The sequence below is a fragment of the Narcine bancroftii genome, chromosome 7 (assembly GCF_036971445.1).
Source record: "Narcine bancroftii isolate sNarBan1 chromosome 7, sNarBan1.hap1, whole genome shotgun sequence".
Classification (NCBI taxonomy): domain Eukaryota; kingdom Metazoa; phylum Chordata; class Chondrichthyes; order Torpediniformes; family Narcinidae; genus Narcine; species Narcine bancroftii.
This window is the reverse complement of record NC_091475.1, coordinates 31,589,231-31,661,319: the sequence shown is the minus strand read 5'-3', so window position 1 is coordinate 31,661,319 and position 72,089 is coordinate 31,589,231. Positions and strand designations below refer to the sequence as shown.

The following is a 72,089-nucleotide window of genomic DNA, read 5'->3' as shown; positions in this document are numbered from 1 at the left end:
CATTTCATCGGATGCAAGGATCGACAACGTGATAGACAACAGACTCGCCAAGGCAAATAGCGCCTTTGGAAGACTACACAAAAGAGTCTGGAAAAACAACCAACTGAAAAACCGCACAAAGATAAGCGTATACAGAGCCGTTGTCATACCCACACTCTTGTTCGGCTCCGAATCATGGGTCCTCTACCGGCATCACCTATGGCTCCTAGAACTCTTCCACCGGCGTTGTCTCTGTTCCATCCTCAACATTCATTGGAGTAACTTCATCCCTAACATCGAAGTACTCAAGATGGCAGAGGCCGACAGCATCGAATCCACGCTGTTGAAGATCAAACTGTGCTGGGTAGGTCACGTCTCCAGAATGGAGGACCATCGCCTCCCCAAGATCGTGTTATATGGTGAGCTCTCCACTGGCCATCGTGTCAGAGGTGCACCAAAGAAGAGGTACAAGGACTGCCTAAAGAAATCTCTTGGTGCCTGCCACATTGACCACTGCCAGTGGGCTGATATCGCCTCAAACCGTGCATCTTGGCGCCTCACAGTTCGGCGGGCAGCAACCTCCTTTGAAGAAGACCGCAGAGCCCACCTCACTGACAAAAGACAAAGGAGAAAAAACCCAACACCCAACCCCAACCAACCAATTTTCCCCTGCAACCGCTGCAACCATGTCTGCCTGTCCCGCATCGGACTTGTCAGCCACAAACGAGCCTGCAGCTGACATGGACATTTACCCCTCCATAAATCTTCGTCCGCGAAGCCAAGCCAAAGAAGATAGAGTGGGTGTTTTTAAATTCATTTTTAAATATGGGTCTTTATTGACTCCCCATCAAGTCGACGTGAGGTTGTTTTTGTGGGGACATAGATATTCCCATAATTCAGAATTAGAATCAGAATCAGAATTTATTGTCATAAACAAGTCATGAAATTTGTTGTTTTGCGGCAGCGTCACTGTGTGAATATTTGTATAAACCACCTTACAAAAATTAACAAAAACAGTGCATGAAAAGTAAAAGTGAAGTATCTTTGGTTCACTGATCATTCAGGAATCCGATGGCAGCAGGGAAGAAACTATTTTTGTTCTAAGAGTGATCATGTTTAGGCTCCGGTCCTTTTTTCCTGATGATAGGAGAGGTAAGAGGGCATGGCCTGGGTGGTGGGGTTCCTTGAGGATAGAGGCTGCTTTCTTAAGACACCACCTCTTGTAGGTATCCTCAATGGAGAAAAGTCTGGTGCCTGTGATGTTGCAGGTCGAGTTAACAACCCTGTGGAATTTTTTCTTGTCCTGAGCATTGGCTCCTCCATACCCCACATTGATGGAACCAGCCAGAATGCTCTCCACACTACGTCTGTAGGAGTTTTTGAGAGTCTTTGGTGATGTACCAAATCTTCTCAAACACCTCTCAAAGTATAGCCGCTTCTTCATGATTGCATCGACATGGAGGCTCCAGGACAAATCCTCGGAGATGTTGACACCCAGGAATTTGAAGTTCTTGACCCTGTCCACTACTGAGCCCTCGACAAGAACTAGATCATGTTCTCCTGATTTCCTTCTGGTCCACAATCATCTTCTTGGTTTTCCTAACATTGAGTGCAAGATTGTCGGTGTGACACCACTCAACTAGCTGATTTATCTCCCCCCTGTACGCTTCCTCATTGCCATTTGTGATTCTGCTGACAATGGTGGTCTCATTGGCAAATTTGTAGATAGCATTGGAATTGTGCCTGGCCACACAGTCATTGGTGTATAATGAGTAGAGTCGTGGGATAAGTATTCATCCTTGAAGTGCTCCTGTGTAGATAGTCAGTGAGGAGGAAACGTTGTTTCTAATTCATACTGACAGTGGTCTTCTGATGAGAAAATCAAGGATCTAGTTGCAGGGGGGAGGGGTGTAGAGGTGCAAGATTTGGAGCCTTGTTGACCAGCACTGAGGGAATAATTGTGTTCAAGGCTGAGCTGTGGATTATGAAAAGCAGCCGTATGTATGAATTGCTGTGTTCTAGAGCTGAGTGGAAAGCCAGTAATATTGTACCTGCTTTGAGGTGATTGTGAAGATAGGCAAATTGCAGTGGGTCCAGTCCTTTGCTTGGGTATGTGTTAATTCTGGCCATGACCAACCTCTCAAACCATCTCATCGCAGTAGATGTTAGTACGTGAAGTGTGAGTAGCTGAGTTTTGTGAGCTATTTCAGTAATCATATTGAGTTGTTATTTCCTAAATGCCTCCAGTGCTATCATAACTATTTAGGCAGAAGAATTTTAGGTTCCTTTTCTCAGTGGAAACAGATCTCTGGTAGTTCGGAAGAGGGAAAGAAGTTTTATGCAGTCCTCCGGAATTTTGTGAAGTGGTTTGGGAAGGCAGGGAAATAACACCACTTCCATGTAAGCGGGGGTAGTGGTTAAGATGTCACTTGAATGGCAACAGGAGCTGAGCTGACCCTAACATTTGCACTGTTCCATGCACCCTTTATTCCTCTGAGGGGTTTTAAAGCAGGAGCAGCATCCTTCTTAGTACATAAAAAGCTCCTGCTCATGGCTGTTTGGAATCCTAAGTTTGCTTAGTTTTGGATGATTTTCAGGATCCTTTCGAGTGAAAGGTATAGCCCTGCAAAATTATTGATTTGTGACTTAATTTTTCATCCAAATAATGTGCAACAGACCCATTTTCTCTCCGAACAGCTTCATCAAGCTGTTTCAGTGGTATTGAGTCAAAACCAGGAGGGAAGTGATAGAAATGAAAGTCAATTTTAGTCCTGGATGGTGTTTGCCTTTGAAATTCCACACTGGTTCATGAGGTTCATGCAATCCGATTCACTCTAAATGAGTAGGGGAGTAGAGGTATGCGGTGATGACAAGAAATGAGGGTTTAAAGTGGGTGCTGAAAATATTGCCTTTAATTTTCTTGAACTTAAATTGGCAAGGATTGTGCCCTATCAAGCAAGCAAGCCACCAGCACTGTGGTGTTCATATATGAGTGGCGGTGATGGGGAGTTAGATCTGCCAAGTTTACCCGTGCCCCTGGAAGATGTAAACAGGCAAATGAAGTCATGTATTTATTGAATTTCTAAGCCACCTGTAATACAGTTGTGAAAAGGTTCAGCATGTCACCATAAGAGAAGTGGAGGGAGAATGTTTTTGTGTAATCACTTAAAATATATTCATTTGTTGTATACAGATTTATAGTCAAGGCACTGAGGAGTGCTGGAAGTAAGATTTTTTTGTGGTAGTGAAAAGCAAAACACTTTCCATAAGATAAGTTGGCTGTTTCAGGTATTTGCTTGATCTTTCATTACAAAACCAGCCTCACTAGCATATACAGATACTGATGGCACACTGTCCTTTGAGCCACTGGCTCGTATCTCAGTTTTTTTTTCCTCCAGTAACGTCCTGGTTTAGAAATACATTTGTAATGGGAAAGGCGTTGTCGTTGCAAACCGGTATTGTTTCACCAGTACTCCTGTTTACTGAAGTTTCTTTTGTCTTCGATTCTCCCCTGGTTAATTATGGTCGTCACCCATGAGCTGATCACAACGAAACGCGGAATTCTCGAGCGGAGACTGGACCTGCGGACCGGAGAGCTCAATGGCTCCCTCTGCTGCAGACTGGACCTGCGGACCGGAGAGCTCAATGGCTCCCTCTGCTGCAGTGTCACTGCGGGTGGTGGTCGAGCCAATTGTGTCTGCAGCAAGGAGCACCAAGCGCGATGGACGCCCTCGGTTCCTCTCGCGGTTTTTGACCCATTTCCCTGGCCCCTGTTTTAAAAAGTCGGGCGAACGTGTCGAGGATGAAACCACCGGGTGGAATCTTTGTGTCGGTTTTTCTCTTCGCCGCTGAGATGATAGCAGCTCTGTATCTGAGCAGCACCTACCGATCTGCGGGGGACAGGATCTGGCAAGCGCTCACCCTCGTCTTCGCCCTGCTGCCATCGATCCTGGTCCAGTTCACGCTAACCTTCGTCCACCGCGATGTGAGCCGGGATAGACCGCTGGTGCTGTTCTTTCACCTGCTGCAGCTGGGACCTTTCGTCAGGTAGGCCTCCTTGCACCCACTTGGATGTCAAATCGTGTGGACGGGCTGATGCGGGGCTTTGGGAAACAGTCGCCTCTCTCTCCGCCTCAGGCGCAGGGTCTCTGCGGCAGACACCATGCCTTGCCTTGACCGGGGTGAATTGTGTTCTAATTTCTTCCCTCCGAGCGATACTGTGGCGTGAAGATCGATGCCAATCATCTGGGAACAGAAAGCACATTGAGCGAGGATGTCGACACAGGAAGGTAGCACTACTGTATTCATTTGCAAAGTTGGTCACATACATTCTGAGTGGAGGGGGAGGCTGACGACTGGGTGAGCAGGGTGAATGGGGGGGGTGAATGATGGGGGGTGAATGGGGGGTGAATGGTGGGGGGTGAATGGGGGGGTGAATGATGGGGGGTGAATGGTGGGGGGTGAATGGGGGGTGGGGGGAAAGGGCCAGGTGAATGAAGAACGTGTGTGGCCGCTGCCCCTTGAAAGTCAGAGACTATTCGGGAGGTTAGAAAAGGTTAGCATTTAGATTCTTCGACCTCTCCTTAAGGTCGCGTGGAGAATCATCACGTTGTTATTGTCACAGCGAAGTCACCCAAGTAATTGGCTTGGTCGCCAGCAGCAAGTGGAACAGTTCCATCGAATTGGGGGGGGGGGGGGGCTGCAGAATGACTCGGCTCCAAAGGGTCGCGCCAACACAGTAGACGTTCTCCTTGGTTTAACATTTCCGCTAGCGTTCAGAAATTATTCTATTTGTTTTCCAAATGCCGGGGGGAGGTTACAGTGTTTCGGGCACCAGCACCGGTTTCTTTGTCCTTTATGAAGGATTGACCACTGAACAGAATTTAGTTCAGCCGTTTCTACTCATCCTGGATAAGACCATGTTTGTTTTTAAATAGCAAATTGTGATTCTGTAATAGATTACTGGGAAAAAACCTCCTGACTGAGGGCTTGGCCACGATATTAAGCAAAGTCATTCTTATTTCAGTGCCCGCCTATTACCTCTGTTACTCCACGATCGCGGCGCGTTTCTCGGGCCGTGCGGTTCCCTTCACTCGGTGGGGGCTGCCTCGCTCAGCAATAGGGATGGTTGGATGTTGACCGAACGAGTTCAATTGCCATTGTTCTTTGCCAATATGTTATTATCCCTAATAAAGATTCCTTTACAATTCAAGTTCGTCTCCATTGAGGTTTATTTTATTTATTACATTAAGGTGAGTTGCACAGGAGGAAAGGTTCTCCTGCAAGCAGTTGTACAGGTTGACTCTGACGTTCATACACCTGGATAAAGTTGAACAAGAACACAATGACCCAGAAGAGAGAAACCATTTAAAAAAATCAACTCGCACCAAGCGAGGGCAGCTTGAGAGCACTGCATGGTGGAACTTGAACTTGTTTGTTCAGGAGACGAATGGCTGCAGGGAAGAAACTCTCTTTAAGCCTGTGTGAACATGATTTCTCCCTGAAAGGAGGAGGGAGAGTGTGTCCAGGGTGTGAAAGATATTCAGTCATTCACAGGGCAATGGAGATATAGATGGAGATGGTGGAGGGGCATTTGTATTATGTTTTGAGCTTCATTCACTAGGCACTTTCAGGTGTTCCACACAAGACCATGCGCCGGCAGCCACGGCTGGCACGGAGAGGACGTCTTTCTGTCACTTGAACGTGCCAGCTGATGGAGAGCCGTCTACCAGCGAACACTGGCTCCTCGGGAATGTGGCCTAGTTCCCCCCACCCCCCTGCCTTGACGTCATTTGCAGCGCATCAAGGCATGACGGACAAACAATATCAAGACATAAAAAAGTCTCAGAGCTCAGCCAAAAAAAACAAATTAATGGTATATTTCAAGTTTGCATTTAGTGCATTTTTTAATTTGCAGCTGTACAAATGAATTTCACCTTGCATCCCTCAGGTTCCTGATCAATTTTCATTTGAATAATTGGACTGTTGATCGTACCGCTGACAGCGCAATAAAAAAACAACCCTGACAGTAAAACAAACATTTCCTAAAGTATGTTGCACACTTATCAACCCATTGCGTGAGATGTACATTACGCATCACTGCTGCAATAAGTTCAGATGGTGGATACCACCCGAGTCGCGCTGCCGGTCCCCCGCCCGAGTCGCGCTGCCGGTCCCCCGCCCGAGTCGCGCTGCCGGTCCCCCGCCCGAGTCGCGCTGCCGGTCCCCCGCCCGAGTCGCGCTGCCGGTCTCTCTCCCCCCTCGCCTGCCTGACCGCGCTGCTGGTCTCTCCCCCCCTCGCCCACCCAAGTCACACTGCCGGTCTCACCCGCCTGACTCCCACAGCCGGTCTCTCCCCCCTCGCCTGCCCGATTCATGCTGCCGGTCTCTCACCCGCCCTCTATCTGGGAGATGTTTTAGGAGTGACCTATAACCTGTCTCCTTCCACAGTGCCCTACATGGTCGCTCTTCCCTCCGGACGACCCCATATTCATGCATTTCTCCTTCTATGAGCCTCCAGCTGACCATCTTTGCCCATCTGAAGGAATGATCAAGTACAAGCTTTGCAAAGCACATTCACCCCTGTCAACCAGTATCTTTCTACCTCGTGGTGGTTCCCTGAATGGTTTATGTTTAGAACACCTGCTAAGAGAGAATGATAAAATAAAATTTAAATTATTCTGAAATATGGACATGCAAGATAGTCTTAATGCAGACTACCATTTTATAAAACCAATACTGTACTTTACCCTTTGGGCGCTGAATGTATTATTGTGGCCAGGTTTTTTGTTTCAACTACACATCCGCACTTCCATTCAACACCTCCATTAAATACTAAAGTTTCCATGTACTTTCTGTTTAATATTTTCAGATGTCTTGAAGCATTTTGTATCTACCTAAATGTTGGTAAAGTTGAAGAATCTTATGTCAGTATTACCAAAAAGAAGCAGATGAAAAAAAATGGCTCTTCTGAAGAAATTGAAAAAGAAGTGGGTCAAGCTGAAGGCAAAATGTTTACACACAGAGCTGCCTTTAACCGGACTTCAGTGATTCAGGCGTTCATAGGCTCTGCACCTCAACTTACTCTTCAGCTGTATGTAAGCGTAAAGCAACAGATTATAACTCCTGGGAGAGGTATGTATCCTTTGAAATTCAGCAGGTTGGGCCAGTCAAGGGATTGCTTTATTTGGCAAGATACACCAATGCAGGAGCACCTGGGTTATTTCAGACACTTAACTAAACACAACAATTTGAATTTGCTGCAAGTTTTATCATGTACAAACTGATCTTCCTAATGCATGCGAGGCCACTTCAGTGTTATTTAAAAAGGACCTGTCTGATCAGGTTCCAGGCTGTGGAGTTGAAGGATAGCAAGCTGCCTCAATAAATAATATGTATGTTTGGAAAAAAATCTCTTCTATGGGCACCTCGTACAAACTTTCCACTTGCTGCTGCCAGATCTCCCTAGATCATTGGACAGCTGCCTGACGACCTTCTCTTCCACCAACCTCCCAGTCGGACCTTCACCCCAATCCCCATCCCCGTCCTTCACCTCAAGCCTTTCCCAACTCCCTACCAATCGCAGAAGCCAACTATGGACTTTCATTATCTATCCTGGTTATAATTCGAAAATCTTCTGTCTGATCCTGCCCTCAATATCCAACCCCGCTGCCCCCTAAACCGCAGGTCTCTCTCCCAAGATCTTTCATTATAACCTGGAGTAAGATTTATCTTGTTTCCTTTGGTACCCCACAATGGTGGAGTGTGAGAAGGAAAGCTCTTCAATGGATGGTATGAGACCTGTTCAATAGTGTGAGATGACCCAACGACAAACTTGTGAGTGATGTGTGCCTTCTACTCCTTGTGAGTGGCCTGTGTCTTGTGTCTTCTGGTCATTTGCAATTGGTTGCTTATGTTAGTACATGCAACAACAGAGTTGCTGGACCAAATGGCTTCCTCATGTGCTCAAAAGATTATAAGGCGCTTTTGTGCTGCACTTTGAATAAATAAGGAAATTCAATTAAGTCATGACTTAAAATTCTTCATACAATTATGTTCTGTTATTTTGAAATTAGTTTAAAATATATCCACTTAATCAAAAAATTGTAATTTCCAAATTGGGTTGCATTATATATCTACATTTAAATTCTTTGGTGGGTTAACTTCTGTAGCAATTCTCCTGACTGTCCATTGTAACTTCAGAAGAACTGTGGAATTGTGAGAAAGTAAAACTAAATATGGTAAGGCAGTTTAGCATCATTTTCTCAGCTATTCCACCAAAGTTCCAGTGGACAATGCAAGTCCAATAAAAATTCACCCCTCAATGATTTTGCTTTATCAGTGTATTTTCCATCTCATCTTTTGAAAACAAACTCTTTATTCATTCCGTTTCATTCATCGATGCACTGTTATTTCCTCAAGAATTTGATTGAATTGACAGATATAACTTATTATTTATAAATGCCACTTGTCTTTCCAATATTATTCCTCCAAAGTTTGATAGCATTGTTTAATGGTCCGCCAAATTTAACATGAAAATTGATTCTTAGGATCTTTGCAAATGTTTTAACTCTACCTCTAGTGTGTGTGTGTGCACGTGTGTGTGTGTGTGTAGATATTACCTGTCCTGTTTCATTTGTAGGAGTATTAATGGTCATTTCCTTGCTCACCATTGTATATGGAGCCTTGCGTTGCAATATTCTTGCTATCAAAATCAAGTATGATGAATACGAGGTGCATGTGAAGCCTGCGGCCTACATTTGCATATTCCTGTGGAGAAGTTTTGAGATTGCCACCAGAGTTGTTGTTTTAGTCCTTTTCAGTTCTGTATTACAGATTTGGATCCTTCCCGTGGTTCTCTTGAACCTTTTCACATTTTTCTTCTATCCATGGATCTTATTCTGGAGCAGTAAATCTCCTTTTCCTGAAAATATAGAAAAAACATTTACCAGAGTAGGTACCACAATAGTATTATGTTGTTTAACATGTCTTTATGCTGGCATTAATATGTTCTGTTGGTCAGCAGTTCAACTCAAGTTAAATGATTCTGATTTAATTAATAAGTCACAAAATTGGCATAGACAAGCTGTGTACTATATGCTTCGATTCATTGAAAACACTGTTCTTATTCTCCTATGGTATATTTACAAAACTGATGTGTACAGCTATATATGTGCTCCTCTGCTGGTTACGCAGTTGTTAATAGGTTACTGCATTGCAATATTCTTCATGCTTGTGTTTTACCAGTTCTGCCACCCATGTAAAAAGCTTTTCACCTCCAGTATTTCAAAAGGTTTGCTAGCTTGTATTCATTATACTTGCTTTAAATGTGGTTGCTGCAAATCTTCTGAATCCACTGAGAAAACTGGCTTGGAGCCAAAGAACGCCAATGATCATGAACAGGGGCCTGAACCTATCAGTGAATCGCAGGGTTAGAAGACACTTCAAAATGCAAAAGAAATTACATTGATAGCCTTTTATTTTGTGTTATCCATTATGTTTGGACAGGGTCATCACAAGAAATAATTAATGTGCCTCAGACAAAACCTGCAGTTTATAATTCCCGTGAAAGGTGGGTATTTTGCAATGGTTCAAACTGCTATTCAATCCCAGTGTTTCTGGCATGAAGCCCTGCCTGCAAGAGGTCCAAACACATCTGGTCAAACATTGATAGGCAGAAATTAGTTGGCATGTGTTCTTGTTTTCCCCAATTTGCTGTCTTGCAGGCTAAACATATTTACAGTGACAGCTTCATAGAGTGAAGTCAACAATTATTCTAAAGGTTCTTAAAAGTGCTAGTATAAAGTAAAACTAAGCTAATGGGAAAGTAACAGATGAGAAAACAGTTCTCTGCACCTTTGGTTTATTTGTATCAATGAAAGAAAATGCTAACATTTACACTGCATGTTTATGAAAAATTTATAAAGTGCAGTTTTCTTGATTTCTGGAAAACTCATTCTCTTTAAAATGATTTGTCATCTGAATATCATCTTTCTCCCATCATTAACTGTTGCGCTGAGAAGAATATCAGCTTTGGTGGGTTCACAGAGTGATGAGTCTGGACACAAGCGTCACACGTAACTTTTATTAACACGGGGTGCACAATTACTAATTCATGTAAGTGACGATACAGACATTCACTTCAGACATCATTTAGACTCTAACAATGGTGAACCTATATTTGACCACACTCACACACTACACATCCTGTTTCACTTAAGCGATGACATAGACGTTGACCTCAGACATAAATTAGAGTCCGACAATGGCACTTATATTCGACCCTGCTCACACACTATTAACAGGAACTCTTACAAACGCTCCAGGTTCCCTGATCAATGGGGGTGTGGCTCTTCTTCAAGTATTGATTTATCGCTATACTACGGCTCAGCTTCAGTGTAGTGCACACCTTCCCCACAACCCTTCCGGTGCACACACTTTCACTTAAACGACATCAGTTGGACTCCGACAATGGTACCTATATTCAACCCCGCTCACACACTATAAACAGGGACTCTTACACATGCTGATCAATGGGGGTGCAAGTATTGATCTATCACAATACTACGGCTCAGCTTCAGTGTGGTGCACATCTTACCCACGACCCTTCCAGCAATGTCCACAGTAACAACCTTGCATGGAACGGTGTCTGGGGCTTGGACCATGAAGCAGAGAGAGCGAATGTGCTCTGTGCTGGTGATAAATACAGTGCTAATCTGTACTGCCAGCCAATGATGACCCTAGGTAATTTAAATTAGCCAACGGCAAGGTGTGCACTAATGGGTGGCCGGAGTTCAACCTTGCTTAACAGGTGATGTGACTTCAAATAAGCATCAGACAGAGAGGACACGTGACCACCCACAATACACACATTCCAAACAGGCAGGGAGGCCACGTTTCCTCCACACACAACATTAATGGAAGCCTTAACCTGATTTATAATTAGTTAAAATAAAAATAATAGAATGTGGTGATATTCAGGATAATTTCTCAACTGTTGTTTTTTAAAATTTATGCTTCTCATTAAAATTTGAGACCTCAGTGTCAAAGTTCTTGAAAGAATATTCAAGTAAAGTCTAAATAATAAAATGGGAAATGTTGCAACTTCAGTATGAACTTTGAAGTAGAACAATAAATATGTTTAATTACCTAGCCAGCATTTTTAAAAAGAAATTGATTGCATCAGAGGGCAATTGAAATTGAGGAGTTAATATGTGAAGAAAGAGAAGCTGGAGACACTCAGTGGGTCAGACAGCATCGATGGAGAAAATTGGTTTGTCAATCTTTCTGGATCTTTGTCAGGACTAAAATGAGAAGGGGAGATATGTATAAAAAGAGAGAGGGACAGTTGCGGAGGGGACAATGAAGGTGGGAAAGGATGAGAGACAGATCAAGAAAGAGGCCACTGGGGCGGGTGGTGGGTTTGAGAAAGTAGAATGGGAGCAGGTAAAGGATAGATGAAACTGGAAAAGAATTGGAGTGGAGTTACCAAAACTTGGAGAACCCAACATTCAAGTTTACATTGGCCAATGGCAGATGTGCCTATGTAGGAATAGTGTAGGGAATCAAAGTAGCTTTAGGATTTAATATCTTGAGTGTTTGGTGTTTCTGCATATGTATTTGTGTATGAGGCACAAATATGATTAGTCGACAGTTATACCTGATTTTTTTCCAGAGGCAGTGGACATAGGGGGCATAGAACAGAGAGCATGAATGGTGTGGACCAACAACTTCATAAAACAGTTGTTGCACACTGCTGAAGTACCAAGTCCTAGTCAGGAAATATATGATTGCACTGGAGATGACATAGTGGAGATTGATTGGGATATTGCTTGGGACGATGTACTTTAGTTATACAAAAAATCCAGATAGATTGTACTTGTTTTACTTGAAGCACAGGAGGTTGAAGAGGAGCCTTAGGAGGAACTCAGAAGAGTAGATAATGGAAAACTTTCCCCAGAGCATATGCAGATAGTCTTCAACTGATGACTGAAGAATTGGTCATAACTCAGATTGGTTGTAAGTTGGATTCACATGGTCTTAATGAGGTATTAAAGCAATTTTTCAAAAAAATTCAACAAATGAACTAATAATGAAGAATCTCAGCATATGTACAGTATTATTTTTTAAAAACGGATCGTATGTGGGCTGGACATAACTCGAGGAGGTCGTAAGTTGAGGACAACCTGTAATAAAACTAGTGGGCATTTACTTAAGGTAAGATATTAGTTGGGGGATCTGAGGAAGAATTTGTTCACCCTAAGGTCAGTTGAAATCTGGAATGCATTTAAGAATGACCTAGAAAAGCAATTGAATCACTCATTCCTGGAAAGTTGCTGACCAAATGTGATGTGGTGTGCCAGAAAACTGGTCTCTGAGCTATTTAACAGTCACTCAATGTCTCCACGACTTAAATGCAAAATCTTTAACTTGGACATCAATACCAGCGACAGTGGGCAACCTAATAGCATAATAGTTTATGTCCTAATAGGTTACAAATGTTCTTGGGTGAAGTATATGTAATATGATGCGAACTATCTTTCATAAGGTTAGGAATGCATGAACAAGTTCAAGTGAATCAGCAAAATCAATATTGTGAAAAAGAAGATTGTAAATCTTTGTGTATTATTTTCATTATTTATTAACACAAAAAATATTTTGTGACTGAAATCTTTAGCAGACAAATGCATTATGTAATAAATACTTCAACTTGAAAGCATCGTCCTAAGATGCTGATGAAGTACAAGGTTCTGACACAAGGAGAAAACACAATTTCAAACACAACAAAATGTCTCAGTAATATTTGCAATGGAAAGAATAAAGATGAATCTAGAGTGAAAACTGTATATATTGATTTTTAAAGTTTATATTTATTTTTCATATATAATTTCTCTTATTTCAAACAGTTGCTTCATGTTATGGATGCGTGACAATGATGTTAAATAAATCTATGCTTAGCAACTTTGCTTTTTTTTCTGTGCGTTATTTATATGCATTCTACATAAGAAAAATTTACATACTTAAATCCTACAGCAGCATTTGGATCTCCTCCCCTCCCCCCACCCCCCTCCCCACCACCCATCCTCAGTAGCGAACTTCCAATCAGCGGTGATACCACAGCCAAAAATCGATAGGATTATTCAAGTTACACCCAGGGTGGAAATAGCAGGAAATTGAACTGAAATAAATTTACTAAGAATATACAAATCATGGTTCAGTGTAACATGCACCCAGTTGTGAAATGTTCCATCAACTTCTGTGTGTAGTAACACATGCACTAGAATTCAGCTGGAGTCAATCGCAGAACATTAAGGAGTCCTGTGATTTTTGAAAAACATCAACTGAACTCCGTATATTGTTCTCCATTGACTTTGACAGTTCTTGTAATTTCATGTGATATTTGAAAGAAATTGATGGCAGGGAGTCTTAATTCTATTGCTTTCCTTACAGCAAGTGATAAGGCTCAACAGAGTGTCAGCCAATTACAGTTGTAGAAAGGACAGATACAAATCAATCACTTTGATCATTAAATGTTGTGAAATCATTGCGGTTGATCTGGAAAGCAGATCCTGTTCCAAAGCTAAATTATACACGGTTCCTGTATTTCTGATCATTGCTGTGGCCTATCACATCTGTCTGTGGCAAATGTAACTCTGCCTCCTCAAAGTTACTGTGCCTTGGGAAACCAGACCATGACAATAGTCTTGCCCCATTTGAACTTGCAGTGCTCCATTCTCTTCATTCCATTCCCAATCTTGTCATATGTTAGTGAGGCCACAACCTCACTAACATATACCAGGCCACTGCCATAGATCTAATCACATCAGGTGATCTCCATTCCACAGCCTCCAACCTAACAGTGCATCAATCTCACATCCTCTGCTTCTACCTCCTTCCTATCTTCTGCTGGCCACTGTCCCAAAACTCTTCCTCTTTTATCTTCCCTCTCCACTCTTAGAGTCTCAATCCAAATTGTATACAATTCCCTTTCCTACCCCACCAATGCTGCTTAACCCATTCTGTTACCACAAGAGTCTTCTGTAGTCTTGTATACAGTATACATATGGACTGCTTTAGATTAGCATCCAGGCTCTTTCCATGAGAATTAACCTCCTTCATCATTGCTGTTTCAGATTTGCAGAGTTGAACCACTGACTTCTATACTATTGAAATTAAATATGTATTTTACTTGAATGTACCAAAAGAAATTTAATTTTTAATGGGACATTTTATTGATTGGAATAAGCAGAATGGTAAAACAAGAAGAAAGGAGGGAAAAAAGAGGGACATGACATAGCTTTGGTGTAAAAGGTTAAAAGGAATCCCAGGAGATTCTGCAGGTGTATTAAGGGTAACGGGTCGAGAATAGGTTCCCTTCAGAATCAATGAGGTTTACTGTGTGGGCCACAGGAGACAGTGAATGAATGCAGTAAAAATCCCCGTTATCCAGAATTCAAGCAATGGGCAGGCTCAAGCAAACCAGATACCAGGGCTTTCTCGTCATGGAGAAAGTCATAGAAGCCAAGGAATTGAGGCCAAGAATAGTAATGTTTTGGAATATAGCCACATCACAGAAGGAGATGTGTTGGTGGTCTTAAAGCAGGTAAATCCCTAGGGCCTGACCAAGCATTTCCTAGGACACTATGGGAAGCCATGGGTGAGGTACCAGAAGACTGGAGGGTGGCTAATATTGTACAAGGACAAGACAGGGAACTACAGATAGATGAGTCTAACATTAGTGGAGGGGATTGTGAGGGACAGGAGCTACCAGTATTTGGATAGGAGAGAGGTGATTAGGGATAGACGGCATGGTTTCACAAACCAGCATCTCAAGTGCCATGCAGGAGGAGACTTCATGTCTCCAAATGGCTTTGCTGAGACAATGGAAGAGAACTTACAAGAGTTTTACAAGTAGGTGTTAATGTATCGGGAAGTTTGTACAGAGCCCAGGCCCAAGAACCGAAAATCATTTGCTATTAAGAGTGATGCCAGAAGTTTAAATTCCTTGTTGAAGGTTGCTGTTTTAAGAGGGGTCATGTGGTTTTGCAAACAGAGAGAAAACATTCATTCTTTGGGAGAGAGAGAAAGAGAAATTCAGCAGTAGTTATTGTTGAAGACTGCAAGTTTGCAGACGCTGCAAGACCCCATTTCAAAATGGGTTTTGAGTTCTGAGTTCAGCCTATTCTAAATCCTTGTGGTCAATTGCAGAGGCTTTGACTGGTTATTCCCCTGAAATAGGGGAAAAAGAAGAAGTCTCTGTGGTAACCTGGAAGAAGAGATGATCTTTTGGGAAAAGCCCAAGAGGGGGAAAATTTTTTGGGCAATACACTTCAGTTGTTGATTGAAGGAGATCAGTTTGTATGTCCAACAAACAACGAATATCTCTCTGAAACTATCAAAGACCTTCCTGAGTGGTAATAACTTAAATTAAACCTCCAGAGCCTGGCAAAGATCATAAATGTTCAGTTCTGTGCACAGTATGGAGGATTGCCTGATACCACTGAACTTGGAGAAGTGAAAAGTGAAAAAGAACTTCCCTGAACACACAAACATTACATACTTGTGCACTTACAATTAGAAGGGGATTCAGTTAGGTTAAGTTTATAGTAATAAGTATTGATGAAGAAAATTAAAAATATTTTTGTTTAAGTAACCATTGTCTTGGTGAATTCCTTTATTTGTTTACATGTGTAAGTTGAGTGGGGTTTTTTGTTGCACTGCCAATAAGTGGTAATTCTGCCTCGCCTACAGGAAAAAGAATCTCAGGGTTGTATGTGATGTCCTGTATATACACCGACAATAAATTTGAAATCTGACAATCTAGTTATCAAGGTTATTAGGTTTGCAGATAACACCAAAATTGGGGTATAGTGAGGAAAACTTTCCAGGATTAAAACAGGATCTAGATCATCTGGGAAAGGACTGAGGAATGGCTGGTGGAATTTAACTTATTCAAGTGTGAGGTGTGAATGGCAGAGCACTAGAGAATGTGGTGAAAAAGAAAGACATAGTTTCCTGGAAGTGATGACAGGTAGACAGAATTAGCATAATTGCCTTCATCAGAGAGGACAGGAGATGGGAGATCACATTACAATTTCACAAGATGATGGTGAGGCCACATTTAGAGTATTGTGTGCACTTCTTGACACCCAGATATAGGAAGGATGTAATTAAGCTGGAAAAGTTCCAGTTAAGATTCACGAGGACATTACCAGCAGTGGACTACTTAAGTTACAAGGAGAAACTAGAGAGGGCAGGTCTTTTCTCCCTGGAGTGCAGCAGACTAACAGCTGACCTTATAGAGCATTATAAAATCACAAGGGTCTTGGAAATGGTGAATGGTCATACTTTGCTTCCAGGATCAGAGAGTTCAAAATATAGGGGGCATTGGTTTAAAGTGAGAGAATCCACTTCAATCAAAGATCCATTTGTTTGCACCAATGGGCAACTTTGCATGTTTGAAGATTCTAAAATAGAAAAGATGGAAAATGTAAAATTTGACCCTTGCATTAATCCTTTCATAAAGAGTCTCATGTTTGGTAGCGAGACTCACCACTTCCGAAAGGTCATCCCCTGGGAATATAAACTGTTTATCTCTTCACAGATGCTGTGTAGTTCACTGGGCATTTGTAACGTTTTCTGTTTTATTGCATTACAGTGGCGAAAACACAGTGCAAGTCACCATCCTTCCACACAGTGGCACTGCAAATTCATTCACATTAAGGGTGTCCTCAAATATCTGACAAATATTTTTAAGATCAGTTGTGGCACAGAAAGCAGAGCAGAACTCGTTAGACAAATCTCAAGATAATCACTTTTTAAAAATGCTTTCATTCAGAGGACGTGACATTGTCTGACAATGCTGGCACATTTTCCAGTTTACATGGTCCTGAATGTGGGGATGGTTAAAGTTCAACCACTCTGGTGGGTCCAGAGTAAGTAACATCTTCATGTGGACATTTCCTGTTGAGAAGGAGCCAGGTGAGTTTTTGCAATGTTTCATGGCTGAGACTAGAACTTTGTCATCTTAAAATTCTTGACTCCTAGCAATTCCCCTGCAATACGATCAACTAGATACCGGAATCATCTGCCAGCAAACTTTGGATACATTTACTTTCCCAAAACTGACATTCGGCTTATAAACCTTTCATTATTTGGACTATCCCTTTCATCTTTTAGAAGCAATGCTTACTGCCCTCCAATCCTCCAGCCACATGCCTGCAGCCAGGGTCTCCTCAATATCCTGCAGCTTTTTTTAGTTCAAGTTTATGATCATCTGATTGCACACAGACAACCCACCGAAACAGCATCTCTCCATTCCATGGTGCACGCACAAGAACAAACAATACACAGGAATAAATAACTAAAATAAATCTATATAAATATTTGGGACGATTTACATTTCAACAGCATTTGAGACTACTTCAGCATTTTTTAAAATTAAAATGTAAAAATTTTTCAAATGTAGACATTCAGTGTGGTAACAGGCCCTTCCAGCCCACAAGCCCATGCCACCCAAATTCAACCCCCTGTATGTTTTTAAGGGTGGGAGAAAACCAGAGTGCCTGGAGGAAACCCACGCAGAAACGGGGAGAACATGTCAATAGCATAGTTCAATAGACAGCATTATCTTCTGCTTTCTCTCTCTGTCTGTCTCTCTCTCTCTCTCTTTCCAGTACATACAAAAAGTAAGATTTTGTTGAATAATTGAGTTTTGTGGATATATTGTGGATAATAAACCAAGATGTTGATAATATCTCTAGGACCAATCCAAAAAGTGACAGATGCATAAAAGTACATAACATTTTAAAAGCAATTGACCATGGAGTCCTTACCATTCTGTGAGGATGTGGTTTTGGTATCAATGAAGCTCCCCACCCCCCCCACTCTCCCTTGGAACAGTACCTCTTGCACATTATATTTTTACTGAGGTTCAGGTTTCGAGATCAACTCCCTGAACATCATGATATTTCCTCTTCATTCATCCTTCAATATCTTGTCTGCCTCTGCTCTGTTGGACCCTCTTAATTCTCCTTGTTTGGCAGTATTTCTCAATGAAGGGATGCCAGATCTGGTTCAAGCCTGATCAACGAAACATCCCGTCAGTTCCTTTTATGCCACTCCTCCCCCCTTAGAGATTTCAGCAAGTTAAACCCACTGTAGAAAGCATTTTGCACTCACACTATCAGACCAGCAGCCAGAAGAAATCTACCATCAATGAACTTTGATGATCCCTTTAAATAATGCGAGCAGGATGCTCTTCCTTGTGTTCAGATGTGCAAGGTGAAGGGAGAGTATTAGCTATGGATAGTCATTATCTCAACGTGGCAGCAAATCAGGGCTGCACATCGATTCTCAGCAATAACTGCTCAGTGTGCATTCACCAACACGGCACACACTCTCATCCCTGGACTAAGACAACATTTGGTGCCTTGATGTCACCACAGCTGTTACTTGTAGGGTATTCACACTTCTCAAAAAAAGTTGTTCTACATTGGTCCCAATTGATCACCAAAGGAATCTATCATGGGCTCTCATCTCTCTGGTTTCTGCCACTTGAAATTCTCGTGGACCAGAAATGGATATATCGCTCCAGGTGTGGTCTGACCAACTTTGTGCAGTTTGATGTTGATGCTCACTGATTTACTTTTGTTGTGATTTGACTATGAAATATAACATCCTGATGGGTAGGCCTGATGACTGAGTAAATTTCAAGCACTATTCGAAGTTAGCCAGCGTGCTTGGGAACAGTAGTAAAACTTGGGTGAAGGGATGATGACTTCATATTCTTGAAAGAATGCAGCACTCCGTAATCTGCAGTGAATATCTCCTGTTGGTTCTTGCCAACCCGTTCTTTCTTGGGACACTCTTGCTAGTGCATATTAATGTATAACACCCAGAGGACCTTTCTTCCTTGCTTTTTCCACAGATCCCTTCTAGTAATGTTATCATAGAAGTGTGCTCCATAATTCCACTGAAGCTCATTAGAAGGCGATTTGTTAATCTGCGGAACCGCTTATAGCCCGGGTGTCTGTGGACCCCAAACTTTGATTTTAGGATGCCAGGCTAACAGCCACAATCTCAAAAATGGACTCATGATTCATTTACAAGATGTGTATGTTAATATGTGGAGTTTAAAGGTCTTAAACAATAGGGTTTGGGTCACAGTTTTCTGTTTTCCTGCTTCCTGACTCATGACCTATATGCATCTGTTGCGCCACTCGGCTGTAATGCGGTATGCAATCTTGGACCCCAACTATCACGTTCTAGCGAGGTTTTACTGTATTTGAGAGAGTCACAAAGTATGAATGTCAGAAGACAGTTTATTTAGATTCATAGGATCTGCAGGGGTGAGATTCATGGGATCCATGGAACATTCCCAACCATTCATCTGGGCACCAACAAACATGAAACATGATATTATTCTGTGAGTATGATTATTGCCATTGTTTAATGTGTCTGTTGCATTAGGCTTACAGTATGAATAATATACCCAATACTGATGAGAACTTTTTAAGGTTTAATAATATCCTGTGATGCAGCTAAACTCCAAGCTTACTGTCCAGGACTGTATTAAGCGAAATCTTCTCATACATAGTTAGTTTGAACTGACCTGCTGGTCTGCATTTCGCAACCCTTATATTCCTTTATCTGCATTCTTTGTGTATGATCTCATTCTCTAACTCATTGGTCAGTTAACTTTTTACAGTTAACTGTAAGGACACCCCTTACAGTTAGAGAAGCAGAAGCAAAAGAGACTCGCCTCAGAGTCACCAAGTGTTCGTGGATTCGTCTCCAGCACTCCTGCAGCCGTGCAAGACTCCAGTTCAGTTCAGACCATCGGCAAATCGAGCCCAGATCCAAACCTCCAACATGATGAGGAAGCCTTCAGCACCCGGGGCCCTTCAGGATCACTCCTTGCCCACAGCATCCTCTCGAATCCCGGTTCTGCTATCTTATTCCCATGAGCCAGTTTCTAGCAGCCTGCAGAATGGTGTGAATCCTTTGATCTCAAGTTGGCTGCACCCCGCAGCCTTTGTGGGTTCCTCGCCAGCAAGTCACAACAGCTCACTGCCTGTGTTGTGTCATTCAGCTGCAGGGCCTCTTGCTGGTCCGCCATCTTGGTCACTGTCCTTAGGGTCATTTCCTTTGCTTCTCCTTCTTAATGGGGGGTGTACTCCACATAACTGGTGCCCTGTGCTGTTTTTTCACTTCCTGCTCTCCCAGATCTGCACCAATGGCAGAGCTGCCATATTTTTCTCCAGATAACTCTAACCTTTGTTATGCATCAAACCAGCAACAACAGAAAACACAATTCAAAAGGTTTAAATTTTAACTCTACATTTATTTATGACTATTATCAATACAACATCTTAACCCAAATAACCCCACTATGAATCTATATCAGTGGTTCTCAACCTTTTTCTTTTCACTCACATCTTCTCTTTCTTCTCTCTTTGGCTTGGCTTCGCGGACGAAGATTTATGGAGGGGGTAAAAAGTCCACGTCAGCTGCAGGCTCGTTTGTGGCTGACAAGTCCGATGCGGGACAGGCAGACACGATTGCAGCGGTTGCAAGGGAAAATTGGTTGGTTGGGGTTGGGTGTTGGGTTTTTCCTCCTTTGCCTTTTGTCAGTGAGGTGGGCTCTGCGGTCTTCTTCAAATGAGGTTGCTGCCCGCCAAACTGTGAGGCGCCAAGATGCACGGTTTGAGGCGTTATCAGCCCACTGGCGGTGGTCAATGTGGCAGGCACCAAGAGATTTCTTTAGGCAGTCCTTGTACCTTTTCTTTGGTGCACCTCTGTCACGGTGGCCAGTGGAGAGCTCGCCATATAATACGATCTTGGGAAGGCGATGGTCCTCCATTCTGGAGACGTGACCCATCCAGCGCAGCTGGATCTTCATAAGCGTGGACTCGATGCTGTCGACCTCTGCCATCTCGAGTACTTCGACGTTAGGGGTGTAAGCGCTCCAATGGATGTTGAGGATGGAGCGGAGACAACGCTGGTGGAAGCGTTCTAGGAGCCGTAGGTGGTGCCGGTAGAGGACCCATGATTCGGAGCCGAACAGGAGTGTGGGTATGACAACGGCTCTGTATACGCTTATCTTTGTGAGGTTTTTCAGTTGGTTGTTTTTCCAAACTCTTTTGTGTAGTCTTCCAAAGGCGCTATTTGCCTTGGCGAGTCTGTTGTCTATCTCATTGTCGATCCTTGCATCTGATGAAATGGTGCAGCCTAGATAGGTAAACTGGCAAAGCAGCAGGTATGGATGGAATCCCCCCAGAAGTCTGGAAGGCTGGCGGCAAAACTCTGCATGCCAAACTGCATGAGTTTTTCAAGCTTTGTTGGGACCAAGGTAAACTGCCTCAGGATCTTCGTGATGCCACCATCATCACCCTGTACAAAAACAAAGGCGAGAAATCAGACTGCTCAAACTACAGGGGAATCACGTTGCTCTCCATTGCAGGCAAAATCTTCGCTAGGATTCTACTAAATAGAATAATACCTAGTGTCGCCGAGAATATTCTCCCAGAATCACAGTGCGGCTTTCGCGCAAACAGAGGAACCACTGACATGGTCTTTGCCCTCAGACAGCTCCAAGAAAAGTGCAGAGAACAAAACAAAGGACTCTACATCACCTTTGTTGACCTCACCAAAGCCTTCGACACCGTGAGCAGGAAAGGGCTTTGGCAAATACTAGAGTGCATCGGATGTCCCCCAAAGTTCCTCAACATGATTATCCAACTGCACGAAAACCAACAAGGTCGGGTCAGATACAGCAATGAGCTCTCTGAACCCTTCTCCATTAACAATGGCGTGAAGCAAGGCTGTGTTCTCGCACCAACCCTCTTTTCAATCTTCTTCAGCATGATGCTGAACCAAGCCATGAAAGACCCCAACAATGAAGACGCTGTTTACATCCGGTACCGCACGGATGGCAGTCTCTTCAATCTGAGGCGCCTGCAAGCTCACACCAAGACACAAGAGAAACTTGTCCGTGAACTACTCTTTGCAGATGATGCCGCTTTAGTTGCCCATTCAGAGCCAGCTCTTCAGCGCTTGACGTCCTGCTTTGCGGAAACTGCCAAAATGTTTGGCCTGGAAGTCAGCCTGAAGAAAACTGAGGTCCTCCATCAGCCAGCTCCCCACCATGACTACCAGCCCCCCCACATCTCCATCGGGCACACAAAACTCAAAACGGTCAACCAGTTTCACTCACATACCACTTTAAGTAATCCCTATGCCATCGATGATCTGTGATTTTAGTAAGGGATTGCTTAAGGTGCGATGTGAGTGGGAAGTTTGAAAATTTCCGCTCTAGACTCAATTGTTACTGAAATATTTTGCTTGATAAAAATTGCCATTGACCCATTTTCTTTGGAGTTATGTAAACATGTACATAATGGCTCAATTAGATACGATTAAAATGGTGGTTTTCAAACTTTCTCTTTCCATCCACATACCCCACCTTAATCAATCCCTTACTAATCACAGAGCACCAATGGCATAGGGAATACTTGAAGTGATATGTGAGTGGAAAGAAGAAGGATGATCTATAACAAATGTATAAATGTACAAATGTATAAATATCATATCTTTATAAATGTTGTGTATATAAAAATAACCCAGATCAGTCTGTGCCTAATATTCAAAAAGAGAAAAATCCCCCAAAACCCCAGGTCAGTCCATCAAGTAAGTCAATCTGAAAACACTGTTCATGGAATACAATCCCAAAGCTCAATGTCCAATAATAGAAGGTCATCTGTTGGAGAGAGAAATGACTGTTGTTGAGTTTCCATAAGCTTACGAATTCTTTTTCAAGGCCTCCTTAGATGATGTCTTTCAGTTCTCAAATTGTGGTTTTTAACTCTTCATTACCTTATGAGGCATGTGTCTTTCACACAGCTCTCTGGTTGGTCTCCGCCACTCCTACTGCCGTTCTGAACATTCCATTCTCTCCCTGCACAACTCGACCCAGATGCTCCACACGTCATTGAGAGTTTCCAGTGGAATTCCATCCTTTATGATGACAGTTTACAATCCAAAAGGTCAGACCATCATCCATAACACCTTCTTAATATTTCAGCATTTTGGTTTTATTTCAGAATTCCAGTGTCTGTATTTTTAAAATTTTTTATAATGCAGTTTAAGTTTAAAGCACAGAAGTATAAAACAATTCTGGAAGAGTGAGTACATTTAATCACATTAGAAACATTTACATCAAACGAAAATAAGACATAAAAGGTCGCCATGTATCTTCATATTTCACAGATGAATCAAATACACGATATCTATTTTTTTCTAAACTTAAACAGGACAAAGTATGAGAGAATCATTGAAACATTTTTGAAAAGATACAAGTGTGGTCGGTGTGCTGTGCAGCGAACAAAAGAAAAAAAAAACACACAGAAGCTGTGAGTGAGTTGAACCAACCAACTGACTTTATTGGAACTCTCCAAGAGCTTATCAGCACCACTCCCATGATTCTTTTTGGCCCCTCCCACTGGGCCCATAGTGATGTCAGCCTTCATGACCCGGTTCGCTTGTGGATGTGTGCAGTTTGCTACATGCCCCACCTCACCACCCCCCCTTTATTCCCAGGACAGGTGTTCAGAGGTGCCAAGACCTCAGTTCATAAACAGTTTGTACATTTGGGAGGCTGAACTCTCTACTGCAGGGCTGGAACAGGTACTGGTTGGCCGAGGTCAAGTTGTGCCAGTTTGAGGCAGTCGACCATGAATGTTTCCTGCCTTCTCCTATGTCCAAAAGGCATGTAGTCCCGTTTTGTCATAACACCTTGTATGGATCCTTGTATGGGCACTGAAAGGGTGTCCGGTGCACGCCTCTCCTTATGAAGATGTATTCAAAGTCTTCGAGATCTTTCGGGATGTAGGATGGAGCTTGACCATGACATGAGGTTGGTACGGGGGCCAAGGTGCCCAGGTATTTCATCCTGGCCACGAGCGACTGGCACAAACTCTCCCAGAACTGTCAGCAGGGCCTCATCAAAAAGCTCAGTGGAGGACATGGCCAAATCCTCCTTCAGTGTTGTGTGAATGCCAAGGAGCACCCAGGGCAGCTCGTCCACCCAATCTAGGCCTAACTGCTGCACCACGAGGACTGTCTTCAAATGCCAATGGAATTCTTTCTACCAGGCTGTTAGACTGTGGGTGGTAGTCTATGGTGTGATGTAACTAGGCCCCTAGGAGCTGTGTCTGCACTGCCTATAGGCCAGACGTGAACTGTGGCTGGCTGTCCCACATAATATTAGAAGGAAGACCGAAATGGGCTATCCAGTTGGTGATGAGGGCCCTGGTGCTGGATGCCATGGAAATGTCCAAGAACAGGAGAGCTTCCTGTCATCTAGTGAACCATCATGAACAGGTACATTGGCACCTCTGGAAACCAGCAGTGGCCCAACGATGTCCACGTGGACTTGGTCAAATCATCTGTGTGTCGGCGGGAAGGACTGAAGAGGGACACCTTGGATGTCTGACAGTGCAGGAAAGTTCTGGCCCAGTGGCCGACCTGCTTATGCAGGCCATGCCAAATGAATCTGTCTGCAACCAATTGAGTTGTTGCCCAGATGGATGGTGAGCCAACTTATGTAGCACATCGAAGACACAACATCTCCACAGGCAAGAATGTTGGGCCTAGGTCAGCTGGTGGACACATCTCAGAAAAGTGTGGTTTCAGATAGCCTGAAATGCACATATTTCAGCTGTAGCCCTGAGGCTGCAGTGCGGTAGGCTGGTATCTCACCATCCCTTCACTGGGTTGCTGCAAACACAGTATAGTCAATTCTGTGGGACGGAGTGCACAAACAGGATGGATATACAGGACAGAGTGTCAGTCACAAGGTTGTCCTTGCTGGAAATGTGCTTGATCGTCATCGTGTACTCTGAGATACAAGATAGGTGACGCTGATGCCTTGCCAACCACAGGTCCGACACCTTGGTGAAGGCTAAAGTGAGGGGCTTGTGATCAGTGAAGACCGTGAAATCCTGCCCTTCAAGGAAATAGCTGAAATGGCATAAGGTGAGGTAGAGGGCTAGCGACTCCCTGTTGAACGCACCATACTTCTGCTCAGGGGGCTGCAGGTGTCTGCTTAAGAAAGTGAGTGGTCTGCAATGTCCATCAATCAGCTGTTCCAGGACACTGCCAATGGCCGTGTTGGATGTGTCGACTGTGAGGGCAGTGGGCACGTCACCGCGCGGATGCACTAGATGGGTGGCATTGACCAGAGTATCTTTGGCCTGGTAGAAAACTGCTGAAGACTCTGCATCCCAGCTGAGTTCTTTGGCCTGACAGGACAGCAGCTTGAAAAGAGGTTGCATGATCCTGGCAGCTAATGGTAGGAACCGATGGTAAAGTTGACCATCCCAATGAACTCCTGCAAATATTTGACCGTAGTTGGCTTGGCAAACTTACAAATTACCTCAACATTTGTCAGAAGAGGGATCACCCCCGTGTCGATCGATGCAGTGCCCAAAGAAATCGATGGCTATCAGGCTGAACTTACATTTCACTGGGTTGATGTTAGGTGCTCCTGTCTCGAATGACTGGTGATGAGGATGTCATCTAGGTAGATAAAAACGAAATCTAGGCCGTGCCTCACCGAGTCCATGGGTCTCTGGAAGTCTGCGCTGCATTTTTGAAGCCGAACGGCATTCAAAGAGGCCGAAAAGGCCGAACGGAGTGATGAGGGTTGTCTTGGGGACATTGGTTGGGTGCACAGGGATCTGGTGGTACCTCTAGATCAGGTCAAATTTTGAGAAAATCCTCATTCCATGAAGTTCTGGATGTGGGGAACCAGGCGCCATTGAGCCGGTGGTAGTCCCCAGAAGACTTCGGCACCGTGTAGAGGAGAGGCCAATGGCGTTTCTGAGTGCTGAATGATTCCCATCTCCTCCATCTTCTTGAATTCTTCTTTGTCAAGTTGCAGCTTGTTGGAAAGAAGCCTGCATGCCCAGACGTGTAGCGGCAGTCCCTGCATAGGGATGTGGTGCTGGATGCCATGTTTCAGTGGAGAAATGTGGCACTGTAATGGCCAGGATTCCTGCCAGGATTCTGGCAAACTCATTGCCTGATAAGGTTACTGAGTCGAGGTAGGTGGGGGGGTGAGAACTTGGCTTCTCAAAGAGTGAAGGTCTGGAAGGTCCTACCCTTTCAGGTCCACCAGGAGGCAGTGGGTTCAAAGGAAGTCTGCACCTAATAGGGGCTGAGACATGCCAGCCAAAGTGAGGGACCAGGTAAAATGGCAGGAGCCGAACTTGATTGGGATGGTCTGCACCCTGTACGTGTGTATGCTGCTATTGTTGGCAGCAGTGATGGACGGTCCTGACTTCCCGATGCAGGTGTTTTAGTTCAAGGGGGGCAAGACGCTGACCTCCACCCGTGTCCGTGAGGAAACACCACCCTTAGTGCCAGTCCCATAGATAAAGGAGGCTGCCTCGGAGGCCGATCGTCATAGTGATCAGCAACAGCCAGCCCCGGTGTTTCCTGGATGGCAGCGGCCGGCTCCAGAACCCCATTTCTGATGGTAGAAACATCATCGCTCCAAGTTTGAGTCTTCACCTGCTGCGGCTCTTGCTGGCCTCCTTGCTGGAGTGGGAGAGAGATAAGTCTCTAGGCGTGATACAGCAACTAGGTCAACAGACACCCTGATACATTGCTTGGTGTGCCACAGGATATCCGCATGGGCTGCTAACCTGCATGGGTCACTGAAGTCATCGCTCACGAGGAGTAGATGGATGTCTTCCAGCATTGGTTTGAGAAATATCTGCTCAAACAGTAAGCAGGGCTTGTGGCCATCCATTTATGCCAGCATATCGTTCATAAGGGCAGACGGCATGCGGTCACCCAGGCCGTCCATGTGGAGCATCTGTGCCACTCGTTCACAGTGGGAAAGGCTGAAGATGTGGATAAGGAGTGCTTTAATTGCCTTATTCCTGTCAGCAGCTGATGTAAGAAGTGATGATTCGTCCTGCAGTCTCCTAGTCGAGCGAACTGACCATGCAATAATATCTTGTGGAGTCTGCAGTTATCTGCATGACCTGAAACAGGGCTTCAGCCTGTTCGAATCAGACTAGCAGCTGTGAGGGCCAAAAGGTCAGCAGCTTCACCGAGACTGTGTTCTGTGTGTTCGTGCCATTTAGCATGGAGTCCAAAATGCCATTTTGGACTATTGGGGTCACCACTGTGGTCGGTGTGCTGTGCAGCAAATGAAAGAAAAAAATCACACAGAAGCTGTGAGTGAATTGAACCAACCAACTGAATTTCTGAGAGATACTTTTCAGCCCCTCCCAATGGGACCATTGTGATGTCAGCTCAGTGAGAGCCAGCACCTCCGTGACCCGGTTCATTTGTGGATCACAAGCCAGTTTATCTTTGAACATGTAAACTCAATGCACCACTTTGAATTGGATTAATGAATGTTGGGCACATATTGAGGATATATTCACCAGTTTAAGAATCTTGTCCCATAGATCTTCCGGTTAGGATGTTGCAAGTTCCATTTCCCAAGTCTTTTTAATCTTATCGTGAAGTACTGGATGTAATTTCAATAATCTATCATGTAAAATTCCAATTAATTTTTCCTGAGAAGGATTCAATTGAAAAATATTATCAACTAGATCTGGTAGATAAACAAATTTAAAGTCCAGTAATATGGTATTTAAGAAATTTCTAATCTGCCAATATCTAAAAAAATGAATATTTGGTAAGTCATATTTACTTGGCAGCTGTTCAAAAGACATTAACTTCCTTAAATAAATTTGCAAAAGAAATAATACATTTGATTTTCTATAGAGAAAGATTGATGGTTGAAAAAATAATTACTACATGAGGAATAGCACTAGATAAAAGAATGTTTTTTAAATTTAAAAAAAATCTTAAATTGGAACCAGATTTGCAATATATTTTTGAATATTAAATTAGATAAATCCTTATTGATCTTGGAAAAACTAAATGGAAGACAGGTACCCAATAAAGAGGCCACTGAATACTGTCCATAATGGATGATCCAATTTGTCAGAATAAAAAATCCAAAAAGTTAGATAACGAATATTAACAGCCCAATATAGAAAACATTATAAATCTTCATTAAAGTCTTGCTTCTGTTTTTTCTCTACATTTATATTAAGCCAACTAATCAGTTTTGCACATTTCATGAAGAATCGAGAAGGATATTGTGAAAATCATTGATAGAAGTTTCACTTCCTAATATGCTTGGATAAATTAACTTTGAACAAGTAAATTGAATTATTTCAACTATGGGAAACTGTCTGGTGAATGAGGGAGTTTCTGTCTTTGTGATTGTAAGTACTATAAAAGTAAGATGCAAAAGGATAGTCTTCCAATGTTTTTCTAATTGAATTATTCTTCAAATTATAGTAGCAATTTCGTTATTTTAGCATTGTTTTGGCTATGGAAGCAACTCATCTTTAATTAACATACAAATACGAGGATGATGATTTTGCTGATCCAATTTTTTTTTAAACTAACAGTAGGTGATTAAATTAATATCTCATTTAACCAAGCAACTATAATTTTATACAACTTTTAAAGCAATGCAGTATTTTAATATAAATACAAATGAAAATCTGGACAACCTAACAGCAATGCTTGCAAATTTTATTGTTCATTCTCCAGAAATTAAGCTATTTTGAATGATCACATAGAGAAATAATTATAAAATCATTCAGAGGGCCATTCGGACTGGCAATTTCTTTCCACTGTTTCTTTAGCTAATGACATGCATATTAATGATTTAGATTCAAAATAGTTCCTCTAGATGTAATGTGCTCTTGGTAAAGCTGATTTCATAACAAATACCATGGGTGTTGAAGCAAGAACAAACAGAAAATATATTCCAATTAAGGTAACATGAGGATTTTTATTTTGGTAAGGGAAACAAGCTCTATATTTTTTGTTCTATACAGATAAGTATTCGTATTATTTAACTTTATAGGATTTATATTTTCTTGAAAAGTAAGTAGTCAAGTTATGTTATTGTTGCCATAAATCTATAAAAATATGAACTGACAATATGAAGTAAATTTCACTAAGGTAGCTCTAGAATTTGTTTAAAAATAATTTGCTCAGCCTGGTCGAAACGAGATGCCTGCATTCAAACCAATAAACGATTCTTAACTATCTTAATTGAACTATTCTCATCAAAAGCATTGCAAAGATTAACAAGAAGTGAACTGGTTTCATTTCAGAAAGATAGCTTCTCAGATTATTGAGGGACAGGTGCAATTAACAGCATTGCCAACAATACATGGAAATGGAAGCTATCAATTAAAAAAGTTGTGTTGATTAAATCTTCTATTATAGTACCCTGGAGGGTGGAGAGCTTTATTCTATAAATATTCTTATCTGGTGAACTGATTTTAAGCTTATTAAAACGAGTTGTTCTAATCTTTGGTTTTATTGTGAGTAAATAACTAAAGTTTGGAACAATGTATAAAGTGAAACAGGAAGTTGATCTATTTTTATGATTTCTGAAATTACTTTTGTACAATAGTTTGTGATGTTGTGGTCTATTTACACCAGAGATTCGATATAAGAGCTGTTAATGAAAATCTCCTCTATAAAAGTTTTATATGGAGATCATCTCCAACAACAGTGTAACTGCTCACTGTTGGGATTCCTACAGTTATCCTCCCTGAGTTAATCATTGTCCAAATCAATCAGCTATATCTTTTTTTAGTTTTAAAATAAATTTTAATGATACAACACGGTGGAAGGCCCTCCCCCCGCCATTAAAACCCATACTGCCCTATAACATGCAATTAACCTTCAACCCCTATACATGTGAGGGTGTGAGGAAACTGGAACACCCTTAGGAAACCCACCATCGTGGGGAGAATGTACCACCTTGAAGAAGGACTCAGGCCCAAAACGTGGGTTATATATCTTTACCTCCCCTGGACATTGTGTGACCTGCTGAGTTACTCCAGCTGTTCTGTGATTTTACACTAACTGTGCTACCCAAACTGTAGCTTGGTTTGCTTCAGCAAATGACTCATTTCCTGACACATCGAAGACTTTCCAATCATCCACAAGACACAATTGAGGAGTTTGATGTGTTACTCTCCCCTTGCCTGGATGAATACCACTTCAAAAACTCTCAAGATGTTTGACACCTTCCAGATTGATGCCTCATCGTACATCCTAAGCATTTACTTATTCCCACTGGCACTCAGTGGTTGCAGTATGGACCATCCAGGAGATGCACTTCAGTTAGTGTTCCCACCTTCTCCATAAACAGTACCAAAGAGGATAAAGGCAGTAGGCACATGGGAACACCCAACAGCACTGTGGAAGTGCTATCACCAGAAGAACTACATCAATCCAAGAATGCAGCTCACTGCCACCTTCTCAAGGGGGGGATTGAGGATGAGGAACAAGTCCTGGTCAGCAGTGCCTAGGACCCTGAAAAAAGCAAATGAACACAGAATTAGCACAGAAAAATTGAATGAGAACAATTGGATTATCAGCAAATTGTTCATCCAGATTTCCATATAAAAAGCCCATGTTGTGATTTTTCAGATGCTGTTAAACAGGCTGATTATTTTAATTTTAAAAATTTAGACTTGCTACATGGTAATAGGCTCTTTCTGCCCATGAGCCCGTGCTGCCCATTATACCTGTGACCTAAAACCCCGGTACATTTTTGAAGGTGGGATGAAACCAGAGGAAACCCATGCAGACATGGGGAGAATGTACAAACTGCTGACAGACAGTGCTGGATTTGAACTCCAGTCACTGGTACTGTAACAGCGTTGCACTAACCATGCCACCTTTTAATGTCCTTCAATTCTTCAAATAAAGTATGATTTGCTGCATCAGGACTTTAAATGTCATTTACCTTTGACACATCACTATGCTTTATGCTCTGCCTCCACCCCAATGTGCTCTTGCAATGGGATATACTGGGGAATTGGAAAGAACCTCAGCTCTCTTTACCCACTTCTTCTGAAATCACTTGCCTGAATCTCTCTGTTCTGCCTCTCTAATGACTACTTTCCTAATGCAGAATAGAGATCCATTAAACTAACAGTGCAATTTCGACTTGGAATGATAACAAAAGCCTTGTATCCCAATTAACTCCCTTCTATTCCAATGCTTTCAAACCACTGATGTAACAGATTGTACATCATCCCAGGCGTACTCCACTTTTTTCTAAATTAACAATGAAAATTGGATCTGACCAAGCAATATCCACATGAACACCATTAATTTTTATTCCTTGCCACAGGATGTGGAGGTTGTCCTGGTGACTGGAAGTGAGGGGCTGCATAGAGTCATACAGTTTCCACTTACCTGCCATATACGACCACCAGTACTCCAGATGTGATCTCTGAAATTTATTATCTGATCACTTTGCTGAATAAACATCCTGTCAGAAGTGGATTTTTGATCTATTCATATATTTTAGAAAGCATGTCAAGAATCAAGATATTTGACAAAATTTTCCAAGGTTGAGAAATACCCCTGTAATTTACCATCAAGTTGTGCAACGATGCAAGCTCAGGTCTGGCACAGCTTTTAATTAAATATCAAATAAGTTTTGCATCTCTAAGGCGAGTAGCTCGTTAAGATAAAAATGACCATTCTTGCATCTTTTAGGTTGTTCTGATTGATTTATTACCCATCCATTTTATTGAAGTTCAAACTAAAGTGCCAAATATTTTTTAGCATGCAATCGTCAGTTTTTTTTTCCTATCTTGCTACTGTGTCATATTTATGATTGTTAGAGCTCAGGCCCACTCAGGTTTTCATGATGACAGCTCAGGCCAAGTTACTAATTTAAAAAAAATTAAATATATTTGTATTTTTTTGTTGATTTTGCTTTCATTTAATCTTCCCTTTCCATAAACCATTCATGTTTTTCAACCCGAGGGGTATGATTTATTAGCAAGGGGTATGTGATCAGTTGAACAGGTTTATGATGTTTTCCATGTTATTGCAGCTAAGACCATAATAAGAATAAATACTCCTTGTTTTACATTTTTATCCCTACTACCTTGGTTCTTTTGTTTTTAAAGGATTGAATCTTAAAGATGTTGGTTAAATTAGTTATTTTGACTGCAGAAGATGAATGATTATCTTGTTGAAGCATTTAAAACAATACGAGGATTCATATGGAGAAATATAAAAATTGTCCAGAATGAGGAATAAGTGCATTCAAGCATGATACCAATATTTCACAAGTGGCTATCTGAAGATGTCTTTCCCAAAATCAAAAAAACAACATTTCAAAGCTGACTGATAGATTTTTTTTAGTAGGGTTAGAGAACCAAGATGAGTTGAAGTTGCAAAACAAATCATGTAATTGAAGGCCAGCAGGACTTGGAGATCAGAATGACCTATCTGCATTCCTCTGTGCATAGAACTTCTCTTAGACTGCAAAAATTGTGGTTTATCTCACTGATAGAAAATATTGCTTACACTTTAATCCTGGGATCAGCGCAAGAGACTTGTTAATGTCCCAAATTTATATTTGATATTTTTCATTAAAAGAAATGTTGGGAGCTGTTGCATTTATTTTACAAATATCCTCAGCAATTCAGAAATGCACCCTAACCAGTAATAAAAAGTGATTCCATTGAACTACATTAGTCTCCTATATTTACTTCTTAAATTTATTCCATTCATTTTAATCCAACAAATTTTTGAGGCAAAACAGAACATGTTACTATATAACATGCTTAATGTTGCCAACAGGATGAACTTCTATGAAAGCCTTTTGCCAAACTGTCAATATGATAGGGTATAAGGATGCAATCTTTTACAAAATTATTTTACTTTGCCACTTATGTTATCTTCCATTCTGCACCATGGTTATGTTTATTAAGTGATGAACTGAATAACTACGTGCAAAATATGCTTTATTTTTTAATAAACTAAAGGTGATTTATGCCTACTATAAAATATGGTATTGTGATTTGTAATGTTTGTTAAGAGCCCTGAGATAAATCCTCAGTACTGTTTAAAAAGAAAATCAGACAAGGTAAATCAAGAAATGATGGTAAAATTGTGATACCCAGATTGAGTCTTATAAAGCCTGATCATTTTCTGAAGGATGACAGGTGAGGATGGGGAGAGGAAACCCATTCCCAAGATTCTGGAAAACAATGATGATAATCAATTTATTGTCATATACATTGTACAATGTACATATGCATTGAAATTCTTATTTGCTGTAACTAAACAGGAACTTCTGAAAAAACTAAAATAGTAAACTTAATTGAAATTAAAAAAAAGACAATAAATGCATAAGAGAGATAGATAATAAATATTCATAGTAATAATATTGCAAAAAAAAAGCAACTTGTTAATAGTGCAGACAGTCCATTTGTGGTGTTGGAGCAGTCCCTGTTTCGTTAAATTTCAAGTTCAGATCTATCGACCAAGTGCATACGTAACATCACATCCAGCCCTGAGATTCTTTTTCCTGTTGGCCAGGCAGAATTTCTACTTATCGGTAGTGTAAATTGTACTCAAGAAAATTATATGTTTCCAAAAGAGAGAAATGTAAACACAGAAAGAAAAGTAAACAAACTGACTGTGCAAATACAGAAAAAATATTCAGGAATAAATAATGGGCAAAGTAAGAGTCCTCAAAATGAATATCTGATTGAGTCTATTGCTTAGGAGTCTAATGGCAGAGGTGTAGCAACTGTTCCTGAACCTGATAATTCAGGTTTTGTGGCACCTATACCTCTTTCTTAATAGCAGCAGCGAGAACAGAGCATGTGTGGATCCTTGATGATTGTTGCTGCTCTCTGACGGCAGCATTCTATGTAGATTTTCTTGATGGTGGGGATAGTTTTTTCTGTGATGTACTGGGCAGTGTTCACTACCTTTTGTAGGGGTTTCCCTTAGAGGTATTGGTCTCCCCCATACCAGGCTGTGATGTAGCCAGTCAGCAAACTTTCTACTACATGTCTGTAGATGTTTGCCAAGGTTTCTGAACTAATACTGAATCTCCTCTAACTCCTGAAGAAGTAGAGACCCTGATGTGCTTTCTTCACGATGGCATAAGTATGTTGGGTCCAGGAAAGGTCGTCCAAGATAGTGGCTCCCAGGAATTTAAATTTGCTCACCTTCTCCATCTCTGATCCCCCATTGCTCATTGGATCGTGCATCTCTGGTTTCCTCCTCCTAAAGTCTGCGATCAGCTCCTTTGTTTTGGTGACATTGAATATGAGAGTGTTGTTGGTGCACCATTCAGCCAAGTTTTCAATCTCCTTCCTGTATGCTAACTCATGGTCCCTTTTTATATACAGCCCACTGGTCTGGTATTGTTAGCAAATTTGTAAATAGTTTTGTTGCTGTACCAAGCCACTCATTTGTAGGTGTAAAACGAGGAGAACAGGGGACTAAGAACACAGCCCTTTGGTGAACCAAAGGAGATTGTGGAGATTGTGGAGGAGATATTCTTGCCTATCCACAGTGATTGGGGGTCTGGAGGTGAGGAAATCTAGGATCCAATTACGCAGTGAGGTACTGAGGCCCAGGTCTTGGAGTTTGCTGATTAGTTTTGGGGAATAATGGTGCTGATTGCTGAACTACAGTCAACAAAGAGCAAACTGATATACGCATCTTTGCTGTTCAGGTGTTCCAGTGTAACAAGGAGAGGCTCAAGAGCCAGATAACTGTTGGAAAGAAGGTTTTCTTGAACTTAGAGGTGGTGTTGTTCAGATTTCGGTTGGGCACCATTGTTTCATTTGATGGAGAATGTGCAAAAAAATCCCAGTTTCTACACTTTGGGTTAGTTTTTATTTGTTGCAATAGCTGGGCATGTATCATTGTTTGGGCCAAGAAGTGTCAAGAAAATCACATGGAAAAGCCATAACACAATCTGTCTAATTATTCCTCCACTGGTTTGAACAAGGGATCTATCCTGACTGTCAAGACTTCCAATTTAAATCTCTGCCCTGTGATCCAGCAGGGTGATGTTTTACCTTGATGATGTGGCTACATATCAGCTACAGTAAGGGAAAATACATAGAGGAAAGGTGTTTCCATGGACCTGCTAGATTTTAAGCTTCCAAAGGAGCAAGTCAGTTGAGAAAGGAGAGAGAGATGAAAGAATTTTAATAAAAGTGAAGATTGTAATTAATTAATGTAAAATTAAGAAAAATATATTTTGCTCGGCCCACTCATTGAATCATAGGAATCTCTTCACAGAAGCAAGATAATTGACCTTCGTATCCATGCAAGCTAGAAAAAAATATTACATCTAATCGTGCATCCAGCCTAATCACACGGCCTTAGTTTGTTTCCTTTGTGAGTTAACTCACATTAATTCTCATCCAAATAACTTTTAAATGAGTGAGTGGTTCTTCCCTCACCACCCTTTTAGATCAGTGGATCAAAGTCCCGATTAACTTCTGAATGAAATCGCATTTTTCTCAATCATCTCTAATGCCAGTTACCTTAAATTTATGTCCCCAATATTAATCTCTGCTAAAAGAAATATGTCCTTCCAATCCATTTTCTCCTGATAGCTTTACAATTTTATACATTTTAACTAAATCTCCCCTCAATCTTCTCTGTTCTGAAGTAAACACTCCCCAGTGGCCAATGTTTCCTGAAGGGTAAAATGCTCTTGACCTGTCAAAATCTAATGGTTAGCACAATGCTCTTACAGCACCAGTAACTGGGGTTTGAATCTGGCGCTGTCTGTAAGGAGTTTGCATGGGTTTCCTCCAGGTGCTCCGAATTCCTCCTGCCCTTCAAAATGTACTGGAGTTGTAGATCAATTGGGTGTTACTGGGCAACATGGGCTGGTGGGTTGAAAGGGCCTGTTACTGTCCTGTATGTCTAAATTTAGATTAGAGAGAAAATCCTTGTTAATTTCCTCTTTGTCCCCTCCAGTGTTATCACCTGCTTCCTGTCCTGTGAGCAGTGCTTGAGCTGGTGTCATTGTTTGTGTTTGTTTCTTTGTTTTGCAGCTGGTGTGGCTTGGAATAAATGCATTCCTCTTCATTCATTTTTTCTTTGTCTATGAAGATGGACAAAAGTTTTATTACACGCGAGAGCTCGTTGGGGTAAGTTGGCATGCATTTTGAAGCTACAACCTTGGGTCGTGGTACCTTTCCCACTGGAACTCACGCGTGTTTCTGTTAATCTATTTAGAGTGCTCTGGCATGGGCTCGAGCTCCTGCCGCATGCTTGAACTTTAACTGCATGCTGATCCTGCTGCCTGTCTGCCGAAATCTGTTGTCATTCATGCGAGGATCCTGTGGGGTAAGAGGCTGAACAAAATCTGCAAGATTGTACAAAAATATTTATCTTAAGTTTAAATGTATTTGTCACCAAATACCTAGTACTGCGAGAAGGGTTCTTCAGAGAATATGCCAGCAGGTTACCTCTAACATTATACATGGCCATGTATAGAGCACAATTTAGAGACTATAGGATTACAATGAAAGGGAAAATTAATTAGCCCCAAGCAAGGGAACTACAATAATGCTGTGATGTGGTTCATTCAGGAGCCTAATGGCTGCAGAGAAGAAACTGTCTTTGAACCTGTCGGTGCATGTTTTCACACTGTTAGGCCCTATCCACAATGGGAGGAGGGAGGGGGGAGTAGGGAGTGTTTCCAGGGTGTGATGGATCATACATTATAAGTAAAAACCCAATGCTAGAGAAACTCAGCAGGCCAGACAGTGTACTTTAAGTTAAAGATACATAACCAATACTTCAGGCTTGAGCTCTTCATCAAGGGTACAGAAAAATGTTGGCAGGCATCCGAACAAAAAGGTAAGGGGAGGGGAAGGAGCAAGAAGCAGAGGTGGGGGGGGGGGGGGTGGGAGAGATCAGGTAAACAGAGACCAGAGAAGTCATTGTTAATGCCATCCCACTGGAGAGTGCCCAGATGGAAAATCAAGTGTTGTTCCTCCAATTTACTTGTGGTCTTGGTGGGATAGTACATGAGGCCATGAACAGGTATGCGAGCACGGGAGTGTGACACAGAACTGAAATGGTTGGCTACTGGGAAGTCCCTGGCACTGGTGCAGACAGAGTGAAGATGCTCAGTGAAACGATCTCCCACTCTGCACCCAGTCTCCCTAATGTAGAGAAGGCCACAAAAGAAGCACCTGCAGATATACAGGTGAAGTGTTCTTTCACTTGAAAGGCCTGTTTGGGGCCCAAAATTGTGGTTTGGGAGGAGGTGTGGACATGTGTGGCACCTCCTGAGGCCATACAGTATATAGGCAGCAGGAGATCTAGTTGGAGTCCATGGAGGGGAGGGAAATTTGCCTTATGTTCTGAGCTGCTTTCACTCCTTTCTGTGGTTTCTTCCGATCCTGAGCAGAGCAGCTCCCGTTCCACGCTGTGATGCATCTAGGAAGTATGGGGCATTATAAAAGTTGTCAAGGGATGGGGGAACATGTCAAGTTTCCTAGGACTAAAGAAAATAGAAGCATCGTTGAACAGTCTTGATTATCACAGCAATATATTTGTCCCAGGTCAGGTCATTGGAGGTATTTACTCTTAAAAAACTTGGAAATACCTACTCTTTTAATTTCAGTGCCATTAATGTGCTCAGGGGTGTCAGTGATCATCTCCTTCATCTTATTGACATCGAGAAAGAGGTTGTTTTCTTGGCACTATCTTTCCAGACTTGCAGTTTCTTTCCTGTGTTCCAACTCATTGTTATTTGATATCTGGCCCACAACTGTAGTCTTGTCCACACCTTTAAAAATGGAGGTTGGACCACACTTAGTTGTACAGCAATGGCTGTAGAGGGAGAATGGAAGGGGACTGAGTATCATTGAGGAGTGCCAGTGTGGGTGTGTTCATGGAAGACATGCTGTTACCCATTTTCACTGTTCAACTGGAAGTTATTAGGAACCAGCTGTAGCTGGGGGGAATTGAGGCCTAAATCCTGATGCCTGGGACTGAATTTGCTGGCTTTCACTATTGGATTTCTTCACCCAGATTTTACATCACATGTCATTTTTCACTTTGAGAAGGTGGGATTTAAAGGTTCTTTCAAAGGAATTTTGATTCAAAATAACCCAAAGGAGGCTCTGCAGAATTTACTTCAACCTCTGTTGTACAGATAACACTGGATAATGAAGATTTTTCTTCCTGAACACTTTTGGGTGTATTTTATGGAATTTTTGATCACAAAAATCACCTTCAAATTTACCTATCGAACTTTTTTTTAGATATAACCCATTTTTACGATTTCCTGTCATATTTTAAGTCTACATCAGGCATTCAAGATCACGAAGTGCAACGTACCATTGAAATTCATTTTCTGCATTTGCTCTTGGACGACTTCCCTGCTGATCTTGGTGCAGTCAGTGACGAACATGGTGAAAGGTTTCACCAGGACATTCCATTAATGCTGGCCGATTATTGTTGGGCACTGACATGAGAGGCCTCAGAATCAGAATCAAGATTTATTGTCATGAACAAGTCATGAAATTCGGTGTTTTGTGACAGCATCATAGTCAAACATTCATTAGATGCTAAGTACAAAGGAAAATCAGTAACAAAACATTTTTAGGCTAATTGAACTAACGCAATGTGCCCGCGTCACTATTAAACATGCCAAATTCAATAAAAGTTAATTTAATATTTCTCCAACTTCCTACGTGATACAACAAATCTGAAATAATCTTTGCGTTCAGCTTGAAGTTGTCGATCATAATCCCCATTTTTTTTCAGGAAACAAACCTTTTGAAAATATTTGTTGCCTGGTGTATAATAACCGTTATGCTAAATCGGTTACCCTCCTAAGTCGGATCGACCATCTGCTTGATGCCTTGTTCAAATGAGATCTGGAAACTGCAGATCAGATGCTGCGCTCATCTTTAAGGCACAGCATTTAAGAACATCCCAATGCATCACTATTTAAAAAAAATACAGTGAATGCCGGAAACTGGAAACATAAATGCTGCTAACATTAAGCAGATTGGTCAACAGATCTGTGGAAAGAGAAACAGAGTTTGTGTTTCAGATTGAGTATGTGTACCTGGAAAGAATGCTTCAGCCCCTGGATTGTGGCAAGGGTAGAGGTTAAAGGCCTAGAAAAGTGCAATGAGAAGCAGTGGTTTATAATCTCTGTTCCTAATTTAGTGTTGCAGGCGGACTCTCAGAAGACAACTGGACAAAAACATCACCTTTCATAAACTGGTCGCTTACATGATTGCTCTGCATACAGGTAAAATATAGAGGGATCTTCCTTATGCCATTGTCGTCATTGCATTGCCTTAAGAGTGAAATCCTGGACTTTACCTTTCTGAATTAAGTAAAAAAAACCATCAGATCAAATCAGTTTCAGGGAATTATCTTCCTTTTCTAATCAAAAATAAAACTGAATGCACATTATCAGAAAATAAATCTATTAAAACATTTTTGGAAGGAACTAATCAAAAGATTTTCAATTAAGGGTAATATAAACTGCCATATCAGGATTTCTTCTGCATGGAATCACAGCAAGTCGTGTGCAGTTATCCAAGTGACTGAAAAGATCAGTTTTGTCTGAACATGACGAACGTTGTTGAGGACCATGATGGAAAAAGAGCAAATGTAATATTTTACACTTTTTAAATGCAACTTTGGGGTTCAGTTATCGGATTTCTTTCTAAAATCAGACATTGCACCTCTCTATAGGCTCCAGTGTAGAGCTGACATTATTATTAAGCCCAGTGATTCTAGTCCTTAGCTTAAATAACAAAGTGACCAGGTTTGAGTTTGATCTCGCTAATACCAAACAGGAGTTCAGTTGCACCAGAACTCTTCCACGCCAGGCTAGATTAAGTAATTTCACAGTGTCAAAGTCACGCTCCCCTGCCTCTGGAACCTTTGACCATTTGAACAAAAGCTGTGATATATTTTAGAACCATGGCTTTAGTTAAAGCAAGTCTGAAGAACAGTGTCATTTGATGAATTGATGATGGTCTCCATGAACCCTAGGAAGATGTCAGGTATTACCTGAAAAACAGTCATGAATAAACACTGGACTATGATGGGTCCGACTGTGCTGTTCTGTTCTGATGCATGAGATATTGATACATAAATTATCTAAACAATAAATTCAAAACAGTCATGAGCTGCATTCATTGAACATATGTTTCTCATTACTATCAGTTGAGTTAATTTTGCCAATGAACATGAATTTTGATTATCTGGATAATTCAATATTTATGTAAGATAATGACAAACTGCTTTGTTGTTTCTCAGGCATTCATATCATTGCACATTTGTTTAATTTTGAGCGGTTTATGGACTGCCAGCTGGGTAAAAAAGGACAACTCAACACTGTCTTGTCTCAACTGGGAAGAAATGAAAGTTTCCTGAATCCAATTCGTTCCACGAATACGGTAAAGTTCAATTGTCTTTTGATGTCATAACAAAGTTGCAGAACTTTTTCCACAGATGGAGGACAAAAGCAGAACAGTGCTGGAAGCCATGTTAAAGCTGCTCAACTAATTTCAGCAGAAATTGTCCAAAAAAATTAATATGTTTTTAATTCTTTCAGGTGCTCTTTCCAAGAGCCAGAATTGATGGGATATTTTAGAATTCATTTGTTCTTTTCTGATTCAGCATCAAGTGGTATTCTCAAAAATAAAGAGATATCATACATGTGTTAAAGGTTTAAAAACACTATTGTGATTATAAAGACACTTAACTTTGCCTGTGAAGGCAGAGAGGTGGCTGCAATGTGCACCTGAACACAAAGGTCTGAGACTGACCCAAAAATAGCAGCTCACTGATATTAATTGACAGCTTGTTATTTGAAGAGGTGAATTTGAGAATCATGCTCCTTGCTGCCTGCTCAGAGCTACATCCTGGGGACCAGGTGAGAGCGAAGCAATCATGTGAGCAGAATCTAATATTGTGGAATTGAGCAAGCATCGTTAGATTTATAGTCAGAGTGCATACATGTCATTACATACAACCCTGAGATTCTTTGCAGGTGTGACAGAATTACCACTTATTGGTAGTGCAAAAAAAACTGTTCTCAACAAACACACGCAAACAAAGAAAGAAATCTAAACAAACTGTGTGCAATACTGAGAGAAAAAAAATTCAATAAAGTGTCAAAGTAAGATTCCTTAAATGGGTCCCTGATTGAGTTAGTCATTGAGGAATCTGATGGTGAAGGGGTAGCAGCTGTTCCTGAACCTGATGATGCGAGTCCTGTGGTACCTATACCTCTTTCCTGATGGCAGCGGCGAGAACAGAACATGTACTGGATGATGTGGCTCCTTGATGATTGCTGCTGCTCTCTGATGGCAGTGTTCCCTGTAGGTGTTCTCAATTACAGCCCCGCTGTAATTTTTAAATCTTTTACAAGGAATTTTATTCTGCAAAATTAGTACATCAAAAAATTCCACTCATTACTGGCAGCATTGGCGCCGTTTTATCCAATTTCTACCCTCAATCTTATTCGCCCTAGTTAGTTTTATCTAACTAGGCTGAATAAGATTGAAACCAGAGAAATCTTTAGATCAGGGGTTCCCAACCTTTTTGTTTCTCTGTACCCCTTAGGCATTTTTATAGGTTCCCGTGTACCCCTAAAAATTAAGGATTAAAAAAACACAACATTGTGCAATCTGACTGCAGATTACAACACCATGTATTGTACAGTAGTGGTTATTCTCTCAGACCCAATGTACCCCCTGAAAAGTTCAATGTACCACTGGGAGTACATGTACCCCAAGGTTGGAACCCCTACTTTAGGTTTTTAATTTTTCCCTATATTCTGAACTTAATTTTTTGTTTCCCCCTTTTGTTTCAATGATTGATCAATTTATTTTGATAATTAATTGCCTTTCTTTTCTAGAATCCTACTGAGGTGGCATTCGTAACCCTGGCAGGGTTGAGTGGGGTAGCCATCACTCTAGCTCTTATACTTATGATAACATCATCAACAGAAATTATCAGACGATTGTACTTTGAAGTCTTCTGGTACACCCATCATCTATTTGTGGTCTTTTTTGCTGGGCTGGTGATCCACGGAGCTGGGTATGTTGCACACAGATAGCTCTTAAAACAGTGGTTCTCAACCTTTTTCTTTCCACTCACATCCCACCTTAAGTAATCCCTATGCCATTGGTGCTCTGTGATTAGTAAGGGATTGATTAAGGTGGGATGTGAGTGGGAAGGGAAGGTTGAGAATCACTGCTCTAGACCCAATTTTTACTGAAATATTTTGCTTGAGAAAAATTGTCATTGGCCCATTTCCTTTGGAGTTATGAAACTGTGCACATAATGAGTCAATGAGGGATGATTAAAACAGTGGTTTTCAACCTTTTTCTTTCCATCCACGTACCGCCTTAAGCAATCCTTTACTAATCACAGAGCACGGATGACATAGGGAATAGTTAAGGTGGTATGTGAGTGGAAAGAAAAAGTTTGAGAACCATTGTCTTATAACAACTGATGAGTCATGTTTATTTCAGTAAATATCTTTTAAATTGCATTTGAAGCTGCAGCATATTTGAACAAATAATGAGGGGAATGCTGAGGGGAATCAGGAGATCAACTTTTATCATTAACAATCAGAACATTGCATTTTTCATGCTGTATGTTAAAGAAACTGGTGAGAGGTGTAGCAGTAGATTTCTCAACCCATTAGGACACTGGGTCTTTTGTAAATAGGGTACCATCACTGTACAGCAATCACGGAGCCTGGCAGATGAGGGACTTTGATTTCATTAACAGTGACAACTAAAGATAATCACGCCATTGCCAAGCACATTGGGAGATTTTAATGAGCGGATTTACCTCACAATAAAATGACATGGGAAGTTTGACTGCTACATTTTGCCAAGATGTTCAGTCAGTCTTTAGGAGCTTCAATCAGACAGGAATTTACTGGTGAAATTGCAAAGTAAAGGAGATAAATCAAACACCAGGCTAGATTTGTTTGTGGTAGTGCAGATGTAGTAACCAGGCAAGAGAATTGGATAGGTTAACAAAAGGAAGCCGAGAACGGAGTCTGGCAAGTTTTGCATGGCGAGGGCTCAGTTAGGTTGCATCATAAAATCAAAACGAAGACTGCCATTTCTACACATCTCTGGGTTGAAGGAGATTTCGGTAATAACAACATCAATGTAAATTATTTAAAATCACTATTTTTAATAAAGCAATAAATTTGTTCTCAACAGGATATCACAAAGAGCAAAACCAAAGGCTCAGGAATCTGTTCTGTTGGCATTTGACAATTTAAAAAAAATTTAGACATCAAGCACAGTAACAGGCCCTCCAGCCCATGAGCCCAAATTAACCCACTGTACGTTTTAAAGGGTGGGAGAAAACTGGAGCACCCTGCACCACTGTTGCAGAATTATGTTATTAGTAATCTTTAAGTTATAAAATATATTTTTTAGTAAAGGGACTTTGTGGACTGGACCCAGGGAAAGACACACAGAGGACATTTTTGAAATATTGTAAATAGCAGAGGCTATGTTAAGAAACCATTTCGAGAAACCAACTGTCTGGTAATTGTTCAGTGAAGTTGAATAAACAACTATAAAAGGCAGAAGTGATTCTTCATTGAAATTAAAAACAATGGTGTTTGCTGAGATGCCCTCTGTTCAAACAAGCTGGCTTTTGCTTCAATGATCTGTGTACACACAAATCCATCTGCTTGTGACCTGAGCAGACAAACTGGAGCCATCAATTCATACTTTTGGAAGAGATGAGACTTCAAACAGAACTAGGAGTGGTGTCATGTCATGTGATTACACCTCTAAGAAGACATCTTTAATATTGCACCAGTCATCAACTGAAGTCAGAAATGCAGTAACATTCTGTGAGATGGGCATAGTTGTTGCTTCTCCTTGTACAGGGAGAGCAATGATGCTGTGGCTATTGAAATAGCCACTTGTGACTGACCCAATTCTCGCTAAAAGAAAGCAAAATCATTCTTGTTTCTGGATCCTCACCTTTTTGATGGTTATTTTGTCCGACCCGTATCTGACATTGTGAAATCAACGTGTAAAACAAGTTCCAAAACTTCCAGACAAGAGAGGGAAATCATTCATATGAAGAAACAATTCTCTGAAAACAACTCTACAAGAAGTCATGAGTTTTAAGAATAACAGTAAATATTCTAAGTTTCAGCAAAAAAAAGATTTCTGAGATGGAACTTTAAAAAATTGACTTTTCACAATTGTGCCTAAATTGCCATGGTTTAGGACCTGCCCTCCACCCCCTAACCCCCCCCCCCCCACACACACACACACATTTGCACATAATGGGGTTAAGTTAGAGTTAATTAGAAGTGTTATGTTATTAATAGTAATTAATAAAAATTATTGTTTTTAAAATACCATTGTCTTGGTGAATTTCTATTGCTACACTAACCATGCTGCAACAGTATCAATAGGATCCATATTCCCACCCAGCCCCATAGATTAAAAGACCTGATACTTGACTCTAAGATAAGATATCCATCCATATGATAGAGACATAGGGCGGCCCAGTTAATGTAGCCGAAAGTGTAATCTTATTAAAGCACCAGGAAACTGGATTTGAATCCATCACTGTCTGTAAATTGTATGTTCTCGTGTCTGTATGGGGTTCCTATGGGTGCTCCAGTTTCCTTATATCTTCCAAAGACGTATGTGGTTGATAGGTTGGTGGGTCACATGGGTGTATTTGGGTCGCATGGGCTCCTGAGCCAGAAGGGGCAGTCACTAAGCTGTATTTCTAAAAAAGAAGAGATTTGCTGCATGGAAGCAGCCCCTTTGTCCCAATTTGTTTATGCCCATCAAGTTGACTATCTGAGCTAGTCCCATTTGCCTGGGTTCAGCCATATACCTTTAAATAATTTCTGTCCATGTACCTGTCCAAATGTCTATTAGATGTTACAATTATTCCCACCTCTGCCACTTCCTCCAGCAGTTCAATCCATAAACTGTACCTCCCACTGTGTGTGTGTAAAGCAGTGTCTTTCAACCTTATTTTTTTCCACTCACATACCATCTTAAATAATCCCTTACTAATATAGGATGCCATAGGTGCTCTGTAGTTAGTAAGGGATTACTTAAGGTGGTATGTTCGTGGGGAACTCTAGTTCTAGTTCCCCCAACCATGGGAAAAGGCTATGACTGTTTGTTTTATCAATGCCCCCTCTTGATTTTGTAAACCTAAAAAGCTTTAATGAAATAAATTAGGGACAAAAGTTAACTGTTCTGTGTTAAATATGGCTGAGGACCTTTCAAGGTTTTGTTGACCATCCAAAGATTGTCTACTCCCCTTTTTTTTAAAACTTTCAATTGTAAAAACAGCAGATATCTAATTATTTTTGTATCCACCCACATACATTGAAAAAGTCAGTCCTTTAAAACCTTCTCTAAAACGACCTTTTCTCTCCAGGCAAATTGTTCGTGGTCAAACTGATTCAAGCTTGAAGGAGCATAATGCCATCTACTGCAAGGACAAATATGCTCAGTGGGGGAATGACACCAATTGCCCCGTGCCCAGGTTTTCAGGGAATCCACCAATGGTATGTATTTGTTGGCTCACTTTTAATGCAATAACCTCTCTTCACACTAATTCAATTGCATTCTTCTATTGGACTGCATTTGACTACCTAATCAAACTGCTGCTTTTATAGACATGGAAATGGGTGGTTGGTCCCATGGCCCTGTACGTCTGTGAGAGATTTGTGCGGTTTTGGAGATCCCACCAGAAGGTTGTCGTAACTAAGGTAGGTATTTCTTTAATTGAAGTTTCTTGGATGACAAGAAGCTTTAAGGGGAGTGGAAGATGTTTAGGTGAGATGCCAGAGAATGTGAATGATGCCTGGAATACATTGTCAGGTGTGGTGGTGAAGGCTGGTACAATAGGGACATTTAAAAGATTCTTAGATAGGCACGTGGATGTAAGAAAAAATAAACAGTTATGGATGTGAGGTAGGAAAAAATTAGGTTGTTGTGGAGTGGGATTACATGGGTTGCCATAACATTGTAGGCTGAAGGGCTTGCACTGTGCTGTCAGGTTCTAGGTTCCATGTTCTTATGTTTAGCATGCTGCCTTGATATTTATCTGGTTCGTCCTATTGATCTGAAAAGTACGAGGTAAAACATTTGCTTTTCTTATCAAAGTAGAACATTCTATCAGAAGTTTGAGTTCTGAAATGTTCCATGTTGTGGAATGGAGTATTCACCAAGGCCCTCTTCCCACCAAGCTCACCAACAATGCCATGGTGTCCTCAACACCTCTGTTTTGGGGCTTCGTCATATAAAGCACCAAGGAAGGCAGAGGAAGGATTTCTTGTGCCTTTCTCTTCCACCTCAGAACCCTTTTGGAGTGGAATTTGAAGTGACAAGGATGCAGTTTCCCAATCTCCATTGCAATCTGGGAAGGGAAAATACATGAGAACAGAGAAAGAAAAATAACTTTTTAAGAAAGGAAGAAAACAAAATTGGATATTAAATTAATGTTTTAATGGTTCATAATCAATATAATCAATTAGTATTAAAATAATGATAAATTGAATCTAATTCTTTTTGATTAAATTTGTATAAAGGGCATTATATAACTTAATAATAGTTGATCAGGCATTAATTGCTTTTGCATCATAGTATTCAGTGTCACTAGCAGTGGCTGATTAACAATCAGGCTGAGTAGGCCGAAGCCTATGGGCCCAGAAGGTAAGGGGGCCCGTCACACAATAGAAATAAGAGATACAACAGTAGAAATGTTACTTTAACAATGCCAGAGGGAACTAAGCCACAATATTGAAAGTATTTTAAAATTGCAACAAGTTATAGCCTTCAATGCTTGTGTCGATTGGCTTTCACCTATTCACTGAAATCAAAAATCAACGGGCCCACTCAGGGCAGTGGTGGCAGCGCAGCGGAAGGTTGATGCAGGATCAATGGCCATCTTCGTTACCCATATTCCCCATGCAGCTGGAACCGCTCTGCCTGTGCCAGAACCAGGGAAATGCCTGTCGTCATCTGCCTTCTATCTGTAACTGTCTATCATTATAGCGTTAATTCCACAATTGTAATCATAAGGCAGGTAAGTATAAATAACCCATACACCAGGAAATTTAATTTTCTATTCAAATTGCATGGAGGTGGGACATGGGAGTACTGGACAACTAATTGTTTGATCTGATTTCACATTCATATATCCTGCTTCTTTGAAATAAATATAAGATAAAATCCACTCAACGTTAGTGCTGTGGGTGGGATACTGTTGCTTCTTCACTTCATCTGGCATTAAGGAAATGGTAATAGGGTCATGAATGGTAATATGGTCGTTAATATTGGTTAACTTTGACAATGGATGCAGCTTCATATCAAGGGTTCTGTTGCCATTCAGTTTCAAGTGGCAGGAAACTTAAAGTGCAAATCACAGTTAGTTCTAAGATAAAACTGGGGCACAATTGTTATTTTAACTTGGATTTGTTCAGACTGCAGGGGCCCTCCAAATGTCCGCGGTCCTTCCCCCTCCCCTTCGCACCTCCCATTGGCCAGGCTCGCTTTCCATTGGCTCACTGCCCAGTCGATCGTTAGGTGCCCTGGGGCAGGGCAGCGGGCAAGCGAGGAGGGAGGGGGAGAAGAAGCTGCAACGTGCATCATCGCGACACCTCTGGTATGCGCCACTTGGCCCCGCAAAATGGCAGCCTGGCCTTAAAATGTGTTTGCACCACCAAGGAGGGAGGGAGCAAAGGAGCCGGGCACAGATTGGAAGCAGTGAGGATGCTGGAGGGCTGTGGGGTTGGGAGCATTGCCAGGCCCTGAAAGCAATGGAGCCAGGATGGCTGCGGAGTTGCAACATTCAGCATTGATTGGCCTGGAAGCAGTCATGCTAAAGAGGCATCTGCAGGTACAGCCTGGGGATGGGGGGTTGGCAGGGACAGCTTTAAAGATTGAAACTGACATGATCCACATCCACAGATATAAGCTTCAATTTAAATAGCTGAATCTTCCATTTCAAATGCGCATGTTGAAACTACAGTGATTAAAAGTCATTCCCTCTTCCTGCCCTCCTTATTTTCTTCCAAAATTAAACTTACCACTACAATGCACTAATTTGTCCTTAAGTTTTCGGACTTTGGAAAAATTCCACTAAACCAGCCAACAAACTGTGGCGCACCCAACTCTAAATGAATGTTAGATAGATAGAGAGAGAGAGTATGTGAGAAAGAGAGATTTGGAAGGAGGTGAGTTGGGGCATAGTACACATGACGCCTACCCTGGGGAGCCTTACTAAAACTCAACCGAGAGGTCCAGCTGGTAGTTAATCTGCCACTGGTCACTAGGGCAGCATGGTTACCATAGAAGTTAGTGCAATGCTGTTGTAGCACCAGCAACCAGGCCAGGGGTTCAAATTCTGCACTAAGGAGTTTGTACATTCTCCCAGAGTCTGTGTGCATTTGCACTGGGTGCTCCGGTTTCCTCCCACCCTTCAAAAAAAGTACTGGGGGCTGTAGCTCAAATGGGTGTAATTGGGTGGCATGGGCTCACGGGCCGGAAGGGCCTGTTACCGTGCTGTCTGTCTAAATTTAAAAAAATAATTTAGATTAATGTTGTTGTATATATATCTATATATCTGCAGGTTGTTATTCATCCCTCCAAAGTGCTGGAGCTACAGATGAAAAAGCGAGGCTTTAAGATGGAGGTTGGCCAGTACATTTTCGTCCAGTGCTCAAAGATTTCAAGTCTGGAGTGGCATCCTTTCACCCTAACCTCATCCCCAGAGGAAGATCACTTCAGCATCCATGTGAGACGGCTTGGAGATTGGACTGACAGTCTGTTCAAAGTGTGTGGTGGAGATCAGAAGGAATTCCAAGAGGCATGGAAAATTCCCAGGTGGGTGGGTCAGGTGTCTAGTTGTCACTGGCAGCCGATATTACATTCTAGAAATTCACAATTCCGATAATTGTTTGAAGAGAGATTTGCCCAAACTTGTGGTCACATAGCGAACACATGCTAGCAGGGAACACATCCTGGGAATCATCAACCAAATTTATGCAGCTGTCTTTATCATCGAGAATATATCTCTCAATGCCCTAAGATAGCAGAATCTTTCCTTTGGGATCTAATGGTAGGTTAAGCTTATTTTCAACCAACAATCACATTTTAATTCACACACCTTGCTTGAAGCCGTGTATGGGATGGTACAATCATTTGTGTGTAGAAGCTAGGTCATGATGGCTTAAGAGTCCTAAGTCAAAGTAAAATTGCATGAATTTTTTTTATTCATTGACAACATTGGGCAGTTGAGGAGACCACCTTGATGAGACAAATGGCTCAGTCCTATCTTCTCTCAGAAGCTTGCACACCAAAACAATCATTTGTTCACTTAGACCTGTAAAACCCACCCGACACAAAGTAACAATCTTCTTACTCTTAGCCCTAGAAGGAAAACCTGGAACTTTGCTCTGGATACACCTCTGGAATTCAGCTCTTCAATGTTTGAATCAAGAATATTACGATGTCCACAGCTGAATGGTTCTGGCCATAAAACAGCCAGAACATGATTGAGTAGGTTACTAGTTTGAAAGTGTGACATTCCTTCACACTGTTGATGACTGATGGTGATAAGTGGGATTGACTTTATCTCATTTTTTGTGAATGGATATTGAGAGAACATTTTTTTAAATTATTTTTTAAATTTAGAAATACAGCACGGTAACAGGCCCTTTTGGCCCACAAGCTCATACTGACCATGCGCACCCATGTAACCAATTCACACTATATGGGTGGAGCTGAGGAACAGGAATGATATGACCACACTCATGTGGTTGTATTATAGAGCGCCCAATAGAGAGATAGCAGGAAACGTAAGGTTGCAATAATAGGGGATTTTAATTTTCCACATATAGACTGGGACTCCATGATTGTAAAAAGGATGGATGGCTTGGAGTTTGTCAAATGTGTTCAGGAAAGTTTTCTAAATCAATATATAGAGGTACCAACTAGAGAGAGTGCAATACTCGATCTCCTTCAAGGAACAAGACAGGATATATGGAGGAGACAACACCCAAAGGAGAAGGAATACTCATATTATTCAGGTAGACATAAAACATACTCAAGGATAGACCTGTTCCTGTTGTCAGCCCACATCCAAGGGAGAGTTAGAAAAATGGAATATAAAGCTAGATTGTTATCTGATCACTCACCCCTGTTATTAGCAATAGAGCTGGAGGACATCCCACCAAAAACGTATAGATGGAGATTAAACTCCATGCTACTTAAAAGACAGGATTTTAGAGAATTAATTGAGCAACAAATTAAAATGTACTTTGAAATAAATATGGAATCAGTGAAAGATAAATTTATACTATGGGATGCAATGAAAGCGTTTATCAGAGGGCAGATAATACGTTATGTAACTAAGATGAAGAAGGACTACAATCAGGAAATAGAACAGCTGGAAAGGGAAATAGCAAGTACAGAAAAAGAATTAGAAACAAGGGAAGATACAACAAAAAGAAGAGAATTGGCGGACAAAAAAATAAAATACGAAACACTACAAACGTACAAGGTGGAGAAGAACGTAATGAAGACAAAACAGAAGTATTATGAGCTAGGAGAAAAAGCGAACAAAATACCAACTTGGCAGCTTAAAACAGAACAAACTAAAAGAATGGTATTGGCATCAAGAAAAAAGGACAAACAAATTACATATAACCCAATGAAGATCAATGAAAACTTCAAGGAATTCTATGAGCAATTATATCGAACTGAGAACGAAGGGAAAGAAGACAAAATAGATGAGTTTCTAGCTAAAATTGAACTACCGAAATTGCAAGAAGATGAGCAAAACAAATTAATAAAATCATTTAAAATAGAGGAAATACAGGATATATTAAAAAACTACCGAACAATAAAACGCCGGGTGAGGATGGACTCCCAATAGAATTCTATAAAACATTTGACTTATTCATTCCTCCTGTCCTGGAAATAATGAACCAGATTGAAGAAACACAAAACGTGCCAGATTCATGCAAAACAGCAATAATTACAGTAATACCAAAGACGGGGAAAGATCCACTAACACCAGCATCGTATAGACCAATATCTCTACTCAACACAGATTATAAGATAATAGCTAAACTATTAGCAAACAAATTGGCTGAATGTGTACCAAAAATAGTAAAACTAGATCAAACTGGATTTATTAAGAAAAGACGAACAACGGACAATATGTTGAAGTTCATTAACTTAATCCATGCAGTACAAGAAAACAAGACGCCAACAGTGACGGTTGCCTTAGACGCAGAGAAAGCCTTTGACAGAGTAGAATGGAATTATGTATTCAAGGTACTACAGAGGTTCAACCTACCAGAGGAATATATTAATTGGATTAAAGTATTATATAAGGGACCATTGGCGAAGGTGACAGTAAATGGATATACATCAAACTAATTTAAATTAAGCAGGTCAACTAGGCAGGGATGTCCACTATCTCCCTCACTGTTCACGTTAGCTATAGAACCATTGGCAGAACTGATAAGAACAGAAAATAAAATAAGAGGGATAAAAATAAAAGAGAAGGAATATAAAATCAATCTATTTGCAGATGATGTCATAGTATACTTAACAGAACCAGAATTATCAATAAAAGAATTACATAAGAAATTGAAGGAATATGGAGAAGTATCGGGGTACAAGATCAACGCAAATAAAAGTGAAGCGATGCCAATGAATAATGTGGATTTCACAAAGTTTAAGAAAGAATCACCATTTAGATGGCAAACACAAGCAATCCGATACCTAGATATTCAACTAGATAATAATCTAGGCCATCTTTACAAATTAAATTATCAGCCATTAATGAAGAAATTACAAGACGACTTAGAACATTGGAAAGATTTACCACTAACACTGATATTCATTAAAATGAATATCTTCCCAAGGATACAATATCTATTTCAATCGTTACCAATTCACCTAACAGAGAAATTCTTCAAGGAGCTAAAGAAAATAATAAGGAAATTCTTATGGAAAGGGGGGAAAACCGAGGATAGTGCTAGATAAATTAACAGAATCGTACAAACAAGGGGGCTTACAGCTACCAAACTTTAAGAATTATTATAGAGCAGCACAATTAAGATACCTATCACATTTTTATCAAACAAAGGAAAAACCAGATTGGACCAGATTAGAGTTAGATAAAATAGGGGAGAAGGTACCTGAACATATACTATATAAGTGGGATGAAAAGCTGGTACAACATGGGAATTCACCAGTACTGCACCATCTGCTCAACATTTGGAAGAAGATTCACGTAGAAAGGAATAAAACAAAATCAACTAATCCCCTTCACAATAGATAACCTTTCCTTCAGAGAATGGGAGAGAAAAGGGATCAAAAGAATAGAAAATTGTTTTTCGGGAAATAAATTATTATCTTTTGAACAAATGAAGGACAAATATGGTATAACTCACGGTACAATGTTTGCATACCACCAACTGAAAACCTACTTGAAGGACAAATTGGGAAGCAGGCTGAGGTTACCAGAAGGAAGCAATTTTGAATATGTGATTACAGACACAATGATAATTAAAAGATTTATAACAAACTTGTACATCAAACTGCAAGAGAAAGAGAATGGGGAAATAAGCTGTAAACCCAAACAAAAGTGGGAACAAGATCTAAACATAAAGATAAAGAATGAAACATGGGAAAAGCTATGCTCCAGAACTATATACAATAAACACAATGTTACGCATGATACAATATAATGGTTACACAGGCTATACACCACGCACCAAAAGTTAAATAAACAGTATCAGACAGATGTTTTCGCTGTAAGAAGGAAACGGGAACAACAGTACATACAATTTGGGCATGTGAGAAAGTGGAAAAGTTTTGGGAAGATCTAAACCAGGTATTAAATAAAATCACAAAAAGCAACATACCAAAAAATCCAGAGATCTTTCTTCTAAGTAATATAAGAAGTAAAGAATTTGGACTCGATTTGGATGGAGCACAAAAAAGATTTATGATGATAGCCTTAGCTGTAGCAAAAAAATGTATTATGTCAACCTGGAAATCAGAAGATAACCTGAGAATACAGCAATGGTACATAGAAATGAATAAATGTATTCCATTGGAAAAAATAACATATAATTTAAGAAATAACATCACAGTATTCAAACAAATTTGGGAACCGTACATGGAACACAACAGAGAAGTCCTACTGCGGACCTCCACCGCCTAAAATGACAGAATGAGAAGAAGACGAAATGAACTGACCCAGTGTGTAAAAGTAGATGACACAATTTTCTTGTTTATTTTCATTGTGTGATGACATTGTTTAATGGGTTTAATGTATCGTATATGTTGAATGTTGAGTGGTGGGGAGGGGGGTTGAAGGAGGGAGGGAAGGGAGGGGGGTAAAAGGGGAGAACATGACACTGTGTATATTCAAGAGGGAATTTTGGTCAACATGGTTCATAAAGTGAAAAATAAAAAAAAAACATTAAAAAAAAGGAACAAGACAGGACAGGTGAGAGAAGTATGTGTAGGTGAATATTATGGGTCAAGTGATCATAATGCCATTAGTTTCAAGTTAATTACAGAGAAGGATAGGTCTGGGCTTCGGGTTGAGATTCTAAATTGGAGAAAGGCCAATTTTGAGGAAATGCAAAAGGATCTAGAATGCGTGGATTAAGATACGTTGTTTTCGGGCAAGGATGTACAAGCTAAATGGAGGATCTTCAAAGGTGAAATCTTGAAAGTACAGAGTTTGTATGTTCTTGTCAGGATTAAAAGTAAGGTTTGCAGGAATCTTGGTACAGGTATAATTTGTATCTCGTGTGGAAGAAGAAAGAGCTGTATAACAGGTATAGGCAATATGGAGCAAATGAGGTACTTGAGCCATATAAAAAATGCAAGAAAAACCTCAAGAAAGAAATCAGGAAGGATATAAAAAGATGAGGTTGCTTTGGCAAACAATGTGAAGAAAAATCATATGGGTTTAGACAGGTACTAAGGGACAAAATTGGTCCCCTTGAAGATCAGAGTGGCAGGTTTTGTATGGAGCCAAAAGAGATGGAAGAGATCTTAAATGTGTTTTTTTTGCATCAATATTCACTCAGGAAATGGGTACAGAGTTGTGGGAACTAAAGAAAACAAGCAGTGAGGTCATGAAACCTACACAGATTAAAAAGGAGGAGGTGCTTGCTGTCTTAAAGCAAATAAGGGTGGATAAATCCCCAGAGCCTGACAAGCTATTCCCCTGAGGTGAAACTCGTGTAGAAATTGCAGGAGCCCTGGCAGAAATATTTAAAATGTCCTAAGCCTCAGGTTGTTCATGTTGTTTAAAAAAGGCTCCAAAAGTAACCCTGAAAATTATAGGCCGGTGAGCCTGATATCAGTAGTAGGTAAATTATTTGAACATGTTCTAAGAGATCAGATATACAATTATTTGAATAGTCAGAAGCTGATTAGAGATAGTCAACATGGCTTTGTGGATGGTAGGTCATGTTTAACCAATCTTATAGAGCTTTTCGAGGAGGTTACCAGAAAAGTTTACGAAGGAAAGGCTGTGGATGTTGTCTACCTGGACTTTAGTAAGGCCTTTGACAAAGTCCCAAATGGGAGGTAGTCAAGAGAGTTCAGATGCTAGGTATTCATGGTGAAGTAGTGAACTGGATTCGACAATGTCTAGATGGGAGAACCCAGAGGGTAGTGGTGGATGATTGCTTCTCAGACTGGAGGCCTGTGAGTAGGGATCGGTGCTGGGACTATTGTTGTTTGTCATCTATAGCAATGATCTGAATGATAATGTGGTAAATTGGATCAGCAAGTTTGCCGATTACTCTAAGGTTGGAGGCATTGTAGACAATGAAGATTTTCAAAGCTTGCACAGGGATCTGGACCAGCTGGAAAAATGGCAGATGAAATTTAATGCAACCAAGTGTGAGGTGTTGCATTTTGGAAGGATATACACAGTGAATGGTAGAGCTCTGAGGAGTGTGGTAGAACAGAGGGACCTGGGAATACAGTTACGTAATTCCCTGACGTGGCATCACAGGTGAATAGGGTTGTAAAGAGAGCTTTTAGCATAATGGCCTTCATATATAAGACATTGGTGAGGCAAATTTGGAGTATTGTGTGCAGTTTTGGCACCTAACTGCAGGAAAGATATCAATAAGATAGAAAGAGTGCAGAGAAGATTTACTAGAATATTGCCCAGATTGAGTTACAGGGAAAGGAGAAACAGGTTAGGACTTCATTCCCAGGAGGATTTGATAGAGGTATTTAAAATTATGAGGGGGTTTGACAGAAAAAAATGTAGATAGGCTTTTTCCACTGGGGATTGGTGAAGATATAAACCAGAGGACATGGGTTAAGAGTGAAAGGGGAAATGTTTAGGAGGAGCACAAGGGGAAACTTCTTCACACAGAGATGGGTGTGTGGAATGAGCTGCCAGCTGAGATGGTGAATGCGGTCTCAATTTTAACATTTAAGAAGAATTCAGACAGGTTCATTGATGGAAAGGTATGAAGGGATATGGATTGCTTCAGGTCAGTGGGATTAGGCAAAAAATGGTTTGGTACAGCCTAGAAGGGCCAAAAGGATCTGTGTGATAGTACAGATTCTATCATCAATGTGTATATGTACATGTGTACATGTGTTCAGATGGTAGTGTAGGATGACTGTGATTGGCTGAGAGTGTAGCCACACCTACTGGCAGGTCTTAAAGCATTGCTCCTAGCCAGACCAGGTCATTCTGGACTGGTTGACCTACTTGTGATATGCTCCAGTCTTTTAGTTAATAAAAGCCTTGGTTTGGATCAACAAGTCTTTGGTTCTTTCGACGCACATTACAGTCTGTTTCTGTGTGGTGGTGTTCTATGGTTCTAAATCCCATACATCTTTAGAATGTGAGAGGAAATCCACACAAACACGTAGCGAACGCATTAACTCCTTAATAGCACTCCGCTAACCACTAAAGTTACTGTCACCCTAAACAATGTCAGTTAAATGTCAATGCTGTAATATACTGGAAGAGATTGTCAGAAGATAGAAACATGAAAGTCTGTAAATGCTGTGATTTTAGTTAAAAAAAATCACAGAAATGCTAGAGGAACTCAGCAGGTCTTGCAGCATCCATAGGAGGTAAAGGTATACAACCGATGTTTTGGGCCTGAGCTCTTCACCAGTTCAGAGGTGTAAATCCATAGTCAGAATGATTTTTGATCTTCCAGCTTTAACTGATCTAATACTATTTCTTTTTATTACGTGAGTGGGGACCATAAAAGGAACCTGATATAAGTCATTCACTCTGTCACTGGTTCACTCTTTACTACAGGACTCACATGCAGGGTCTGTTCATGTTGGTGATGGGGATTTCTTGGATGTTCAAATGTCCACCACAATTAAAAGCAGTTTTTGAAGTGAGCTTTTTATTTGTCTCAGCATTGCAGTTGATGGCCCATTTGGCACTGCCAGTGAAGATGTCTTTCTGTATGAAACCGTTGTTCTAGTTGGAGCAGGGATTGGAGTAACTCCTTTTGCATCCATTCTCAAATCTATTTGGTACAAGTACACTCACTCCGATCCAAATCTAAAACTGAAAAAGGTAATGCACACTCGACATATTGCTTTTGCTTTCTCGAGATTTGGTTTGTTTGTTGGAATTGGTCAGCAGAATTTAACTGATGTTTATTTTGATGTAATACATAAATACAAAAAATAAGTATTTGGCAGTTTGTCACAGATTTAATGCAAAAAGAATGCAGCAGGAAGGGTTCGCTCCTCTGGTCAGCTGTTCCCTTTCTTCTCCATGTATGAGGTTATCTGAAATTCTGCTGTCTGGGACCTTGAATCGTAGGTTCATGAAGCAAAGGAGGCAGTCAGCTCATCATCTCCATATCAGCTGAAATGTGGCTATCCCGACTGATTTCACAGTCTCCATCCTGCTTACCAGCCTGACAGTTTAGTGATTTTCAACGTACAGCCAAGCACATTTTACTTGAAAACTTCCACCTTCTACCTATACCCACAGCTCAGCATGAAATAGGAACTGAGAGCCTATAGCTTTCCACATTCAAGGATTATTTGAATCATTTATGTATTAAATTATGGATTGTAGGATAGTTTAAAACCAAGATAACCCCATTATTATGGTAATAGCTTATTGAAGCCATGCTCCCAGATTGAGATATGTACTGACAAGTGAGAGTGCATGAATTTGACCAATTCCATTGTACCTGTGATTAAATTCAATCAGACATCATTCACAAAATCAGAACAAAATGTAATGAAAAGTTGTGCTATTTCATTGACATAAATACTGTAACATCCAATAATTTGAATCATTAATCATAAACAAATTGGCTAAAATGTAAATTTGGAAACCAAAATTGGATGATATGACTAACACAATAAACGGCCTTAATCTCAAAGAGGAGTTGAATATTACCATCAAGAAGAGTCAAAATAATGGAATGCAATAGCTTTATCCCACTTGATTATGTATAATGCTCTAACTTTATGCAGGTACAGGTTTTGTTTAAAATTGGAGAATATTATTAATGGTACAAGATTAAAAAAAATTAGAAATAAACCACCTTTAATATGTTACGAATGAGCAGTAAACATATGATCACCAATTTTGAAGGTGGGATAATGGCATTCTCCAAGTCCAGGACTTTCAAGACCAGGCAAAAGTACCAGTACCGCAGTGCAGAGATGTATGCTCTTAAACTTCAAAGTTTATTAGATTTATATTTCTGCTTCAATTTCCTGGGTCTCCAAACAGTTTAGCATTTTACCCATCCTGCCTGTCACTGTTCCTTCACTTAGTTTTATTCGTTCAATTTTAATTTGATTCTGATATCTCATAAGCTATATTCCCAGCTAGATTTGGCAGTGGAAAATATTATTGCCCATCACATGGGCTGCTGCAATTGTTCCCCTTAAACCTTTTAGAGACAGAATCTGGATTAAAAAAAAAAATCTATTATATTTTCTTCCAATTACAATCAGGCAACTGGAATTAAACTAATTCATCTTCCGAGCATCCTGAAAGTCCAGTTCCCGGTATCCTGCGGCAATATTCATTGCTCAAATGGATTGTTTTAATGGTTATTCATGATTAAATGAGTCCTGGTAGAAATACCCATACTTTTTATTTGTCTCATTCCATTTATTTCATCTACAGTAAATTCACCATTAAATTATGTGCAAACTGGATGTTTTTAGTTCAGTACTGTGGAGAAAACAATTGAGGTTTTAAGTCAATGACCTTTCAAGATCACAAAATTAGAAAAATCAGTTATTGGCGGAGAGTGGGAGGTTTGAACTAGTGGAGTTGTTCTAGTGAACCGGTGCAGACTCGAAAGGCCGACGTGGCCTGTTTCTGCTCCGTATGTGGTTATATGGTTAAGAGCAACCTAAAACATTGGGAGGTGGGGGTGGGGAGGGATGCTATGTTGTTAACAGAAGTCTTTGTATTTTGATGGAAGTAGAAATGCTGCTCAATACATTGACAGTTGCACTTGATGGAAGACAGAGCAGAGCTTTGGAAGTGCTGTGGTGTATAAACCCACATATTTGACCTCCAATCAATGACAATTAATTCTGTAGGAACAAATAGGTTGGTGGTGCATTACTTCAATTTGAAAAATGGAATGGGAGAAAAGATAGATGAGAAAATTATTTGGATAAATTTTGATAAATGCAACAGAAGACAAATTGTACAACAGACACTGAGTAACTTTAGTGTTATTAATATTTCTTAGATCTACTTCTACTGGCTCTGCCGAGAGACCAGTGCTTTTGAATGGTTTGCTGACCTACTTCAATCCCTGGAGTCGCAGATGTTTGAAAGTGGCAATGCCGATTTTTTGAGCTATAACATTTATCTGACAGGATGGGATGAAAACCAGGTAATCATTTAACATTTTACCAAACTCATGCCAGATCCAGTTTTGCCAGAATTTTTTAAATCTCTTCCTATAGTTTGTAACTGTCATTCTGTAGAGAATGAATCTTAACAAGAGTGATCCAGTGATCCATGGTGCTGTCCAGAGCCTAGTCAATAATTCAGCAATGGAAACACACCAGTGGCTGGGCAGGTCAGAGTCTAGTATGGCTGGGGCTTTTGCTGTGATCCATATTCTGAAATAGTATGCCTAAATTATCATGTTTAGTTCCTCCAGTATCATATCACATCTTCATAGAATTCACTACAGTAAACTTTAATTTCCAGTTGGTTTAATATTTTGCCATTGTTAGCTGCATTTTTGCTGCAATTACCTTTCCATGTTAGGATTAAGTGTAGATTAGCATTTTAACATGCGCAGGAGTTGTTTGAACAAATGTTTAAAAAAACTCGTCAGTTTGGGGAGGCACAGTTGGTGTAGCGGTTAGCACAAAGCCTTTACAGCGCCAGTGATCAGGACCAGGGTTCGTATTCTCCTCTGTCTGTAAGGAGTTTGTATGTTCCCACCCATGTCTGTTTGGGTTTTCCCGGGGGCTTCAGTTTCTTCCCACCATTTGAAACATGCCGGGGGTGTAGATCAATTGGGTGTAAATTGGGCAGCACAGATTCGTGGACCGAAATGGCCTGTTTCTGTGCTGCATGTCTAAATTTTTTTAAATTAACTTTTAAAATATTAAAATTCAGTTCTGCAGACCAGAATGACTTCAGCAATTTCAAACTTCCTGCAAATGTTGCAGAATTGAAAGTTTCATGTCATTCAATCCAACTATCAAAATCTGGTAAATGTTAAACCACAGTTAAAAATAAACAAATGTAGACTTGAGAAACATTTGCAATATGGGAAATGCATCACGTGTACAGAATGCACTGTAAAGAATCACAGTATTTTCAGTTGGAAATTGTTGATGCCTTCCAGGGAAGTAAACATGCAGGACTGTGGAGGCAGTGCATGAAAGTGGATTTACTAGATTAGTCAACAGGGAGAAGATCCTTTTCTGTGCCATAATGGCTCTATAGAAGAAGACCATTCAGTTCATCATGTCTGTGCCAGTTCTTTGAAAGAGCTGGCCAATTTACTTCACTGGACCATACCCTTTTCCCCAGAATCTGAAAATTAGACCTTGTAAAGTTCATTTCCTATGCAGTGCTATCAATTAGACCTGACAGACCAGAAATTGAGATTAATAGGCTTTAATTGCTATAAACTTAAAGGCATATCTTACATGCTGTTGGCCCAATTCCAAGGCCATACTGAGGGAGAGGATTGGACGTACTGCCTTTATTAGGAATCCTGAAGGGGGAGGAGTTACAGTATCAGAAGTGGGACAAACAGTACATTGCCTGTATTACAGTGTTCCACCTCATCCTGTTGCCTTTTGAAAATTCTCCTTCCGTTGCCCTTTTATAGGGGCAGCATATTTGTGCCTTAACAACAATTTGTCCTGGAGGGAAAAATCTCATTTTTACTCTACCTCCTTTGCCAGTCATTTTAGATCTGAGACCTGATTATAAACCACTTGCTAGGACTTCCTCTTCCTCACCCAGTCAAACATATTCTCAGCATTTTCGATAATGTTTCCATCGTGATTCACTGGGAATAATCCCACATTTTCTCATCTCCCTTCATATCAAAAGACATGCTTCTTGCTAAATTCCTAAGTAATCTCTCCAAGACCGAGGCAGCCTTCCTAAAATGTGTAGTCCAAAATGGAATGCAATATTTCATCTGAAATCCAGTTGAGGATTTAATAACTTTATATTCAATAGGCCAGTTTCCCACATTCCTACTAAAGCACATTGTCAACTTATCCCACCTCATTTGAAAGGTTTGTGAATGTCTTTATACTTGTATCCTTCAAAAATAGAGCCATGTTGTTTTTTCCAAAAGCACATCACTTCAGATCTAAGAATTAAATTGCATCAGTCAGATAGTAACCATTCCTCCTGTGTGAATACTTCTATTAATCTGTTCCTATTCACTTCATAATTTGCCACTTTGTTAAGCTTTATATTATCTGTACATATATAACATACATCAATAACAAGAAAAATAAAGCTCCTAATTCTGATACCGAGAACTTCATGACCATTGTTGATTAAAGTCTGATTAATTTTATAATTTTGTCCTCCCTTAGAAAATTATTGTCCCTTTTATATCCATGTTTTATTATTTTCCAATTAATTCTGTTATTTATAATCAGAAAATGATATATTGACTATATTGTCTTGACATCTTCAGAAGATGTCAGTATGGAATGTAGTATCTGTTACTTTATTGGAGAATACAATCTAATTAAATAGACACCATTTGTCACTGGATATGATTTGACTTTAAGATCTGAGCAGGTTTCATCACATTGATCTATGCTCCCAAAATAAGAAATAATTAGGTACAAAGCGGTTGTTTTGCACCTCTCTAATTGCAAGACTTTCTTCTTCAAATCAGACCCTTTGCCTTCCCTGTTATGTTACTTACTAACCTCTTCTCTTATTTGCTGTTTGTCCATATTACTGTCTCCTCCAATTGCTCTGTTGTGCACATTGTACACAGCCTGAATGTCTGTCATAGTTTGCATCTGAGCAAAAGACACAACTAAACCAGCTAATTTTCAGTTTCTTATATCGAACAAAGTGTTTGAACCCTTTGGTTCGCCATCCCTCTGAAGAAGTTTATTCTTGAACAATACCATTGCTCCTATTTGATCATTTCTCCTTCCTTGTAACATATTGTAGCTGGCTGCGTTTAATTAACAATCTTTGCATAAACCAGTTTCTGCTATTGACATCATAATAATTTATGCTAAATTTCAGCATTGACTCCCATTCTGGTTTCTTTTGCTTTAACTTCCTTCAATTCCCACACAAGTTGAAATGTTGCTGCTGATCGTCCATGCTAGTTTTCTGTGATCCGTGCTTCCCTTCTGCAATGTCGAGTATTGATTCCTGTCACCAACAAATTAAACTCTCCCTCAAAGCACAATTTACCTTCTGCAATGACATTGAACTCAGACCTGATCAGCTGCAAGCAACCTGGTATGGATGTTATCTCCTGGTCCTGATATACATGGGAATGTGAAGCAGTTCCTCTTCCAATCATGTCTTCACTTGTATCACCTTCCTGTATCTCACTAAACTAGCATCTCACTAATCCAGCTTTGAGATCTTGTACTTACTATGTTATCCTGCTTTTAATGGGCAGATCCGTTGCACTTTAGGTTTTTCATACACATGATGTTGACTGCAATATTGGCTGCCATCCTTTTCCCTTCCTCCCACCCTCTCACTGAAAATGTGGCACCCATTCACACATATGAGAACAAAAGTTACCATATTAATTTATCTTTATCTTAACTTTTCTTTGATATCATGATGTGTCTTTGAACATCTCTCAGATTGTATTGGTTTAAGAGCACCTTTCAGATTTTACCCAGCGTATTATGCGACAGATTATATCATATTTTATATTGTATATAGATAGATTTTTGAAGGAGATAGATTGTGGGGGTTTAGTGTAGGTCACAAATGCAAATACTTCACAAAACAGATCTCATTTAAAATGCAAGAGCTTTGCTCAAACCAGATACTCTGGGCCTAGGGGCTTTGTAGAGACAATAAAAACTGCTTTGCTAGAGGTTTTCATGAGGAGGTGCAAACAGAAGAACTCAAACTTGAGAGACTTCACAAGTAGGTATTAATTGGACTGATGCTGTGGAGTAATGGATTATTGTTTTGAAAGCAACAGAAGATGGAGTCTGGTGCCACAATCTGTCTGGTTGCAATTTGCTATTCTAAGAAGGCCATGTGGTTTTGCAAGCAGAGAGAGAGAGAAAATGGAGACCAAACATGCTTTCTCTAAGAGAGAGAGAGAGAAAGAAAACTAGTTTCTGCAGTTATAGCAAGTTGGCAGCTTATTGAAACCCCATTTTGAAGACAGGTTGTGAGCTCTGAGTTCAGCTTTTTGAAAACCTTTGTGGTGCATACAAGAGGAACTGGCTGGCTAGAGTGTTTCACCTGAAGTAAGGGAAACAAAATGAACTTTTGTGGTGACCTGCAGAAGAAGAGGTTATCATTTGGAAAACTCTGATGGGGCAAATTTCTTCACCGACACACTGAAATGGCTGATCAGAGGGAATCAGTTTGTGGGTGTCCAACGAGCAAGAAATCTCTCTCTGAACCCAACAAGAACCTTCCTGAGTGGTAACCAATTACTTTTAAGCACCAGAGCTTGGTAAAAATTCATAAATTTTAAATTCTCTGCACAGTATAAGAATTGCCTGATATCAGTGAACTTGGAGGAGTGAAAAGTGAGATTGGACTGTGAATCAAAAATCTTTTATGAACTTATGCACATTACATACACGTGCATTTAGAGTTAAAAGGGAGTTAAGTTAAGTTAATAGTAATAAATTAAAATTTGATTCTATTTTTATGTTTAAAGAAAATTAAAAACTACTTTTGTTTCAGTAACTATTTGTCTTAGTGAATTTCTATTGCTGCTGTGTTTTGGGGTCCTCTGGACCCATAACAATTATAAAATGAAAAGCCTGGCACAATGTTTCAGCCTTCATAAAACTCGATATCCATCAATAAGTAAAACATGACATATCTGAAGCTGATGTTGCAATTTTAGAAGTATTAAATACACTCCAGGCACATCCACATCTGAAAGAGAAAATAATAGGTTGATACTTCAGGTATGATGCCAATTCATTTTAATTTTGGTTGATTGTCAAAGTTATATTTCATTAGAGATTCAAACAGGGACTATTGTTGTTAATGTGAGCACATAATTAACTCAAATCTGGGCTATTTTAACTAAATAAAGGAGAATTTGCTATTTTGCATGCCTTACTGAATTGTATCTTTGATAGGATGATCATCTCAGAATCAGAATTTATTGTCATTGATGAGTCATGAAATTTGGTGTTTTGCGGTTGCATCTTAGTGCAAACATTCATATTATGAACCATCTTATAACAGTAATATATTAACAGAATAATAGTGCACAAAAAGTAAGGCAGTGTCTTTGATTCATTAATCATTCAGGAATCTGATGGCAGCCGAGGAGAAGCTGTTCTTGTGTCGCCGAGTGCTCGTCTTTAGGCTCCTGTACATCCTTTATGATGGTAGCAGAATGAAGAGGGCATGGGCTGGGTGGTGGGGGTCTTTGAGGATAGAGGCTGCTTTTTTAAGACCCCGCCTCATGTAGATGTCCTCGATAGAGTGGTGTCTGGTGCCAGACTACTTTGCACCCTAGGCAAGGCCAACTACCTGCACGCCCAAAAAAACTTGCCAACTTCGATTTTCAAAAACAGATGTTTTGTAGAAAAAATGAAAAGCACTAAACTTGAAACTGCTAAATTTATTTTAAATTTCAAGAATAAGTAATACATCAATCTTTGATGATCTTTCTCAAATACAAAAGAGACTATTTTGGCGCACAAATCATTTTGAATAAAAAGGCACTCGGTAGAATGCAAACCTCTGCCAAGGGCAATACAACATTAAAACCTTTTACTTCACATACCTTTAAGTTTATATATCTTCCAGTGTCCATTTTTTCCCACAAGAATGATGCAGTATGAAAATGTCCCTTTGGCCCATCAAGTTTGCTCTGACTTTCCCCTAACCATTTTTACAAATCCATGCTGTTCCCTTTTTTTTAAATTTTCCCACATTTCTATCATTTCGTCCCAGCTTCTACAACCACTTACACACCACAGCAAAGGCCAATAATCGACCTGGCCACATCTTTGACATTTGAGAGAAAATTAGAGCATCCAGAGGAAGCTCACATGGTCACGGGGAGAATGTGCAAACTGCGCACAGACAGGGCCAGAGTTCAGGGCAGAAGCCAAATGGCTGGAGTTGTGAGGTAGTAGCTCTATTAATTGCACCTCTGTGAGGCACCATCAACTATAACAATAATCAAGTTGATTACATGTCTCTTTTAGAACTGCCCGGAAAGATGGTATCTCCATATAACACAACAATAACTGTAAGAACTTGCAATACATTGACAGAGAAAATGTAACTACAAAATTTCAGTATGGCTTTACACACGGACATTCAAGCATGATTTTCTGTTAGTCTGCCTTTTGAAGTTCTCATGTTTTATGAAACTTTGACAACTACGATAAACAAAATTATTAATTTAATGACAAAAAATAGCATGGAGTAATTGATGAGTTGATTTCTTTTAAGAATTTATATATTTTTATTTTTCATCTACGAATATTGATGGTTATTCTGCTATTAGAAACCAGCTAGTACCTGACCTGAGCTATCTTTAATGAGTTACCCTGGACCTTCTTGGTCTCAAATCTGCTTAGCTCCTCTTCTCATGAATTATGATCCTCTAAAAAGAGGCTTGTCATGGACCGACCGACTTTTCTTGAAGAAATGTTAATAAATTGCTCAAACAGATGTTATAATTATTGGAACAATAAATGTAACTATCTCACTTATTCAAAAAGCCAAATACACATTTAGGCTTACATAAAACTCCCCCCAACAATTGGCCTACAGGTGCACACTGGAGCTCCCGACGCTGACTCCAAACCCTCTGCTTGGCAGTCAGCCTATAGGTGCACATCGGAGTGCCTGAAGCTGGCTCCAAACCCTCCCCTCAGCCTACACCAGAGCTTCCAACACCCGGGTTCCAACTCCAAACCCTCCCCTGTCCCATCAGCCTATCGCACGTCGGAGCTCCCGACGCTGACTCCAAACCTTCCCATCAGCCCACCTGAACTGTGGGCACAATTTGCTCTTTTCAATACTGCTCCTAGGCAGCTACCTAGTTCGCTCAATGGTAGCGCTGGCCCTATGATGTTGCAAGCCTAGTTAACAACATTTTGGAGTTTTTTCTTGTCCTGAGGTTTGGCGCCTCCATACTAGAGAGTGATGTAACCAGCCAGAATGCTCTCCATGGTACACCTGTAGAAATTTGGGAGTCTTTAGTGTCCTACCGAATCTCCTCAAACACCTCACAAAGTATAGCCACTGGTGAGCCTTCTTTGTGATTGCATCAACATGGAGCCTCCAGGACAGATCCTCAGAGATGTTCACACCCAGGAATTTGAAGTTTTTGACCCTCTCCACTACTGAGCCCTTAATGAAGACTGGGTCATGTTCTCCTGACTTCCCCCTAAAGTTCACAGTCATCTCCTTGGTTTTGCATATTATTAACATACCGACTAATGTTCATTAGTGTTAGCCAAGTGTATCTTGTTGGATAATCATGTTGCTGTTTGATTTCGTGACACTCACCAATTCAAGTGCCAAATTATACTACTTTCAGGCCACTCATTTTGCCATGCACCATGAAACCCAAACAGATGTCATCACAGGACTCAAGCAGAAGACCTTGTTCGGGAGACCAAACTGGGAGTCTGAATTCAAAAACATTGCAAAGAAGCATCCAAGGTAGGACGAGTGAGCAGGGCAGTTGTACCTGAAGTGTTGACTTACTTCATTTTTAACATATTTTTAAATTTTGTGACAGTGTGAAATGCAGAGTTTATTTCTGAAATGAGTTAGTGATGCAATCCATTTTTCTGCTGCTCTGATTTCTATTCTTTATTAATATGAGATGTCAAATTAAAGCAGCCTGGAGCTCCCTTTTACTGGCTGGACATCAATTTATGAATTACTCACTGCTCTAGGTCGTGGTTGCAAGATAGCAGAGAGAGAGAGAATGCACATGACTTCCATTTTATACCTTAGGAAACATAATCTGAAAAAATGACATATTGCATCAGATAAAACCACGTTAAGTTTAAATATTCTTAAAACTAAAAGAATGTTTGGATTTCAGAATTTTTCTCTTACCAGCCCTAATATATACATATCTCTCTCATCATCTTTTCCAACCTTCTTTGCAAGATACTGTCTTCATTGACTGGCATAGATTGGGTATTAAATGTTTTAAAGACTTTTTATTTGAAACAATTTTGCTTCCTTTTTTTGGCATTTATACGTTTGGCATTTTGTTCAGCCTCTGACCCCTGACTTTCCGAATTCCCGAGGCAAAAAACTCTTGATACATTTTTTGATTTACAACTTTCTCATAGCAGTTTGATAACTTTGATTTACAATAATTTGCTTGATTTAAGGCTAGCCTCGTTCGTTGAATTTAAGAACAATTGGGAACGGGATTTGAATCTTTAATTCTCAGATGAGATTTGGGTCTCTATTTGTAATCTGACTAATATGATCTCCTTTTGTACACAACACTGTTAGTTGCAATTTAAAGTGGTCCATAGAGTACATATGTCTAAATATTCTCTTAAAATAAGCATTTACTTGTTATAGAAAAGGGTAGTGATGTCTACTTCCCTCCAATTAATAAAAAACTGACATGAATGTCTTATTATTTTGGATTTCATGCATTGTGCTGTGTGCCTGGATGTCACTGATGTTGAAACAGTGACATTTATTGGCCTGCATTTTGAAGTCAACATCAGTGTTCACCCCTATTACTTACAAATAAAATGTTTGCAAATATCAACAGCTTGGATTTTCCCCTGTTCTGGTAATCAGTCATCCAGCACCAATTTAGCCAGCTCTCCAACAATAAGCAGTAGTGTATCCTCAAAAGGGCTAATCAATCACTAATATTAAAGAATACTTACCGATCACAAATTATAAAACTTGGCAACAACTTTCAAGAAGCTTGAGAACAGGACAAAGTTATCTGCTTGAATGGTACTCCTTCTAAACATTGATTCTATCCTGCTCTGTTGTACAAGTCTGTATCATCAACAGCGGCCATTCTCAACCCCTTTTTGTGGCCCTGGGTCTCCCCTCAAAATTTATGGGCTCCCTTCCCTGTGAAGCAGTCATTTAGTTTGTTTCTTCCAAAATTCTACCAACCACATAAAAAACAAAATATATTTACCATTATGTACTCATGTAATAGTTGATACCATGTAAAAGTCGACCCTTTTATTGTTGAACCAAAAGTCTGGTATTTTCCATATATCACAAATAAAAGTTGATGCATGATCAATGACACAAAGACTGAAATTACTGGAACTGAAGGCTTTTCTTAGCAAGAGATGGTCAGCATCGCTTGTGTTGCTGGCTCTCCCTGACCTGAACTCGAACTGGAGGCAGGATTGTGGCATGACTTTATGGGGGATAAAGGGGAGGAGTCAACAGCCAGCCAGTGAGAGCAGGGTCCAACATAAAAGATCATATCATTTACATATACAATAGTGGTTTCACCACAAAAGTCAACCCTCCTATTTTGGCCCTAGCCACCGGCCCAGCTGAGCTTCTATTGGCCTGACTGCAGACTGTCACCTAGGCTCCGGCCGCCCACACATCTGAGGTCCCAACACCCTGACTGGGGACTTACCACCCGGTCCCGGCTGCCTACCCACCGGTCCAAGCTCCAAACGCTCCAAATGCAGATTTACCACTTAGTCCCAGCCACTCACCCACCCATCTGAGCTCCCAATGCATCGAATGGTGCAGGTACTTACCACAATCAAAAGTATTATGCATGTAATAGTTGACCCCCCTGCCCCAAAATTTTACCCTAAAAATTGGTCCACAAAATTCGATTATTACATGAGTATATACAGTATGTTATGTGAGGTGAAAAAGGAAACAAGGCTTTTACTCTGAGTGTAACAACTGTGACTGTAGAACAAACCCTAATGTACGGACAGCACCAGGCAATTGGGCCAAAGGATCTTCTTCTAAGATGTATTCTACTGTGTTCTATGTTAAATAGCAGACAACAGTGTAACTCAATAATGTAAGGGAATGGCCATCTCCAACAAGAATGAGCCTTACCACCTTCCTTTCCACTCCATGACCCTTTAAAATGATCAGAGTCTGAAGACTTAACTGCATTAGCCAAATAAACACTGTTGGCTGCAGAAATGGTGAAAAGTTTTGTTTTGTGACATATGATTCACCTCTCGATTTTGTGGAATCAGATGCCTTTGAAGTTTCCACTCTTGCTAGGCTTCCCCCAGACTCCAGTGATCCAGCTCCACTGAGATTTTTCAGTTCCATTTGATTTCTAGATGGCAAAGAACCTCCAGCTAGGTGAGACACCAGCTTACCCCAAGGTCTTTGGCTCTTTCTGAAACTCCTGGTATGAGATCTGGGCAGGGTTGTTGGAGGGTTTGGCTTGTAGTTGGCTGTGGGGAAGGAAACAGATTATGTTCATTTTTTTTTGTCCAAAAAAAATCATCTAGCATGGCAGAGATGTTTTTGACAAAAACACAGAGCTGAAATAAAAAATGTTCCAATAAAAGGAGGGGGCATAGACAATTGAGGCTCTGGTAGTACCATATCAGGGCCTTTCATTTGTAGGAAGTACATTGTCAAATTTAAATTTGTTCATTTCGACAAAAGAGCATGGAAGTAACTGGGAGCTGGTGGCCCCTTTAGTTAAAGGAGGAAGCAAAGAGCTCTCAGACCATTCTGGTGAGGGAAAGTGGTGTACAGCCAACTGGAAGCAAATTGTTCATGTGTGCTCTAATGGCTTTCAGTTCATTCATGCAACACCTAAACTCATTTCAATACTAAACTTCAGAGATTCAATGCCCCCTTCCCCAATTTTTCAGACAACAATTTCCTATTCATAATTCCATTTCTGAACCCATCTTTTGTTTATTGTATATTACCATCCCATTTTTACCTTGCATTATTATTCCAATTGTCCTATGATCCTTCCTGAGCCTTTCTCCAGATCACAAATATGCCTGACTATTCATTTCTCTACTCCCTTTCCCCTGCCCCATATTTGCTTTCTTAATTTTAATGATACAGCATAATAGAAGCCCTTCTGGGCCATGAAACCTGTACCTCTTAACCTACCAAACCGTGTTTGTTTTTGAGAGTGGGAAGGAAGCGGAGCCTCCAGTGAGTCATGGGGACCACATACAAACTCCTTACAGACAGTGCTAGATTCCAATCAGAGTCGCTGGTGCTATAATGGTGCTGTGCTAACTGCTACGCTGACCACGTTTATACTGACTACATCTCCAGAGGGTATTTTTTCCCCCACAATTCTCATAAAGGGTCATTGTCCTGATAATGTTTGTTGTTTCTCTCTCACAGATTCTACCAGTCTATTGTATATCTCGAGCATTTTCAGTTCACATTTTTTCTACATTTTTGGAGTTGTAAAATAGCATGAATGCTTGGTTACTTTGTTGCTGCTTTGAGAAGGATCCTGAATTCCTCTTAACAACATAAGAACATAAGATATAGGAGCAGGAATATGCTATTTGGCCCATCAAGCTTGCTCCGCCGTTCAATAGATCATGGTTCATTTGATGATAAGCTCATCTCCAGGTACCTGCCTTTTCCCCACATCACTTAATTCCCCTACTATGCAAAAATCTATCCAATCTTAAATTTATTTACTGAGGCAGCCTCCGCTGCTTCCATGAGCAGAGAATTTCAAAGATTCACCACTCTTTGGGAAAAGCAGTTTCTCCTCATCTCCATCCTAAATCTACTACCTTTAATCTTGTGGCTATGCCCCCTAGTTCTCAACTCACCAACCTGTGGAAAAAAATTCTCCTTCCTCTAATCTCTCATTTTTCTGAATTCTAATTAAAAAGCATTATTTTGGGAAGTCACTGAATTTTATTTTTATTTTACAGCACCAATGTGGGAGTCTTCCTTTGTGGGCCTGCATCGCTGGCTAAAACTCTAAACAGGATGAGTATTGCCCATTCATCTGGTGATCCAAGAGGAGTACATTTTATTTTTAACAAGGAAAACTTTTAAGGTCTAACACCAAATTTTTACTCCTGAATCCAGAGCTGGTTTTAGCTCGAGGGAGATATTAAAACTGCTTATTGCTATTAACAAGCTTTTCATTCATTTCTTAAAATGGCTAACCTCCAGTGTCTTGTTTGCTTTAAGTTTGGGCTATATCCCATACCAAAAGCCTTTGTGACATGGTTCCAAAATCCTTATGATTTCTATGTAATGTACATGAAACAAATATAAATTAAGATGCTTGCTTGCTCATAACTATCTGGTTAAACATCTGGTCCTGTCAAATATCATATGGAGAATGAAATTTAATGTAATTACATTTCATGCACTTGAAGCGCTGTTTGCTTATCTGGGTTTTAATTGTCTGTGGAAAGTTATGGATCTTGGATCAATCCAACCCATACATGAATCCCACTTTTCCGGTTCTGGATGCCAGTTTCAGATTCTTCAAGCCCTGATAAAAGCAGGTCAAGACGAAACTCCAACTTCCATGACCATTTAACAAGACCATTTCCAATACAGTAACAATCTTCAAATAACATAACCTGGAAATTTCTGTCTTTATCCCATGCATTTGGACATTTTGCACACATTCTTCAGAGTATCTGTTAGTTTTCAACCACTTCCCTTCATTTCCACCTCAATCTGACCTATTTTTCCAGGGTAATGTAGAAATGTATCACCAAGTTTGGGTGTGAATACAAGATTTGTTGCTCTTGTGAGTAGGCAATAGACTCTAACAGGTCAATGTGACTGCATGTCTTTTCCATGACCTTTGTATATCATTGAGTGAAATTCACAATTACGTGATCGTCCATTATAGATTTTCAAACATGTTGCAGGTGAAATAGGTTATTTGAAAACCATCTGATTGTATTAAAATATAAATAAGCCCCATAATGAATCTTAAGCAATTCAGATTCATTGTCAGAGAACATACATGACATCACATACAATCCTGACATTCTTTTTCCTGCAGGCAAGGCAGAATTACCACTTATTGGTCGTGCAGAAAAAAAACTGTACTCAATATATACATGTAAAAAATAAAGAAATGTAAATAAACTGATTGTGTAATTCAGAGAAAAAAAATCAATAAAATGCCCAAGTTAGAGTCCTTAAATAATTCCCTGATTGAGTCTTTTATAGAGGAGTCTGATGGTGGAGGGGTAGCAGCTGTTCCTGAACCTGGTGGTGCGAATCTTGTGGCTCCTATACCTCTTTCTTGGTGGAGGCAGCGAGAACAGAGTGGGTGCTGGATGATTGTTGCTGCTCTCCGAACATCTCTGTAGATATTCTCGATAATGGGGAGGGGTTTTTCCTGTGATGTCCTGGCGTACGTCCACTACCTTATGCAGGGTTGTAAGCTCAGGGGTATTGTATGACCATACTGTATGCAGCCGGCCAGCACACTTTCCACCACACATCTGTAGAAATTTGCC

The 72,089-nt window shown here is 40.5% G+C and overlaps 2 protein-coding genes across 2 annotated transcripts; both read left to right on the top strand.

The window, feature by feature from the left end:
- Positions 1 to 3,506: 3,506 nt before the first annotated feature.
- Positions 3,507 to 12,897, top strand: xk (X-linked Kx blood group (McLeod syndrome)). Its single transcript, XM_069889447.1, has 3 exons — positions 3,507 to 4,026; positions 6,851 to 7,113; positions 8,621 to 12,897. Exons 1-3 carry the CDS (start codon positions 3,782 to 3,784, stop codon positions 9,412 to 9,414), a joined length of 1,302 nt encoding a protein of 433 aa, XP_069745548.1. The 5' UTR covers positions 3,507 to 3,781; the 3' UTR covers positions 9,415 to 12,897.
- Positions 12,898 to 28,211: 15,314 nt separating this feature from the next.
- Positions 28,212 to 71,773, top strand: cybb (cytochrome b-245, beta polypeptide (chronic granulomatous disease)). The gene is made up of 13 exons (XM_069889416.1): positions 28,212 to 28,295; positions 35,949 to 36,044; positions 36,133 to 36,243; positions 39,091 to 39,175; positions 40,198 to 40,337; positions 41,804 to 41,985; positions 45,346 to 45,475; positions 45,587 to 45,679; positions 48,544 to 48,797; positions 56,364 to 56,526; positions 58,691 to 58,837; positions 66,194 to 66,318; positions 70,527 to 71,773. The coding sequence occupies exons 1-13, from the start codon at positions 28,251 to 28,253 to the stop codon at positions 70,651 to 70,653; spliced, it is 1,698 nt and encodes a 565-aa protein (XP_069745517.1). The 5' UTR covers positions 28,212 to 28,250; the 3' UTR covers positions 70,654 to 71,773.
- Positions 71,774 to 72,089: the final 316 nt, after the last annotated feature.

Bases quoted from the DNA above. Each gene is read 5' to 3' on its own strand.
- xk (XM_069889447.1), top strand. From the start codon at position 3,782: ATGAAACCACCGGGTGGAATCTTTGTGTCGGTTTTTCTCTTCGCCGCT. The intron at 4,027-6,850 runs GTAGGCCTCCTT...TAATATTTTCAG, and splicing joins CAGCTGGGACCTTTCGTCAG to ATGTCTTGAAGCATTTTGTA. The intron at 7,114-8,620 runs GTATGTATCCTT...TTTCATTTGTAG, and splicing joins GATTATAACTCCTGGGAGAG to GAGTATTAATGGTCATTTCC.
- cybb (XM_069889416.1), top strand. From the start codon at position 28,251: ATGGGAAACTGTCTGGTGAATGAGGGAGTTTCTGTCTTTGTGATT. The intron at 48,798-56,363 runs GTGGGTGGGTCA...TATTTGTCTCAG, and splicing joins GAGGCATGGAAAATTCCCAG to CATTGCAGTTGATGGCCCAT. The intron at 58,838-66,193 runs GTAATCATTTAA...TACTACTTTCAG, and splicing joins CAGGATGGGATGAAAACCAG to GCCACTCATTTTGCCATGCA.